At 40.7% G+C, this 72,089-nt stretch overlaps 1 long non-coding RNA gene across 1 annotated transcript; it reads right to left on the minus strand.

Annotated features, from left to right (window-relative positions):
* Positions 1-2,329: 2,329 nt before the first annotated feature.
* On the minus strand, positions 2,330-8,397 carry LOC116062556. The gene is made up of 3 exons (XR_004108038.1): positions 8,387-8,397; positions 5,193-5,199; positions 2,330-2,438 (listed from the first exon to the last, which is right to left on the minus strand). It is a non-coding gene; the product is annotated as an uncharacterized LOC116062556 (long non-coding RNA).
* Between the last annotated feature and the right edge of the window lie 63,692 nt (positions 8,398-72,089).

A 72,089-nucleotide genomic window follows, 5' to 3' on the forward strand; every position in this document is an offset into this window, starting at 1 on the left:
CCAATGGTGCGAGATTCATTATTACAGCAGTTCCCACAAGATGAGAGACGCGGGGGAACTTTCTGATGAATTTCAAGTTTAAATGGAAAGCTTCTGTGGAGTGCACTACAAAGCGCCATGTGTAAATATTGAATAATGAGGCGCTTTCAAGTCCTCCACTTTGTATCTGCCATGAAAAATCTGCATTAATGACATCTTTTGGTGTGGTTTACATCACACGGACCTATGAAACGCATTCCCCAGAGATACATTTGTTAATATTAGTCTCTAAAGGCATGAGATTTACAAGACCCCTGCATTTGCACTCAAGATGTGCTGACAATTTCTTTGAGACACATGTGACAAATATTGATGAGGCGCTCATTTGCGGCTAATGCACGACACTCATTATTTGGCACACAAACAAAATCTCCCTAGGGTGCCATGATTACTTTGTAGATACTGCAGATTGTGTACATGTTCATATAAATTCTATTTATGTTTACATCACAGGCAGTTACACTCAGCATGAGCACAAGAGATCAACTACAGTTGCTGTATTACAAGCTTTACAAGTATTCAACTGTAAGAGCGATGTTAAGAGTCAAATAAGTCCTTTCACAAAACATGTAACATTCCTGTAACTTTAAAATAATTAGGAATGGCAGAGAAATGTAGGAAACATTTAAAAAAAAAAAAAAATAGAAGCCACTAAAAAGGATTTCAGTCAAATGAAACAACTTACCATATTTCCTGCCACAGTAACACAAAAAAAATGTTTGTGTTTAATGTAACTTGGTCTTTCTCATGAGTAAAAGAACAGAGTCATGTAAACAATTGAATGCTTTCACACATGCTCATTTTGGGACTTGTGTATGTTGCCAAGGAAGTTGACTCAGTGTTGCTTGGCATCAGTGTTACTCACCAGAACTCTTGGAAATAAGTGTTGAAAGTTTGCGTTTCAATGTTTTTTTTTTTTTTTTTCAGAACCTTTGTGATTATTTTTGTCATCCCATGGTCAACTGAATTCAGATGAGTCATGAACTAACCACTGCAGAACACTTTGGATGTGTGAGTAACACAAACACTCTCGCTCCTTATGCGTAAATGGGACAGATCTCAGATATGAAAGAAAAGTTTGCTAAATAAAATACAACGTGAATATGGTAATTGTTGCTGCTTCACAAAGTCATAATGTCACAAGTTGCAGGGAATGGAGGACCCAAATGCAGAGTGCAGGAGGAAGTTTGTTGCTTGAGGATTTATTTCACCAACAAAAATGAAGTACATACCAAAAGAGTCCAGAAGGTAACAGGCAAAAACTAATTCCAGTACAACAGAATACGATCTCAAAACTGGAACTAAGAGACAAAAGGTAGACTTATGCACAAACACACCAACAGGAAACACAGCAACAGAATACAATGAACCGACAAAGACAGAACAGAGACTAAATAAACCAGGTAACGAGGACTAACAAGGGACAGGTGACACTAGGCTGGGCAAACAGGTGAAACACATAAGACAATCACAAGGGCGGGAAAACTAAAGACAGGAAGTAAATTAGACAAGAGAAGGGAGACAACAGATTTCAAAATAAAACAGGAAACAGAACATAACAGAAACACAATCATGACAAATAACTTGCTGTGCCAGTTTGAAGTGACCTGGTACACTGCAAAAAGCATCCACTTTGTTATCCCATATGACACTCAATTAAAAATAAATAAAATATATCAAAACTCTAAGGTGAAATCATTTCTAGGATTTCAGTGCAACTAAGCTGAGAAATGTCCAAATCAAGTTGCACTATCTTTAAGAGAGGGGGGCAATCAGTGATGTTTCAAGACCTCTTTCAAATACTTTTTCTTTTCTTTTTGTTTATATCACATGCTATCTTCAGATGTTGTTATAGTGCATAGCCACTGTATATAATTACCCCATGATCATTAAAATCTCTATTAAGCCAAAGTGATCTTTCAGGTATTGATTGAGGGTTTTGATCAAATTTTACAAATAAGACAGGTTGTTGGACCACAACTAGTCTCGCTTTGCGGAGGAGGGTCTGGCTACTCCACGTAGCATTCTGGGATGGGAGAAAATCGTGCTCTGGTTTATTGGCATTTCTTTAATTGTGTTGACTTTGGGTCACATTGACCAGTTTTAAATTTTTGTTTTATATCAGAAAATATGGGACGTAGAAATAAGCGCTGAAAATGTGTAGAAGAAAAATTAAAAAATTTAAAACGTTGGAAAAAGCAAAAACAAACTGTGAAAAAAAGGCGTCAAAAACGTAGAAAAAAAAAGTGTTTTTTTCAACGTTGAAGGGAAGACAACACAAGGGTTAAACCAATCACAATCGTCATGGGCGGCGCTAAGCTCCACACGGAGCCACTGTAAAATAGTCTTGTGCAAGACAAAACTCAGATTGGACAGATAGTCTAGCTAGCTGCAGAGATCTGCGGAGCAGTTAACCATAGTCCTAAAAAATCCACCGGAGTTTAAAATTCCAACACAAGGAAAGCGTAAGGTAACAGACATGCATCCGGTGGAATTTCCTGCGGCACCGGAGCAATCCTAGAAGTGGCAAGTCAAGGATATAGACTAGACCACAACAAACATGAAATCCGAATAACTCAATGCTAACCTGCGGTATGTTGTATTGAAGCATTTACCTCCTTCATGAGAGAAGCAGTGGACATAGAGAAAGGAAGGAGGAGAAAGGATGTTTTGTCTGTCATGTGGGACCAAAATAAACCCAAATACCATGTTGCCGCTTCTTTGATAATTGCATGTTTTATGTTTCAAACTATATTCCTTGCCTTGTTCTTACTAATTTAGATATTGTTAGTTTTTGCAGCATTGAATTCCACTCTGATGCAAACACGTGTGCACACACACTCGCACAGGCTACCTGTGAAACCTAAGAATGTGACAGATATTAATCACCCTTTGGCATATGAAACACTACGGAATACGTAACACGGGTGATTTCACCTCTTCTGAATGCTTCAGCACTTTACCTGCACAGCACTCTGAGGACCTGCCAGATACGACACACTAGCCCTTAATCTGCATTATACAGACAGAGAAAGGGATCAGGGCAACACACACACACACACACACACACACACACACACACACACACACACACACACAAATCACCAGAGCAGCAAGACGGGTGAACAGTTACTTGTGAATATGTTCCTTGTATGATTAACGCAGCTAAATGACCTGCGCAAAAGGAGTGATACTCTAAGCAGCAATGTAAGGTGAACTATACAATACACCTGTCTCCCCTGCTACAAAGGCCTCCTTCATAGGAAATATAAAAGATAGGTACATAAAAAAAAGTCATCGTAAGTAAAATGTTACTTCAGTAGTTCAGTTTGTTCAGTCTTTACCAAAGAATTCCCACAGGTTTTCTCCTTTTCCTCCTTCCAAATGTCGAATTAGTTTTAGCATCTAGCATGCTCAGCTTACAGTCGTGTCCAAACAAGTCATTCCGAGTTACTTCTGCCATAGCTTTCTCAGAGGTATACCTACTCCTTTGAATCAATATCTCATTTCACAAACACGCCGCTGTTTCCAATACTCTTTGACAAATGCCCCGCAGCTTGTGCCGATTCCAGGAAAAAAAGGGAAGTGGCTATTAACTTTGGCCATGCTACAGCGATAACTGGAGGGCAATGGTTACACAATCAGCTCCCTTGCTAGATATGGTCATTGTGTTGGCTGAGGTTCGGAAGTAAACCTGAAAGCCCTGTATGACAAGCAAACAACAGGAAGGAAGTAATCAATTTGGTGCTTTTAATGAACAACTCCCTATCTGGCCACTTTGTCAGGGCAAAATTGCCACACGCTGGTTAAACATTACTCCTGTGATAGTACAGTTTTAAGGTAGTCATAAGCAGCCGGGCGATACGAACACAGGAACTTAATGCGGGCGGCTCGTATTGTTTGTGCTCTAACCTCAGGTTGAAGAGCGCTAGTTCAGCCAGGATGAAGTAAAGGCAAACGTGACCCAGTGATGATGCTGAGTTCAATAGATTTAACTGCTGAAACGCTATTTCCGTGCTTTGCTTGAGGTACTTTAAAAAATGTTCATTGCACTTTGGTTTATTTGGGTCAGGGTTGTTTTTGTTCAGTGTAGTGTTTGCTTAATAGAAACACATTTTACACGCTCCAGTCAGTGTGATGAGGCCTGAATTAGACAACAACTGAATTAGAGTACATTTAAAAGATGCATTACGGAAAAGTTTGTGCAAGAGTGATCAATAGTCTGACAAACCTAGAGTTGGATATTGTACTTTATTGTTTGCTTATGCATTAAGAGTGCACTTAAGCTGTCCAACTTTTTAATTTAACCTCACTTTCTGAGACAGATTTTGAATTTACAAGTGCTTCACAGTACACAGTATTAGATTGGAGTGTTTCTTCTGTTTCATAGTGGTGGAGGCTGAACATAAGTTTTGCTTTTTTAGTTTTGCTTTTTGTACGGGCATTTTTGCTGGAACTGCTGTCTTCTATGTATTTATTAATAGTTAAGAGGGAGCGATAAATGTGGAAAATTGCAATTCCTTTCATGGATTGCACCAGCACTGTCAGTTGTGTTTTCATTGTGAAAACTGCTGCTGCTGATCTATTTAGTGAACTAAATCCCCCTTCTCCCAGGGGGTTTCACTTTGACTTATATGCAGTGATGGTCTAAAGCTTCCTAGAGGTAAAAAGGGGGAGAGTGTCCGGGTGTAAACCTGATTTAGCTGGGAATCCTGCATGTCATGGCAGGGAAAAAGTCGTCATGCTGATGTTGAGAGGGCACCGTGAGGGGTCACAAATTTACAAAGGTTCAAACTGACAGAGGAAAGAAGATGGGGGGGGGGGGCACTTAGAAGTGCTGTCCCCCAGTGATTTGTGTGCTTATTTTTCACATGATGTTTCCTTTTTTGGTAACACTTTACTTGAAGGTATCTACATAAGAGTGAACACATGACAGTGTCATGACACTGTCATGACACATGAACCCTAACCCTAACTTATGTTTATGACATGTTCATGACAGTGTCATGTCACTCTTATGTAGATACCTTCAAGTAAAGCGTAACCCCTTTTTCTTATTTTTGTGGGTAACTGACTGCACATATTAAGATGATGTTATCATGACCAGATGTTTTTCAGCAAAATTGACATAGAGTGGTTTGGGTTAAAATTACTACTCTGCTAACCAATAAGAACCAATAAGACCAATGCTAGACAACAGTCTGTTACACCTGTAAGGGACGAAAACGTGCCTTTATAAAGGGGCAGCCATGTTACACATTGAATATACTAACTCACGCATATTCAATCAAGTACTTCATTCTTACAACTTATCCTGAAAGGAAGCAGTTACAGTACAAACTAATTCCATCTCAGGCTGTAATGTAATGTAATGACATATGTTGCTCTTGGAGAAAGAGGAGAGGCTGTGATGTTCACAAACTTGCTACATACAATTTCAGTAGCTACATATACATGGCCATACACCTATAGCTTTGATTTAAAGCAACACATTCTTTCTCTTGGGGCTGTTGACAGGATGTCTAGGACATAAGTGATTGATGCAGATATAGGAGCGGCAGCATGTAGAAAAGTTGACACACCAAAAAAGTGAATTAACGCACTGCATCCCGCAATAAGTGAACGCCATACATTCACGTCTAATAGTTTAAGACAAGCTGAGGTGCATAGGTTGTTTATTGATGATTAGTCCATGTTCAACAACTGCTTTATAACCACATATTTCATATTGTAGGACCTTGTAGTACATCATTTTGCCCATATTGATACAGAAATGCTGAGGAAAATTAAGATGACATGCAAAAATGGTCTGCGGCCAGAATCAAACTGGGGATGCTGTTAATCCCGGTATATTTACATCCTAACCACAAAGCCACTGCACGCTCCCTGGCATTCTGGTGTTTTTATTGAAAAAACAGTACTGGAGTAATGATTTATTTTTATTTATTTTTAAATCAGGGCATCATTCATCAAGTTTAAAAATATAATATACAATATATATCCAATATTGTGTGGGATATGGTTACTGTAGTCTATATCCTTGACGTTCATCTTCCGGGATGCATGTATTTTCCGTTTCCTTCCGCTTTCTTTGTGTTGGAGTTTTAAATTCGGTGGATTAATGAAGACTATTGTTGACTGCCTCTCAGATCGCTGCATGGTAAATTGACACAGCTAGCTGGACTACTGTATCTGTCCAATCTGAGTTTTCTCTCGCACGACTATTTTGCAGCAGCTCTGTGCGGAGTTTAGCTCTGCTCTTGATGATTCTGATTGGTTTAAAGAAATGCCAATAAACCAGAGCACGTTTTCCTTCCATCCCCAAATGCTATTTGAAGTAGCCAGAACCTCCTTCAGCGGGACTATGGTTACTGTGATGTAGAGATACTAATTTGACGGACTATCAGGCAGTTAATTTGCACCGCAATACAATATACATAATTTACTTTCAAGTGGCATATTTACCGATACAGTCATCACAGAGCTTCACCATCAGTTAAATGAACCAGCCAGGAAGCGTGTTAAAACTTTTTTCCAAAAAAGCGCACTCTTGACACCCTGGATCATTTGAAGTCGAGGAGAAGGAGCCTCATTACTGCCAGGGCCCACACGGGGGGGATGGGGGGGGGGGGGGGGGACTCCCAGACACAGTTTAATGGCAGAAAAAGGAAAAGGCTTCAAGGTTATGAGACGCTCAATAGCTTTGGAGGAGACAGCCTGCTCTCCCTTTGCCCCGTATCCCACGTCACTGGAGCCAATGGAGTCATAAATTGCTGCTAACACTAACAGTAAACGGATATAAAAAGACTCCGAGTTTCCTTTATATGACCCATTCCCCATTGCTCAGGGGGGTTTGTTGATAGGAGCCGGGGGTGTCGTGAACAAAAGAGGATGGATGGAGAGTGTGGATGGAGGAAGAGCAGTGTACTTAATCAGTGCATTAGATGTGTTTGGGTTGAAATTTGGGAGACATTCAGGCAACTTTTGCAAAAAAAAGAAAGGACAGAAAACTTGATGTTTATGTTACTCACTCAATGTGTAATGTGTGCACTATTCTTTAATCTGACTTCTTTAAGAGTATTCATAGTGTGCAATATCATATATTAAATATGATTTAGATTACTGCTTGAACCCTACTACATACCGTAGTAGGAAGGACCCCTGTCTAATTGGCATGACTGCAGCAAATACTGTAAGTGATGATGTCAAGAGTCATTATTCTGAGATAAGTGGAAAAATCTGAGTCATTTAAACAAATGAAAGTAATTCATCCCAAATGCCGGTTTTTGAAAGACTTTAATAAGCAAGATTTTAAGAGTGAATAAAAGATCAAAGCAGTTGTTAAGATGTACAGAAGAGTAGCTTCCTGCCTCCCTGTCAGCTGCTGTGGAAGTTTGGGTCAGTCAGAGAACATCACATAGATTTGTAGGAATGGTGATAAAGCTTGCAGTTAAACAGTCAACCAACATGATGTGTATGAAGCACAATCAGTACCAATATCTCAAAAACCTGTACATTTGATTTATAAAAGTGGCTGTTAACATCTTCTGTACAAACGTGACACAGATTAAATGTTCCTTTTTAAAAAAAAAAAAAAAAAAAAAGAAAGAAGCAAAAACACTGATTAGTTTCTGTAATTTGAGTTTTTTGGGAATTAATTTCAGGCAGACGTAGCTGCCCACATACAATATATAGCCTACTGTATAACAGAAAGTCTAACAAAACTCCACATACTCATTCAGTCACTTCCATTGTCTGTAGTGGAAACTTTTGACCCCTGTTCATGTCCCATGATCATGAACAGAAAGTCTCTCTCTTATCTCAAAGCGAACACACCCAGAACCCTAAGCCCATATTCAGTCTCTCAGCGCCACAGATTACTGTAGCTTGCCTTTAGGTGGTACTTAGCGTAGCCCTGAAAATTGATATGCATCAGCTCTATAATTTAAAGGTAGTTTTCATGAAGGGGTACTGCTGCTCATTCTCCACCAATAATGACCATAATGGCTTGTTAACCCCTTCACCAGAGGTTACATACCCCTATGACGTTGGCCTTAAGTCATCCAAATGGCCGTGTACCAGGAAGGCAGTGGCTCCTTATCTAGTTTCTACTCTGTCAGTACTCCCTCTGCTGTATAATGTCTAAGAACACACTAAGATCTTTAAGAAGGTAGTCACCATTTGGATGTTAGAACTATAATAATTATAACTATAGTGACATTTCTCAAAGGATAAGTATGATGATGACATTTCGAGAATACCAAATGATTCATGGACATTTCTGGTACTTTTTCTAACAGTGAATGTGTAGCATTTGGAACTTTTTCTATGCTAATGTTGTAACAACCAGAGATTTGATGGGTTAATTAACGATCCAAATTAAACACAAAAAAAAGTTAGTAGTTTTGTAAGGAAAATGTATTCTCCGTGACCTTTCCATGCGCTTTATGTTGAGGTCGTCCCCTCACCTCTCTCCAGCCAGCTCATTTCGGGGGCCCCAGGCCTGTTGCATGAACTCTGACCCCTGAACTGGAAAGGGAGAGGCTTTTGCTAGCTAGCTCGGCTGATGGGAAACCCAATACCGGCATCCTTTCGATACAATTTTTAAGCTTTGCATTCATGTCCCTTCCATTACCTTCTCCCCCTCCCTTAGTGCTCACTAATCCACTGACCCACCAAAAACACATCTCGTTAAGACTTTCAGGGGCAGATGGGAGTCAGTGTAATCTCCATTTATCTTTCAGATGACAAGAAATATATTTTAGCTGTTAAATGGGCGGGAATGCAACATATAATTTTTTTAAGCTTTTTTTCTGACAAATTCAGGTGATTTGTGTGTCGTCAAAAAAAGGATCTTAGCCAGCAGGCAGAAATAATACCTTAAAGCATTTTCTATCCAGGCCTCTTGTGTTAAGTCTTGTTGATTTAAAGCCAATTGTTCCAGGTCACTTCCTTAAGAGGCAACATAAACAAAGAGAAAGTAAGGCCAAAACAATGTCAAGTATGTCTGCGTCCTCAAGAAATAACAGAAAAAGTATGCGGTTGCTGATGACGAGAATGCTACCTATGTGAACTTAGGCATATGAACTCAAAGATGTGCTGGTTATCTTACTGAATAAGTGGTGGTGGTTTTCGGATAGTGAAGTCACCAGTTGTGGCAATGAGAGAGTTTATTAACAGACCTAATGATTAGTGGACTAGTGGGACTTTACATATATGTAGCACAATTTATCACAATAAATTCAAAAAATCATTTTAGATTACATGGATGAGGACAATTTAGAATGGAGTCATAGTTACACCTGCTGGACAATGGTGTCTTAATGTGACACGATTGAGAGGTCATAGGGCACCATATCATGGTTGGCTTCACATTTATATACTTTGCAGTGACTAAGGGAAATAGAACACCTGCAATATTGCATGGGAATAGCCCTCATATGCTGAGGCATCAATGTTATTAACAGGCTACGGAGCATGTCTCTGTTACCAAGTGTATTCACAACATTACATTTTTCATGATGAAAGAAAGCAGGGCTCATTTGCTTGGTAGCAAATCAAATTAGCTTTGTCAGAAGTTTCAGTGGGCCATGGCTCATAAAACATCACAAAAAGATGAAGCAAAGGCTAAACTAATGTTAGAAGAAATGCTTTTAAGGTTTTCAACAACAGCAGCGAACTGTTTAATTGGCTATGAGCTGGTGGCGAATGGCTGCCACTGTAATTGTGATTAAAACCACCTAATATATGCATTATAAATGCACATACAGTGCAGACATCCCCACTCTCTGTCGCCTTCTCCCTGACACATGGCACACACAACCAGACATCAACCAAATGTTCTGTTCTTTTTTCGTTTGGGTTTCCTTTTATGGCACGTTTTCATGCTTTGCCACACATGCACAAGGTTTGACGGACTTTATGGGCCATATATTTCCTGTGCAATTTGTCTTTAGAGCAAATGTGACGTTGCCGTAACATTCAGAGGCTGAAAGCCTCATAAACCACTCTCCTCCTATTTCTAACCATAACCATGTCCTGACTTCCATTAACCTCCACCTCTGTGTCCAATCACCAAAGACCAATTCAGTTGGAATTGCAATCATGATCATTTACATTTCACTGATTTAGGTATCACTTCTATCCAAAAAGACTTGCAGTAAGTGCAACCATAGAAGGGGCCCTGATCACCATAATATTACAAATTAGGAGTAATAGTAGTATTATTTTGGTAATGGTATGGTAAATGTTGCATAGTTACAATACATGTAACAAACACTCTGGGTCCCTCGAATGTTCCTCTAGCCATAAGCTACATACAATTTATAGAGGAATAAAAGCCAAGAAAGCAAACATTACTGTACACAATGAGCTGTTTTTCCTTTGCAATAACAATTATTTCAGTAAGCCTACTGTATTTTTGTTGTTGTTGTGGAGGTACCTTAATGCCACAGTTTTAACACACCCTGACAGAGACCCAGGTAAGACTCCTAGCTAACACATAGTGACACCATTATAACCACAAAGATTATCTTCCCTACCACGTAGCAAAACACATTTTTTTAGCTGCATCTATGTTTGTATATTAAAAGAGTGCAGGAAGACTGGCATTCACATCACCAGAAGCTAATGGTGGAATATTATAAACAATTAACTACAAAACAAATAAGGAATGCTTTAGCCAAATATTAGCAACATTGTAGCAACCACCTAGAACAACAAATTAGCCCTAACAACACCATAGCAATGCCATAGTAACCATCTTAAAATCCCTACTACTAACCAACTTGTAACACCCTAGAAGCCACTAAGAAACACCCTAACAGCTAACCCGAATGCCCAAATCCTTAGTAACCACCTAGCAATGGTCCCAAACATCCAAGCCAACCTGCAAAATTGAAGCAATCACCCAAACACCATAGCAACCAGCCTTCAAGTTAGTGACTTGCTAGTATATGCAGTTTCTTTCTTCGTCTTACAAAACATGCCTCTAGTGTCGCGGTGTACATTGTTATCTATGGCAGTAATCCCAGTAACCCCTTGCGACGACTATAAATTCAGCTTGAAGAACACTTTCTGAGTGCTCAAAATATTCATAACATGTTATGTGAACTCATTCCCAACTTAGATTTGAGTTCTGTCGTTTTTATTTCACAGTACTGTTGGGACACACACTGGTGTCAGACTGTGCCACATGCTTTAATAATAGATTATATTTCAAAAGGTTGCGTTCATCAAAAGCCAAACCATTAAACTATTATCCTTTCAACTTTCAAACTTGAAGTAAAAGACTCAAGAGAAAAACTATGAGGATCCCACCACTGTGCTTCACCTTGGAACCCCATACCCAGCCTCGCCACTGAACATCAACCAGCAGGGTTCCTGCGAGGAGGAATCCTATTAGCATTTGAAATAAAGCTCTGTCAAAATACAGAAATGAAAGGAATGCTGGGAGGAGTGAGATGGGATATGAGTGGTGGTGGTGGTGATGATGGTGAGTGGAAGTCAGAGATGGAATGTCAAGAGAGGAACCTGGCTGTCATCATCAGGAAGTGGGAGTAAAGGGTTGTGGGAAGAGCAGCAGGAGTCAGGAGGGAGGAGGTGCGGGAGGGTTTTGAGAAGAGATGGCACTTATTTAGGAACACTTCCTGTAGCAGCTTTACCACCCAGCACTTAGGAATTTGGACTGACGGCACCAACTCTGTCTTAGTGTAGGGGAGCTCAAATCTTCTAAAAGTCTCAGGCCACATGCATGATGCAATGTGCATTTCTTCTTTCTTCAAAACAACTTGTAGAATTTTCATCATATAGGGGATACAAGTGTATTTACATGTCAAAAATAGCAGAGTAAAGTTTCATTCCTTGATGTCGGTTAATTGAAACTGCAATACATCAAGCACCTTTTAACCAGTTCGGTCAAAATGTCCAAATCTAGATGGACCCAATTTCAAATGAGTTCCCAGTCACTTACCACGGTGGCTAAGTCAGCACTTATAGCTGCAACACAATAAAAGCCTTCCCATTGTTTACACCTGGAAAACGTATTTATATGAAACAGATAAAGTGTTCATTAATGTTCACATTAACACAGGAACAGACTTTATTACAGAGCCGGCATTGTGGTTGTGGAGATTGCATCAGAAAACAATGATTAACGTAAAAACAGGAACTTAGTAGTGAAACAAGACTCCAGCTTGTAGCAGCTCCAAAACAACTGAACAATGAATATAGACAGTCTGCCACTTGTCTAGTTGCCTGTTTCCAATTTATCATAACATCCAAACACCTCTGTTACAAATCATCGCATCACAATTGTCACATATTATGGCTTTGTTTCAAAGAACAGCTTTATTATTAATGCTGTAAGAATACAATAGAAATAGGTGAGTACAGACAGTGTTGAGTTTACATGGATGTTGGTCTCAGGCTACATACTGTTTCTAAGGACAGGGCTAAGAATGCACTTTACTGCTTTAAGTGAAAAGCTGCAATCCTTAAAAGAAAAGTTGATATGAAAAGTTGAATAAGTGTTGATTGTACCTGTGTCAGATAGAGAAGCAAGTGAATTCCAGTTGAATACAGAGGGCGTATAAAGAAGAGAGAGCTCTATAGAAGTAAATACAGAAGAGTAATGAGACTGACTTCAGTGGAAGCTTTCAGAAGAGAGCCTTCCTGCTTTTTAATGCAAAACATCTGGTTCAGGTTGGAGGGAGCTCTGGTTTTTATGTCTGTTGGCGTGCATGTGCATACATAGTGTGTGATCTAGAAGAGAAAAAGGGAAGCAAAGAGGGGAAGACAGTGGTTGTAAAACTGAGGAAAAAAGTTTGTGTGTGTATGCGTGTGCGCGTGTTGAGGGCCCGGTCAGGGACTATGAATCAGGAACTGAGAGCACTCCTGGAAGGCTTCCCTCTCACTCTGTCAAGCGAAAACATTCCACATGGTGGCTAATTTCTCTAATTATCTAAATGCGAAATGGCTGCCAGATGACAACAACAGGAAATCAACACTCACATGACAGTATTATCACTTCACCGTATAGAGTTTCACAACCTTGGTAGTAACCAGCCGAGATCAGAACTTAAACATAACTGCATTAAGTGTGGCTACATATGATCTACTCGATGTTAGCTCCATCAGGTCTGTCAATTCTCATGTGTTTCTTGATTTTCTTTTATACTGTCTTTTATACTTTTATACTGTGCAGGTGCTCTGTGTTCCAGAAAAAGATTCTCAAGAGAATCTTTTTCTGGAACACAGAGCACCTGCACCTTTTTGAAGGTGTTTAAGGTGTGTATAATTCAGAAAAGATAAAATAAATAAATAAAACATTCATCAGAAGCTTCAGCATAGGTATGCTGGAAAAACAATGAATGCCTGTTTGCTGAAAATATATAACTTAGTCCAAAAACACACGCAGACAGGTGCTTTTCCCAACCAAATATGCCAAAATTCATTTACTGCAGGGTCGAGAACCTCTGAGGGTCAGAGCAATGTTTTCAAAATGTGCCTGCCTGGACTGGAGCAAGAGCTTGGATTGGGCATTCTCAGTTGCAGGCCCTGTCTGCTAAGCAGCTGTTTGGGATCAGATGCGAGCCCCGTGTGTCCATGCGAGCCTCAGCAAACCCCAGCGATTAGTCCCAGTAGAACCGAAACCGCTGGTGCATTCCAGCAACTTGATCTCATGCAATTTCATCACCAGCGGGGGTAGACGAACGTCATAGGGGTCTCATCTGGAAAAATATAATTGTTTATCTGCCTTAGTATTTGCCTTCACATATAAGCTTATATAATGTGCTATTGAAAGTGAATTTCCCAACTGCAGATGTAATGGCCAGACTTGAATAGGCCCTAAAAGGACTCATTGTACTGCATTAGGTAATGTAATAACTGACAGGAGACATATACAGTGCAAAGTAAAACAACTCTTTAAGCATTTCTTTACAATAAGTTAGATAACCTTTTTAGAAAAAAGGTATCTGAAGTCCTTGTTTAATAAAATTATCTTTTATGGACCATATTTTCCAGAGCTTTCAAATGCATCATACCATTTTAGTTGGCTCAGTATCTCTTTAATGAAAACCATGAGGTAGCCATGAGTTTACCTTGAGGTAAGATTATTATGTGAAAATACCACTTCTAAGGTCAACAATAAAATCTTTATGCTTTACTGAGGTTCCAACCACAAGCATTTGGGTAACAAGTTCATTTTGCACTTTTGACTTTGTGTTTAATCCATCATTGTAGCTGCATGCGTGGTGCAACTAGTGCACAGAAGATTTATACCTGCAAACATTCGAAACAGGTGGTGCCTCGACCTCACTTCACTTCCCCACTTCTCTCCTTTTCTGCGTGTCTCCCATTTTCACTTGTCCTAATAATCTAATATTCTTCTGTAACTTCCAACTTGTTTAACCATAATCAGACAATATATAGATATTGCAGATTATGTATAAACATAGAATATGTGATGGGAAAGAACATCCACAGCTTGATGTGGACGTTCTTTAATTTTTTAATCAGTGCTATCAGTCTCCAACAGAGATGATGCAATGATGTTTATTTATTTAATTTGTCCCAATGCCACTGTACCCGAGTTACTATAAACATTTCTACGATCAATATACAGATTTTTCTATACTTTAAAATGTTTTCTGTTATGATTAAAGCTGAATGTCTACTTTATGCAAGATGATTTGATCATCAGGAGAACAGAAAAAGGGATAATAGATACGAGGAATGGAGGAAAGTAGGAGAGGAGTAGAAAGAGGAAAGACGGGAAAGGAAAGAGAGGAGGAGAAATGGGATTCCGAAAGCACTTGAATGCCGAGCGCAGCTGCAGAATGGCATTTCATTGGGATCTGTCAGCTCAACTCTGATTGGCCTGACATTGCTAATCCTTCCAGATGTTCAGCATTAACTGATGAGTGCGTGACTGTGTCGTGCGGGAGAAAATGGGGAGGGGGTCTGAGGCTGCCGTGGCCGGCGGGCCCGGGGTAAACAGGGCCTCTTAGGGCCCACTGTCCGTGGGATTTGGGGAGATTTGGAAGACAGGATGATCCGGCATCCGGGAATTAGGTGGCACAGAGTGCAGATTGTGTCAACAATTTGGGATCGAGGCTGCACACGTGACTTCCCGTCCCCCCACCATCTACATTTAAGAGATGTTTGTTTGCTCACATAAAGAAATGTCAGGCTCTGGTTACTCTTACAACATGGGGAAGCATGTGCTGACAACAGCAAACTCAACACATTTCGCACACAGCAAGAAGTTCAACCTACGGTGAATACTTTTACAGAACTCCTACCTGCCTAATTTGCTGTCTTTGTTAAAGTTCTTGAGTTGATGTTGGTAGTGGGAGCAGTTGTGGAGGGCTTGTACACTAAACAACTTTGTCTACAGTTCTTTAAAAAGGGCTGTAGGCAGCTTTTACATTATTTACATTATTTTGGTGAGAAATACATCTAACCCCAGGGTAGTAACAGCATTTTAATGTTTTTTTTGGCATAGTCCCAGTTAGACCTGCAGGTCATGCGACACCCTGGGACCCAGAAAAGACCAATTTAATCGAGTCCAAGACAAGTCCAGGACCAGGTCCAGTCGAGTCCAAGTCAAAACTAAAGTCCAAAGGCAGTCAAGACCAAGTCAAGACTGAGTCCAGAGCAAAATCGAGTCCTAGCTAGAACGAGTTAGCTAGATTAAGGAGTTAGGGTGGATCAATAAACAAGAATGATCTATCTTCTAATATCAAGCTAATCAATGTATAGAATGTATAGATTCAGAATTCCAGACCTGACTTAAGAACTATAGCCCTGATAACTACTGTATGAAATAAAGCGTGTTTATTGTGTATAATGACAGTAATCTGATACCTCTATTAGAAGTTACCTTGCCAACAACAAACAACAAAAAATCCACACAGTATGTTCAACTGAGTTGTAAAAGTGATCGCTTCCAGGAATATAGAAATAAAGATTTATTGAGAAAATGCTTACACTATTACTACATACAGTAATACATTCACAGCAAAAATCTCCATTATCATAGCTCATATGTTACATATCATATATTTATATCAATTCTGCAATCTCCAAGGAAATATGGGTATCATTCTTTAGGGGGATGACTATTTGAATTTGGGATATTCTGAAACACGAACTGTAACTTGTCTACAGCTAGTTACATCTATATTTACATGCACAGCAATGGCATGCATGCCTTGAAAGTATGAAAACACGGTATGAGACAGCAGCATCTAACAGTGTATAGGCAGTTACTATATTGTACAAATGTGCATAAAGGCAGCATGACATACAATGGATAAACTGTGAGATTAAACTGTGTTGTCTTCATGTTAGATTCGGGTTGAAATGTGGAGGTTAACAGAACGTGGTCACGGTCATTGTTCTGGAGACATAACCTTTAGACTCTTGCTTGTTTTTAAGCAACAGACTTCATATGGCTGCCGTGACAGTCCTGCCTGCCTGCCTTTCTCTCTCCAAAATAGACGAGCAGAATGGACGCAGCTGCACTCGGGCCCCTCTGGGATCCATGCCGAAATGAAACTATCAAATGCCTCCGGACCGAGGACAGATTTCTTAATGTGTGAAAGCTGCGCTGTGTTCATAGACGTGTTTTGTCTGCACTTTTGGACTTGTTAATACAAAGGCTTTCCCCCCTCTTTTTCTTCATATTGGTATGGGGTTATTAAGCAAAGGGGAGCTGGAGGGGGTGTGTTGGTCATTCTGTTGGGAAATCAACCGGTTAAAATAACTCTGCAAGTCCTTGGCAAAGCTAATGGGGAAGGCTGTTTGGTGGAGGGGAAGGTTGGATGATGAGAGGGGGTGAAGAGGTGGGTATGCTGTGAGGTGGGGAGGGTGCAAAGACCTTTTTGAAAGAGTTGGCGGGCTTCCGGCCCCCTGTCTGAAATCCCGCCACAATTACTCTATTAGCATGCTCAGCTGTGCCTCTGTTTTTCTTTATTCATGCAACTTATCACAACCGACAAGGCACATGAGGCCATCAGAAAAGGAGCCTGTCAGAGCCCCATTGTGTCCTTAGCCCTCATCCTCCATGCCTTTGCCCAGCCATTGACTCTCAGCTGTTGACAGGAGCCAGAGAAAAGCCAGAGGCATCATGGGAGCTGCAAGTGCACTTGTGGCACTGGTTGCCATTGACAAAACTCTGGCAAGGAGAATAAATCCCCATTGAAGGATGAAAACTAAACTTCTGATAAAAGTCAGCTTTTTAGGGAAGGAAGAAAATAATATTTTATCTTGAAAATACTTAAGTAACCTTACAAAGGCCAGTGTTAAAAAACCCTCCCAATTAAGTAAAAAAAAAAAATCCCACTTTGGGTTTGAATGTCAGCAATATGTGGCCATGGATAAAATGGGAACAATGAGAATACTGAGTGTGTTTGAGCAGTGGACTTTACTGATGCATTACATTTTTTTCACTGGTTTATTTACATCTAAATTTACCAGATTAAAGTGAGCTGGAGATTCCATCAGGCTAGATGCGCCTCGTTCTGGCTGTGCCGTGGTTTTGTTCCGTCATTCCGCTATGTGCCATACCTCACCGGCAGCGTCTCAGGAGTGGAGCGTCCTGCCTGCCCGACTTGCAGATTCTGTTGTTTTGGTCATTTTCCCTGGATATTTGTGTTTTGTTGTTTATATAGTTGAATGGTTTCTTCCATTTAGTCCAGTTATGAATGGACACGGATCAAAGATTTGTGTCTGTTTTAGTTGTGTGTAGTGTAGTGATGTGATATACGATCGGGAGTCTGCACAGGGTGTTTATTTTGAAAAATGACTGCATGCTCTAGCCCTTCCACGTCCTGCCCAGACTGTGCAATGCCTTGCGTGTTCGTCAAAAATAGACCTAGCACGTATTTTTAGAGGAGCAGAGCGGAGAGACGCTGCTGGAATGCTTCTGGGATGTACTGTGTCACGGTTGGTGTCTTCAGACGTGCCTGGTGGAATTTAGGGGTAAGAGCCTGGAGTTTAAAAGAAATACGTAGAATTATCTACCGTGATTATCTTAAAGGATAGCTCCTAGCACACGTCTCTTTACAATCACTGTCTAGATGCCCTAGAACAAAAAAGTGCTCCCAAAAGTGCGCTGGTAAAGCCTCCGCTGTAGAAGGTCAATGGTTGTACCAGGCATCTTCTGGGAGCAATTATGTGCCAACAGTACTATTTACAATCATTTTTAAACCTACATTGTGTAATATTTTGAGTTGATTCTTAGCAAAACCCCCTTTGTTCTTTCACAAATATGTACTCATTCATGTGTAATTACTTCCACCAACTAATCAAAGTATTCTCGTAAGCGTAGAATCTGACGTTCACAATCATTCAGAATACATAGGAGCGACTCGCTCGAATGACGGCAGCCATGTAGAGCCTCCATCTTTAAAATACATCAGCCAAAGAGGGACATACCTCTGCATTTTGCCCTCTTACACCTATTGGCACCGTGACGAATGCAAGGTAATGCCAGATTACTCGCCAGGGAAGCGAAAAAGAGAATTAAAACGACAACGTGACAGACAAAGCAACAAGACCAAAGTTAATATTGAAGTGGCTAGAACAGCTGCGTGTAAACGATGGAGAGAGCTAATTTCGGGTTCGGCCACCGTAGGAGGAAGGGCTAGAAAGTAATATTCAGTTGGTTGTCATATACAATTTCACCGCTAGATGGGAGAAATTCTTACGCAGTGTAACTTTAAGATGTTTGAACATGACAATTAAGCTGCAGATTGGTGTATTTTTCGAAGATTATTGATCTTGGCATGCACAACATCATCCTGCACTGGTACAGTCGTCTCTGGTATGTTATAAAACATAGTCAAATTAGATGTCTGCTCCAAATTAGAGTCTCTCAACCATCAAGTCGCTGGACATCTTAATGCATCTGACAGTTGAAAGAAAATATATATATAATTTGCAAACATTTTCCTTTGGAAAAATAATGCAAAGTGCAGAGTGCATAAGATGTAAAATAAAATAAAAGTGCCACCAGTATTTCTTATATCTGCGCATAAACATTTATTCATTTCTGTGCTATTTGAAGCTTGACTGATGGTGGACTGAAAACAGCCTCATGTTTTGCAAACATGCTGAATGTGGTGTGGTTTACATAGCAAGCATTGTTAGCAGTGTACAAGAGTTTACATGGAAATATTTTTCCATGGGTGTAATTTCATTCAGGTGTTTCTCAGTGGCATCCAAACAATTCTCTGTGATGATGTGTCCCCTGCTGAATCAGAAAGAAGCTGTCATGTACTTCATTGTTTGAGCTTGTGGATATTCTACAGCTGGCTCAGATCCATTCGTCACTTTAACCCATTTTGCTTTCCAAAATCTTGTAATAAAGACACTCCCCTAATTTCGCTTTTCACTTTTTTGTTACCAGAACATTATCTTGTCATTAGGAACCTCATTTACTTTAAGGGTTCCACATTATCCTCATTTTCAGGTTCATACTTGTATTTTGGGTTTGTTTACGTGCTTCAATTGTAAAACACATAACTTTTCTCATACCGTCTGTCTGAATATACCTGTATTCCAACCCGGTCTCACGGCAGTTCGTGTAAATGTCACGTTATTTTTAATCTATTGATACGTGTTCACTGGGACGTTTTTCAAATTTTTTTCGTGGTGTCCAGCACGAAATACCCTACAGGGAAAGGACGCCTCACACGCCGGGAGACGGCCGAAAAGGACGCCTCATATGCCGGGAGGCGGCCGCTGGGGACACGACTACGGGGAAAGGACGCCTCACACGCCGGGAGACGGCCGAAAAGGACGCCTCATACACACCGGGAGACGGCCGAAAAGGACGCCTCATATGCCGGGAGGCGGCCGAGAAGGACGCCTCACACGCCGGGAGACAGCCGCGGGGGACGCGCGACAATAACGGGATGGCGGAGGTTTAGGAAAAACACTACGGGGAAAGGACACCTCACATGCCGGGAGATGGCCGCGTGGGACGGCCGCTGGGGACAGCCGCTGGGGACGTGCCACAGTAACGGGATGGCGGAGGTTGGGTTTAGGAAAAACACTAAAGGGAAAGGACGCCACACACGCCGGGAGACGGCCGCTGGGGACGCGCGACAATAACGGAACGGTTGTGATTAGGAAGACTACGGGAAACAAAACGCCACACGCGGGACGGGATCCCCGCTCACCCAGGTGAAAGTCCTGTGTTGTCTGACCCATCCACCACCCCGACCAGTCTCCCTATGCAGATTTTCAGCTTTTTATACTACTCCCTACCATTTTCGTGCTGTGACCACGAAATATGCTTCCCATTGAAATGCATTACTTCACATTTTTGTGCTGGCCACCACGTAAAAAACGAGAAAAACGTCCCCGTGAACACGTATCAATAGATTAAATAACGTGACCATTTCACGAACTGCCATGAGACTGGGCTGTGTATTCACCCTCTTTTTGAAACACTCTGTTTTAGCACCTGTCTCTTTAAAGGACAAGTCCGGCACAAAATGAACCTACGGGTTAATAACACATGTGTACCGAGTCGACCGTTCTCTGGGATATGTTTTCATGCTAATCGACTGTGACCAGTTTTATCACAAACTGCTAATTAGCTTATAACGCTAGTCGTCGGGGCAGGGGTAAAGCATAAAGAAATTGCTATTTCTATACTACTAACAAGGCTCAAAATAGCACCACACTTCCACGGTGACATAATGAGTGTCCCTACATGTACCATTCACGTATACAGGTAGGCGCCTTCTTGGTAAAACAGTCACAAAAACAAGTCGAACAACGAACGCCGTGCTTGAGCTATTGTAAGGTTTAGAAATGGAGTTAATTCATATTTGAATGGTGTAAGGCTCAGAATTTAATATAATTTATATTTGAGTTAATTTACTAGAAATGTATTTACAATGTTTAGTCAGTTAATCATTTACATATTTATGTTACACAATTATTAGTTCCATATTTACATGTTTACATATTTAACACAGTCAGGATATTCTGTTGAATCTGCCTCTCTGATTCCCTCATGTTTACCTCAGTCTCTACCTAAGTTCTCGCTTCTGATTGGTTAGTTCAGTCACGTGGAAGGTCCGAACAAGGAAGTGTTGTTGTTGTGAGTGGTGTTCAGTAAAGTACCGCTTGAGAAAGTCATCCATCTCCATCTTGCTGTTTATTCTCATAAAGAGTGATCCACCACCACATACCGAACCCTCACGTTACACTATGTTACTGGTAACACGGCGTTCGTCGTTCGACTGGTCATGACTGTTTTCCCAAGATGGCGCCTGCCTGTATACGTGAATGGTACTGTCTTTATAAACTATCTTTTTAATAAACTGTTTGTACACTTACAAAGTTCTAGTTAGTGGTATTGAAATAGTGATTTCTTTTTCCTTTACCAGTGCCCCGACGACCAGTGTTATAAGCTAATTAGCGGTTTTCGCTAAAACTGGTCACATTCGATTAGCATGAAAACAAATCCCAGAGAACTGTCGACTCGGTACACATGCTATTAACCCCTAGGTTCATTTTACGCCGGATTTGTCCTTTAAGCCCCCCTCCCGAAAAAAGCCCTGTCTTCTCTGATTGGTCAGTGTATCCGGGTCTTCCGCATCTGCACTCTCTGTGTCTCTGCACCATCATTGAAGCCGGGGAATGACTGTGACAGCACTGTAGCTGCACTTTCTATGTATACTATAGTTGTGACATCACAACATTACAGAAGTCCTGACTGCTCGTTTTAAAGCAAAAGACTACACACGTCCAGAGTATTTATATAGCACCTCGTCCTTCTTGGCATTAAAATTTCGCTTTTTACAATACGTTACCTTTAACAATCAGAGTCTCCCTACAACAGGAAAAACTACTTTTTTTTATGAGTGGACAAATAGAATTCAATGTACATTGTTATTACACATGGTAGCAACCAAATCAAAGACTGTTGTTCTGTATGATAATTGAACCTTTGGCATTGTGTAGATCATTTTAACTTATTGTAGATGTTGTAGGTACAAAAGGTATCACCTGGATTTTTTTGTTGTGTGCCTTCTGTGTCATGACAGTGTTAATATATGTATGGGTGGGGTTTGTTTTGCTTATGTGTGAGTGCTTTGTGTCTAAGCTATCTGGCAATCGGTCACAATACTCTACACATTTGTATGTCTGTCTTTTAATTCTTTTAGTGTTTTGTGTGTGCTTAAGGGTGGATTCAACTTTGCATTTCCATGGCAATGAGAGCGGATACATCTGATGAGACATGTTGGAGAGAATATTTTTTATGTTGTTGTTATGGAGAGCAGTGTACTCTGCTTGTTTTTCCTTCTGTAAAATGAGTTTGTCTCTGCACAGTAGGAAATGCTTCTGACAACTGCAGAGCCCGAAGGAAGAAACAAAACACCAAGCAGCTCCACAGAGGCAATCCATGATAGGTTTCTTTATTTAGGAGTAATAAAGGGATGAGTGGCATGACGTGACTTGTAGATGTTGAGAGCAGAGAGAGGAGGGGGGGCAGGCAGATAACTACAGGCTTTAGTTTGGATCACAGGTCAGAGAAGAAAGAAGCAGATTGTGCACTGTTACACTTTGTAATTCTGTTGTAAAAAGTGCTGCACAAAGTAAAATCGTTATTATTATAGTAATCACTCGTACAGCAGTTGTTGTGTTGCCTATGCAAGTAAATGCACTTGCATTTATAAATGTTATATGTCTTTGTTGAGTTTTGTACATTTAAAATGATAATCATTCAGTAAGAAGCAATGACTGTAGGCGCTATTGGCCCTTCTAGGAACCCAGGAAATGTTTTTGGAACTCAGGATCTTTACATGTATTTTGAACCAGACTGATCTGGTTCCATTTTTTTTCTCGTTCCTGAGCCAACCAGGGTGGAGTCTGCTGTACTGTATTTCACTCAATTCTCAAAAACAACCCTCGAACCTGATGACTCTTGTGTACAACATTCATCAGACTGTAAGCAGACACCTTTTGTCCCTAGTATCAATATAAGGACTTGATTTTTTTGTAATGTTATTGATGTTTAAATAAAGTTGTGGATAATGGATAATGTGGATAAACAAAGTGGGCTAAAATGGCATAAATGGCTAAATGTTTCAATACTTGAGCATATAAAACAACATAATAGCAGATTGCCACTACCCTCCAGATGGGCATCCTTCTGGTGTTTTCCTTTTCCATTTCCATTATTTTTCGAACCATTCAAACATCACATCCAAAATTTGCAACTCTAACCACCTACGCATTGCAGTTCTTTAAGTGTTGCAAAAGTAAACAGAAACATGCAAAGATACTTTGATTTCATGATTTGGTCATAAGACTAGTTCATATAGCTCCTTTGAACTACAGTATTTACAGTATAACAAAAAATAAATATGCAACTACAATTATTTAACTTAACCTTAACCCACTGATAACGTAACATTAACCCCAAAGATGAACCCTAGAAAATGAACTACTGGTCACTTAATTGTGAATGTCACATAATAATAAATATAAGGTTTCAGTGACACATTATTGTCAAATCAGAAAGTTTTGTATTAATGTGACGAATACTTAAATTTAAGTTTTTTCTTAAACCTCTCCTTTAATCAGTCATAAAGTGTGACTTCACAGTTTCCAAAGCATGGCAGTAAATTAGTATCCACACAGAAAGTACAGTACTTCTGTCACAATGGATCACAAGATTTTATGAGACAAATGTTGTGTTAATCCCTGCCTTGCAAGCAATAGCTGTTCTTAACCTTATATGTGCATGCATACAAGAAACTTCAAAACAGTATTGGAGTGTGTTGGTGGTTTTTGTTGCAGCCTCTCAATGACTTTAATGCTCGATTTAACTCTTACATCATTAGCTGGAGCCAGACAAAGTTTAAAAGTTGAAATGGAAATTGAGCAATCTCTACATGCACCGTATTCCATTAATGTGACAAGCTGATAAAATGCCAGCGGGCATGCGCTTGGCTGACAAGCAACACTCTTTACATTCCGACTGCATTAATTAACCCTGCCCGCAACAGAGGCTGATTGCAGTGCACAACAGTGGAGCCAGTTGCTGCAGAGAAGCCACAATATGGCATGTGAAGCACTATCAACACCTCCCTAAGTACATCCTATAGCTTAGAAATAAATAACATGGCTGTCTTTCCTCATGGCAGGGCCAAACATGCTGGTTTTGGACACGGTTCAATAAGGCTTTGGGGAAACTTGGGGAAGTGAAACAAAATCACCATTTACAGCCTCTGACAGCCGGCAGCTCTTTTTTTTTCTTTTTCATGTTTTCGCTCCCCATGCCAGTAAAAAGCTCTCGTTGGGAAACTGTCATGTTGATCCTCAAAGCACTGCAAGTGTCAGGGCCCGTCAAACTGGCTTCCATCGGTGACACGTGTTACCTCAGAGCGATGTAAGAAGTTTAGCAAAAGGAAGTGCAGGCCTGAGGAGAGATACCTGTGGAGATACCTGTGCCCTCGGCACACACTCATACTTAATGTGCATCACATACACGTATGCAAGCATACAAGTGTGTGCATTTTGTTAGACTTGTAACAACATGTAAATGTAACAACCTATATTGTACTAATTTAATTTAAGTGATCAAATGAAAACATTGGGTCCGAACTGTGTAGATGATAATACTATCTCCACAAAGAAAATTTCTACAAAACATCATCATGTTCCAAGTTTTCAGGCAAGTATGCTTTGTAAGCCTTTCTTGTCTTATTATTGTTAACAAAAACAAACACACAAAAATCAATTTTTGCCATATATGAAATTTTCACAGTCATTTGATTGATGATATTTTTCAGCATAGCCTGTTATATTTCACCTTTATAATGTACTATCTTACACAGAGGCTACCATAACTTCTCAGAAACTGGGACCTTGCCAAACCCAAATTAGTCAGCACAGTAGTCTCAAATTAGAATGTCATTATAACGTGGTTATGCGCACTGCATGTGCCGTTTTGCTGTTTTGCTGGATGGATAGATGGATGTTTTTGTGGGAGGTCCTCAGTTCCTCAGTTTATTCTACCAAAACATACTGTATCCTAATGGGACGCCATTAGGATACATTAGGATTTAATTTATTTTTTATTACATTTTTATTCTACATGCCCTAATATCACACCAGAGGTGCACAGCAGCAGCCCAAGTACAGATCGGCCCTGGGGCCCTTGTGATGTGCCCGTTTGTCATACTTGCCCTTACAAAGTCTGCACAGTACTGCTGGTTTCAAGCTGTCTCTCCTCAGAATTTTTGGTGGGAAAGCATATGCATATTGAGTTAAGTGTGCAAAGCACAATACTTGCTTTTTAAAACATTCTGTTCATAGTCAATGTTTTATATTGGAAATTCAGAGATATAACAACCCATCAACATGTTGCACACAGTTTGTACAAGCACTAAGAGATTGCTACGATTTAAAGCAATTTACTCATATCAATCTGCAAAATTGCATCCAGCTTAAGTCTTTGTGCATTAAATGAGCAAACGGTGATGTGGAGAAAAAGTGTGTTTAAACCGCAACATCCGTACATTTGGTTTATGATGAAAAGTGAAAAGAGCAGGTCATCAGCTCGGGTAACTAACTGCTGTTGACAGTTCAGTGAGACAGGGAGGAACAGCTTTCACCAGCCTGTCGTCAGTGTCCCAATACTGTCACACTGCTTATGACCTCAGTGACACCAAATAATACATACACACACCATGTTAACACACATGGACCTGCATACTGTATACACTTGCACACATACAGACACAAACTCAGTGGCAAAAGTATTAGTTATGTACCAGTTACCAGTGGTGATATTGTAATTGTTTGTAAATTGCCAAAATGCTAATAGCTGGAAGGCTACGGTCACATTTTACTTAAACTGTTTATTACCTTTTTAGATATATTGACTTTTGGATCCTGTTCTCATTTGGCAAAAATAACTGCATTCGCTAAGAACTCGCTAATGAATCTCTTATTGAACTTTTTATCTCTTCCCTCTCTATTTATTAGCAAAGAGCAATCAACACAACTTTCAGGCAATGTTAGCAGGCTTCTAAATCTGTAGCTGTTGATGATAGTTGTGTTCGCTGGAGCCTGTAGCTTATAGGCCAAAATAACACTTTTGGTTGCTGTTGTCTGGCTAATGTGTTCCCCACATGGCTTGTCTGTGCCTGGCCAAAGATTGTTTGTGAGGGAAATGTAAAGCAAAAATGTTAAAAGGGAGAAACCGGACGGCCGACCGTTGGCAGAAAAGGCAGTTGGACTGATTAGTCTCCCCGAGTTGGTCAAAAAAGTGCCTCAGAACACACCAAAGCGACGAGATGTAATACGTCTCCATAACAATAGGCAGCACTAATCTGTAAACCGGCAGCTGATTGGACGAACGCGTCACGTGGGTCTGGCTGCTGCTTCCGGATTTCGAATTTTTCAACCGGCCATTACTGGCGACTCATTCAGAATACGATCTCATATTGTACTAAAATAGTTCACCAATTTTTGTTCAACTTTTTGTTTGTTTCTGAAAACATTTTAAGTGAGAAATAGGCCATGCAGTTGCTGAGTCTTCATTTCAGATCGACAAAGGTCAGTTTAAAAGATTTTCGTCAGATTTTGAGAGGCTTAGTCACTGTCATCCCGCTTGCCATTTCCGGGTGAGTTCCGACTGCCCCGTCTCCGACTGAACATGTCAAGTCGGCCACCAGTTATCGGCCCGGTGTGTAGCTGCCTTAATGCACAATTTTGTTTTTACAAAATGATCTGTGGCTGTCTGAGTGTGGACACATCCCTTTTCATTTCTGCATCAAATGAAATTGAACAATATTTCAGTTGAGATCTAATTCCAAGGCAAACACTATTTGTCAAACACTTCCACTTGGAGAAATCCTTACTGCTTCCCTCTGAGCGTAATATTTCCTATATTCACTTGCAGTCTCCGTCTGGGACTTTCTCATCTATCTTCATTGGTGGTGACACAATGAAAACGACTACATGCGGTGCAGTCTGCCACACACAGCAAGAGCGCCCAGCCAGTTTACTGGGAAAGGTGCTCCAGTGAATTAACCAGCCGCTTTTGTTCCTAAACCAATATTGCAAGACTATAAAGGGGTCAAGGGACGGCAGGCACACACAAAAGCCTGCTGTGGAGGTAGAAGGGCCTGCAGGCAGCTCTCCATGGAAGTACAGAGTTTGGTTTAGGTCAAAAGAAAACTCCTGATCTGGAAATAACAGAACATTCCAGAAGAACACAGCTGTCCCACCCAGCCTCCCAGCTGCTTTCACTCTGTCTGTCTCTTGACTGTCCGTCTTTCTCTCTCTCTCTGACTTGAAATGTTTATTTTGCATCACACTGCTTCTGTCTGTCTTTCTGTCCATATACCAACTAAAGCTGTCAATCTTCCTCTATAATACCATTCAAATGTCATTTATTTTTTCAAATAATGTTTGAATATTTAATGCTCAAATGCAGCCTGTTATAAATATGTACTATACACTACTCAGGCTTATGCATTGTCAATGCCACTATAAGCATGTGGTTGTTGTTACATGTTCTGTCCACTAGAGGGACTTCCAACATTAGCCTGGCCTTGAAGGGGACCTACCTCACGACGCATTGCACTTCCGACACGCTGCTCTCTGTTTACTATCATTTTCCACCACAGCTCACAGTGACAAACACAAATCAACAGAGAACATTAGAATTGGATGAATTATTTATTTATTTATTTTTTCCATTAAAGGTACGAATACAACTTAATGAAACAATAAAATAAAATACTCGAAATATGAAACATGAAAGAAAATATTCTGGAGCACCCAGATAAGAGCAATGAAATTTATCGTTTACATAATGAAACTCTTTAGTCCCATATGTATTTTATTTTGTTGTTTATTTTGTAGTGACTATTAAATATCATTCCAGCTAAAAGAATCAGAAACAGACTGGCTACTAGCCTCAGGGAGCTACACTGCACACAATGTAATCGTTTATTTTCCAAAACATCATCACATATCAATTCTGGGAATGCCTGAAGTTCACCATTCATGGAAGAGGATGATCATTTATGTTGTTTATGTGATTTGATACCTGCGATTATTCCTTTTGCTTCTTTTCTGGGAGGGGAGGGGAGCTTGGGGGTGTTAAGTCCTGCAGTTAATGGATATCCTTTTTTTGACTGCAACACATTTTCTTTGATGTTTTCTCATCCTTTAATTATAGGAAAGGATTACTTCATCTTGGGGGCCTTATAGTGAGCACCTCTTAGAGTGTTTTTCTGTAGGTGGCATTTTTTTGTGCACATGAACTTGATAACACTCAGAGTAACACCCCACAGGCCTGGACATGCTTTGGCATGTCTATGTGTCCCATGAACTTTCTATGTGCATTATACAAGAGCCAAGTGATGAGATCCAAATAAAGTGAAGCATATTCACTTCCCTTACAGCGTTTGATAAAACCCAAATGTGTGTCATGATATCACATGCTTGGTATTTGTGTGTCTGTGCTTTCCCAGTGCATAATTCCTACATTCTTATCAACATTATGAAGGCGTCCTACTCCACCGAACCACAGTGTGTAAATTCTCCAGCCGTGCTCTGTGAATAAAAGGATGTTAATTAATGATTTGATCTCAGTGATGGACCCACATCACACGGCTGAAGATAAGTTTGGAGACGGAAGGCTCGGAGGCACACTATGTGGGTTTCCCCTCTTGTTTAGTGCTGTCAGAAAGGGAAAAGCATCAAAGCATCAGAGCCAGGCTGTTATCTCGACCTCACCAACGAGCTTTGGTAGATAAAGGAGGAAGTGGTTAAAGTGGTCAAAGGCGACGGCGTTCCGCACAGGTGCACACGTACGTTGGTATGCACGTGTAATAACAGCATTCTGCTCTTTCTGATGGTCTATCTTTAGAACATGGGGGTCAACACAGCGACACAGCGATAGAGAACAATATGTGGTTTTGCTGCTCAATTTCATGTGCATGCAAAGATCTGCAGCCTGATTTCCTTTTGCTCTCAACGGCCAGCTGCTTCCGCCCCCATGATCTGCTGGAGGTGGATATGGTGGATGTGTATCGTCTTGCAGGGTATCACAGACAATAACAATACCTGCAAGATTTTGAAAGCCATGAACACTTAAAGGGACATTTTTATGAGAGGAAAAAGTAATAAATATAATAACTTTAATAATAAAGCACATTTCAAGAACAAGTACTTTGCCAATAAAACACAAATCCAAATAAATGTAAAGATCAGAGCAAACTTAATTTAAGTAAAAAGTAGTTGTATGAACACAACAAACACCAAATATAAATTTACTCCGTCAAACCAAAGTCTAAAATAATGTTTCTTTTAGAGTTTAGAATGCAGAAATGAAGCTTTCCTGATTAAGGAAGTCCTGGTTGGAAAAGAGTTGAAGGCCATTTCTGCCAGAAAAAAAAAGCAGAAAAGTTATACATGATAAAAAATGTGTAACATAGATACTGAGTCAAAAATCATGAATATTATCACATTTGCGTCCTGTATCATTTCATTTAGGACATTTTTAAAGGTAAAATCATCCCATGTTTAACAAGGAAATGCAAATTAGAGTCAGAAAAAATAAATGTTTTTGGAAAGAAAAAAAACATTTTCTTCTTTTTTATCCCCTTAACCAGATTTATGCGGTTGTTTCCTTCCAGTTTATCTCCTTTTGTTTCTCTCATCTCTGTACTTTTATGAAGAACATTTATAAAGCCCCGGGATACGTAAAAATGTCCAACCCACGTGATCTAGGTGTGTCTTTGCATCATTTCACACCACCCCGGGCTAATTGCATATTTTTGTTTACTCTGTATGCAATTGCGCCACCTCTGAAGATTTGTGTTATACACTCTCCTGTTAGATCTGGTCAGGAGTCTTGTGAACTTTGAAGACTAGTTAATACTGATGTAAGAAGGAATCCAAGCATGATTTAGGCCTAAATGGCAGTTTTCATGTATTTTGCAGACAAAAACAGATGTACTATATTTCAGTAAATTTACAAAGAAAGAGCTGAAAGTATGGATCAGTGACAGTTCTGGGAGCCTTATGTTGTCAATAAGGATACCTTTTTATGTCCGTTTGCAAGTTTTTCTCATTCAACAATGTCTATCCTCTGTGCTTGGTGTTAAGGGTGTTATGACATAATGGTAAAAAATCTACTTAGCAATGATGTATAAACCCCCCCAACCCCCCCATAGAAATGTATCATTTCGAAAAATATCTTTTTTACGTCTCAAAATCTCCTCAAGTTCGAGTAATTAGATTAAGCACCCTGACAAATGATCGGTGATTGATAAAAGGGGGAAAGCTGTGTGCATGCACCATCAAAAGTAACTTGGATTTATTGTGAGAGAGCTTAATGGTAAGCTGACTGCCCGAGAAGCAGCATCCCTGAAGACGGAGAATGAAATAAGGGGATTTATCCACAGACACTAATCATTCCCAACTTAGAGCATTGGCACAAAAAGGAAAGAATGTGTAAAGAGCCCAGGGACACAAAGGCTTCTGGGTGATCAAAAGGAGAATTAAGGGTGACTTCTTCCACTGAGCCATTGTCTGTGTGTTTCATGAAGTATCACTTGGCAGAGGGAGGGGGTGGGGGGGGTGGGGGGGGGGGATCAAGGATTTCTAGAATTAAAGAGCCTCTGCGCTTTTTTCTCTCACCTTTAAATCCACCACCTCGCTCTCGCCATCTCTCGCCACTTTTTTCATTTCTCCCTCCACAAATGCTGTAGATCCCCCTGTGCTACAAAGTTGGCATGATACACACGTTGTGTGTGTATTGGGGAGATTTTCCAAATTCAGCTTTAAGAGGCTGAGTGCATGGGGAGGACTGGGTGGGCTAGCTGCAGATGTGTGTGTATGTCTTTGAAGGGTTGGTTCATGTGTGTGTTTTGGGGAGGGGGTTAGAGCCACCAGGATAATGACCATGACAGCCGCCCAACAGACCCACCCCCCGCTATCCTTTTAAGTCCTTGTTTAAGGTTTGGCTTCGGCACCCGCTTTGAACCGCAACAATGATTCCCGATCGCAGCGGAACTCCCAGGATTCTTCATCCTTTGGGCCGCGGTACGCCGGGCCAAGAGGCTTTTGGCTGCACAAAGTCTTGTCCTTCTGACTAGCAGACAATAAAGATCTACTTGATTAGCCAGCCGCTACATTCAAAGACACACACAGACCTCACACCTGCTTTTTATGTTAAGCCCACAGCAAAGTTCTTATTAGTTCCTATTTATGAGGTTGAAGCAAAATAGCTGACTCAGGTGCAAATGCAGATAAGCGTTTACATGTCATTTCATTATACCATCACATACCAAAATGCATGCCTTGTGTTAACATAATTTGGTTGCATATTTGGGTGGTAGCTCTTGTCCATGTGTTAGCATTAAGGCCCCGTTTCAACCGGCTATCAAAATCGGATCTGAGTGATCGTATCACAAGTGGACAGCTTTAGGTACGTGTGTTCCCACCTGGCAGTAGAATGTGTCCTCAAAATACATCCTGAGTGACTACTTGTGATCAGATCTCACAATTTAGTTTCTATATTATATCTGCTTTTTTTTTTTTTTTTACTTTTTATATTTGCTGGAGTCGTTTTACGTTACTGCTGATGAAGACCCAACATTTCCTGATTTGGCTGCCGAGATTGAATCTCAATGCTTCCTCAATGCGTCCTAAGAGTGTTTTCACCTGTACTTAGAGCTGTCCACTTGTGATCCGATCACTCCGATCTGATTTTAATGCCAGGTGAAAATGGGGTCTAAGTTAGTTGCATGCTTGAACATCAGTTTGCATGTTTGGTTGGTAGGGCTTCTAGCATGGATGCATTAAGAGAGCTGGATGTGGCACAGCGAGTCAGCCTTTGACTCAGCGGCAAGGAAAAGTATGCCTCCAAATGGCAAACACGCTCTACAAATGTATCAATCCTGAAGATTTCATAATTATGAAATATTAGAATACCTATTTTTGCATGACATCAGTGTTCAGTCTGTGAGACGGGCCGGTGGGTTGAGACCGCTCAGCAGGCTGGGGCGTTCAGTTTAACTGCTAGTCAAGTCACAGGGGTCGGGTGTAAAGGACATCATCAGTCAAAGAAATGTGTTTCATATCATGACTTTTCACACGAGAGCGTGGACAATGTATTTTCAAGAAATATGTGTTTTTTCACAGTGAATATGGAAATAATTCACTGTCATATACTGTAGTTAATAACCATCTCACCTGTTACATTTACAACCAAAGGTGCATCCACAACCACCCTCCAGTAAAATACACCTCAGAATGTATTATTTTGCGGTGAACTACTATTACTTTTTGCAAACAATCTTTAAACATAGGCTTAAATCACTTATTTGAGTCGGGAGCCAATTTCAAAATTGTCACTAAAATCAAAAAATCCACTTTTAGCCTTTGGTTCAAAACCATTTTGGCATGCGACCCCTTTAAATGTCTACTTCTTACCACTCATCACACTATGGTAACTTTGTTGAGCGCAGTTGAATGAAAGAGTGATTTTTGTCCAATATTGTTTCATTTGAGACATTTTTAAAGGTTAAAGTATCCCATGTTTCACAAGGATAATGCAAACATTAGAGACATGTTAACAAAAAAATATATATATATTCTTATCCCTTTAACCAGACTGTTTTTTTCCTTCCAGTTTCTCTCCCTTTTTTCTTCTCGCTGAAATCAATTAATCTAAGTGCGTAAATGTATCTACAGTACACAGTACAACTACAGTTACTATATAGTGCCCATACAAACTCCACAATAGAATGAAAAAGTGCCCTTGGCATGTACAGTTCTTTCTGCTAACAATCCCACAATGCAATGCTCAACCTTTTATAGATGCAGAAATGACCTATGTGCATCTCTAAGCTGTCAGTGATGATGACACTTAATTATGCTAATTAGCAAGTGTCCAAAATCTAAATTTACTGCTCGCTATTTTTGAGTTAACTACGATACGAGTTACGATACGATTGAGTGTCTTGATAGTAAATGAACAAACAAAGAGGTGATTGTGACCACACACTATATTGTCCTGGTTGTCTCTATTCTGTCACCACATTAAAAACATTCTGTCCTTGGAGTGTTATCTTTAGGTACTCTTTTATTATAGCTGTTTTGTATTTATTGATTTGTGATTCATTATTATTTTCTGTGATCAGTTTACTGCTAACCAAGCTAGCCATTACACTAGCTGTCATGGCTATTGCGTTGTTAACCTTTGTGTTTTCCTCGGGTCAAATTTGACTCGTTTTCAATGTTTTTTATATCACAAATATGGGTTAATTTCAACCAAATTGCCCAAAAATAACATGGCTGCATGGGTGAACGTTGTATGGAACATTCTTCACAGATAAAATTAATGATTACTTTCATTGCATTTTGGGTGTTTTATTCAATTTAATAGCATTTGAAAAAAAAATGTTTAAATGGTATCAAAACAGTGTCCTGACTAAACTTTGACATAAAAAAGCATTAAAATAAATGACAAAAACGTTTTTAAAAAGTGTCAAAAGCACAGAAAAAAGCGTCAAAAACGGCGAAAAAAAAACTACAAAAACTCAATTTTGACCTGGAAGGACAACAAGTTCATGGTTGGCCAGGTGAGGAGACTGGCCAGGTGAGGAGACATGGCCAGGTGAGGAGACAGCTGGAGAGGCTTCACCAGCGCAAGGCTGCTGGCCCGGATGGCATCAGCCCCAGGGTCCTGAAGACCTGCGCCAGTCAGCTGTCTGGTGTTCTCCAGTATGTCTTCAACCTGAGCCTGAGCCTGCAGAGGGTGCCGCTGCTGTGGAAGACGTCCTGCCTGGTCCCGGTCCCCAAGAAGTCGACTCCATCTTGCCTCAAGGACTACCGCCCAGTGGCTCTCACATCCCATGTGATGAAGGTGCTGGAGAGGCTGGTCTTGGCCCGCCTGAGGCCGCAGGTGAGATCTGCTCTGGACCCTCTACAGTTTGCCTACCAGCCTCGTCTGGGAGTGGACGATGCTGTCATCTATCTTCTGCAGCAAGCTCATTTGCACCTGGATGGCGGTGGCAGCACTGTGAGAATCACATTTTTTGATTTCTCCAGTGCATTCAACACCATCCAGCCACTGCTACTAGGTGAGAAGCTGCAGATGATGGGTGTTGGTGCGTCCACAGTCTCCTGGATCACTGACTACCTGACAGACAGACCACAGTTTGTCCGCCTGGACCGTGTTCTGTCTGATGTGGTGGTGAGTGGTACGGGGGCTCCACAGGGGACTGTGCTGTCTCCTTTTCTGTTCACCTTATACACCACAGACTTCCAGTACAGCTCAGAGTCATGTCACCTACAGAAGTTCTCTGATGACTCTGCAGTTGTTGGGTGTATAAGGGATGGACAGGAGGGAGAGTACAGAGCGCTGGTGGACAACTTTGTGGAGTGGACTGGTAAGAATCACCTGCTGCTGAATGTGGATAAGACCAGAGAGATGGTGATTGACTTCAGGAGGAAGGGAACGGCTCCGCAGCCCCTTTGCATTCTGGGTGGAAATGTGGACATGGTTGAGGAGTACAGATACCTGGGTGTCAACATCGACAACAGGCTGAACTGGAAATTCAACAGCACTGCTGTTTACAAGAAGGGGATGAGCAGACTCTATTTCCTGAGGAAGCTGAGATCATTCAACGTGTGCAGAAAGATGCTGGAGATGTTCTACCAGTCTGCTGTGGCCAGCGCTCTGTTCTCCTCCGCCATCTGCTGGGGCAGCAGCATCGGAGCCAGCGACACAAACAGACTGAACAAACTGATCAGGAAGGCTGGCTCCGTAATTGGCTGCAAACAGGAGACATTTGAAGCTGTGGTGGAGAGGAGGTCACTGAACAAACTGTTATCTATCATGGATAACCCCGACCACCCTCTCCACCCCACACTGGTCCAACAGAGGAGCACCTTCTCCAAGAGGCTCCGACAGCTTCGATGTCGCACTGACCGCTACAGGAAATCATTCCTACCACAGGCAATAAAACATTTTAACACTTCATCTCTGAGTGTTAGATAAGACTCAAATACATCACAACTGCACTGAATGCACCTTGACCAACCTTGCACAATCATTACCAGTGAAACAGTTGTACATTTTTACTCCCCAACTTGCACATTAAGTTTATCTATATATTGAAACAGTTGTACATTTTACATTTCATTTCCAAATTGTATATATTTTAAATATTGCTAGTGTATTATTCTATTATTATTTCATGTATATTTTTTTCCTATTATTTAATGTTTACTCTGTACGTGTGCTGTGTGTCTGAAATTTTTGCTGCTGCAACAATGTTATTTCCCATTTTTTTGGGATCAATAAAAAATCTATCTATCTATCTATCTATCTATCTATCTATCTATCTATCTATCAAAACACAAGGGTTAATACAACATTCCTAGTAACTGTAATTAACTGTTGGGCTAAAAGTATTTTACTCTTTTTCGGTTTATTAATGGTTGAACACTGGAGCAACAATCTGACAGAGCTGTATGTGGGGTGGGAATGTCAGAATTAAGGTGTATTTCTTTCCGACTTCCAAGACTTTTACCATCAGTCTTCAAAATAATAAATACTGTAGCTTCATCTTTGAAGCAAGCTGTGCCGTTTACCAAGGAACTTTATCCTCAGCTATTATAATGTTGAACTGTGGCCATAAGTCAAAACAGTGGCTCGTTTAAATAGCTCCCATAAACAGTAGTATGTGATGTTCTGTATGAGAGCATCCCTCCCATTCTCTGTGACCGCTCCAAGTCTGAAAGAAAATGTTACTGGTCAACATTCCTGGTCAAATAAAGGTTAAATAAAACAAACTCAGTAAGTGTGTATTCCTACACATGGGAATGTCTGCACAATTCAATTTTATTTTGGCAAAGTGCTCTTTAAATGTGCTTACAAAAGCCATATGTTGAGTGCTGGATGTCTGACAAAGATATGTAGTGAGAGCTGAGTGATCTCATATGGGTTTGTAATTTCCCAAATGCTCCTCTCTGATGGCCAAATACGTTTAGCAGAAATCTGCCAAAACAATTTTTCAAAAGCTTTTACATATTTGTCTTTGACCACTGAGAACATTTCTGATGAGATACAAAGAGGTGCGAAGCCCAGAGGCCAGAGTCTCAAGGCCGGGGTGGATGTTTTGCGTTGTCTTTAACTGCTGGTGTGCATTTTATCACCACCTACAGGCATTAACTGTAGAAATTACAGTATGAGTGTATACTGACATTGTTTTGTTTTTTTACTATAATTACTAAAGATTAGGGGTTGGGAAAAAATCGATACCGCATAGTGTTGTGATATTTTCCATGGCAATACTGTATCGAAACACGGATGCCAAGTGTCGATCTTTTACTGTATAAATTGCACATGTATGATAATATAACTTTTTGGTACTAATATAATACATTAAATTGCTTTTTCAGTCCGCTAGATGATGTAATTGAGTTTTAGTTTTGAAGTTAGAAAAAAGGTAATAAATTGCAATTTATCGCAGAATATCGCAATATACATGTTTAAAAATCGAAATGCTAATATTGTATTGTGACATAAGTATCATGATAATATTTTATTGTGGGGCCTCTGGTGATTCACACCCTTACTGAAGATTATTTTACATAAGAAATAAGGCCAGTGTAAAACAATATGTTAATAATAATCATAATAATAAACAATTGTATTCATGACAAACTTCACAGGGTTGCAAAGAGTAGTACAGCATTAGCTAAACATAAGAATCTTAAAGGGGTAGTAGTTGTTTTGGCCACTTGGGGGCAGCCGAACAAGCTATAAACCAGAGCCGTATATATAGAGAGTTTGGCCAACTCAAATCATGGGCGCCATATTGGATATCATCGTCAGATGACTCTACAGTGTAACCCTTTGGGGCGAATATGCTATCTTGAAATAAATTGCTTATTTTCACCATAAACAGGCTTATACATGTTATTATCAACATTTGTCAATATGTAAAAGGCCCTTACGTAAATATTCCAATGTATATTTACCTTCTATATCGTAAATGGGCCTCTAAAAAATGCCCTTTGTAGTGCATTGTAGTGTATTGTATAGCCATTTGTGTGTAACCTTTGTGTGTAACATAACAAAAACCCACCCATCTCGTAGGAGCGAAGCTTAATATTTCATTCAATAAAATGATGGTACAAAAGGAGCACTAACGCCACAGGTCTTATATTGACAACGTTGACGCAGATGTAGGAAACTCCGAAGGCAGTCGTAATATTTACCTAGCAGGCTAGGCTAACGCTGTTGCGCTAACGTTAGCAAACGTCGGCGTAGCATTAGCTACATCCCCGTCCAAGCTGTGTTTCACTTTCCCTCCAATATTATTATAAACATAATAAAGACACCTGGACTCGGTCGAGACCAAAAGCCATATGACTATGGCAAGATCACAAGCATTTAGGTACATGGAGTGCTAGCATAAGGCATGGTTAACTTCAAACTTCATTCATTTCTAAAGCAGTGTTAGAACTTTTTTAACAGCATGGTACACATTAACGATGGTATTACTATATTTATCCTATGTAATTTGTTATCATAAGTCGAAGAGAGAAATTGACATTTACCTCACACAATAATGAGTAGTCATTTGCTCTCCAGTTAGCTCTTTTCACCTTCAGCTCCCATACTTTTCGCCTTTTTGATTCACAGGGGGGAAATCTTTTGCCACTTCCCTGTCTTTCATTGCAGCCAAACGTGCAACAGTTGGGCATTTTTTCAGTGATTTATGTCATTTTTTAAATAATTTATTAAAATGTTCCACTATTCCCTGCATTATGTCAATGAGAATCAGATGAATGTTGGTATCCAACATGGAGTCCACAAAACACGTGACCACCTCGAAACCAATCGCATAACGGGATAGCTCAGAACATTCAATTCCCTAGTTGGCCAAACTCTCTCTAATATACGGCTCTGCTATAAACACAACATGGACATATTATCACCTTACAAAGTTGATGTGGCTCATTTGGGGCCTAATTGGAGTTGTGTGCTTTTTAGCCACCTGGTGCTTGTAAGTCCAATATTCACTTCCTTTTTAGGAAGTTTAGTTTCATGTTTAGTCTTCGTCAACTCTGAAAGCTCCACCATGTTTGCAACCACATTGTTGCAAACTTTGTCTGTAATTTGGTGCTTAACAGGGTTTATCAAAAGTTCAGTTGTATATTCAATGGGAAGCCAATGAAAGAGACCGGAATATAAAAACTATTCAACAACAAAGCACACTGGTATTCAACTGCACATCAGCAGTTTTAAATACTCAACTCAGTATGCTCTGTGTTGTTTAAATATACTGTATTGTAGTGACTCATAGTGTAATTATTTGCGAGCAGAGAGGGAGGAAATCCCCTGCGTCGCTGCTTCTAGTCATGTAACAAATTGGCGTAATTGCCATTGTGGTTGAATAGAAATTGTGGTTAGGCAAACAACTTTTTGCCAGTGCCATGGCCTTATACTGCTTTTCAAACAAACACTTGTCTCTGTGGTGAGTTGCCTTTTGCAAAAAATGAAATACAAATTGTCACACACTGCAAATCTCCAGGGCAGAGGTGAAGAATGTTAACCGGCCTCAAGACATTTTTTTTATTTTGTTTTTGGGGCATTTTTTCAGGCCTTTATTTGTATAGGACAGTTTTAGACTTGAAAGGGGAGCGAGAAGGGAAATGACATGCAGCAAAGGGCCGCAGGTCAGAGTCGAACCCACGGCCGCTGAGTCGAGGCGTAAACCTCTATATATGGACGCCCGCTCTACCAGGTGAGCTAACCCATTGACATTTTTGAGTATAAACTGAGGATGCAATATGTGGGATGTAGTATTTCACCACTTGTACGTATATGATGTCTGTTAATTCATAGATCCTAGAATGCTCTAAATGGAAATGGCAACATGTACAAACATGCATAAGCAACACCTACTAAAATTACAGAGACACTGTTGTGATTTCCTTTCATTTAATATGAACTGATTTCAATGTTTGAAAAGCAACATACTGGAGCAGCAGAAGAATTTGCTTCTGCAGCCCTCTGGATGTGGACAGGGCCCTCAACAAATCACTTCCAGCTTCAGACGGAGACATTTCCTGCCTGTTTTGAATACAAACATACACAGCTAAATTGGGTTGGAGGGTGATCCAAAATGAGAGACGAGAGACGCAGAGAAAAGGAATAAAAGAAGTGGTTCATAGGAAAAATTGAGAGATTGAGAACTGAAAATAAAGGGGAGCACTTGTATAATCAGAGCAGGATACTCATGTAGTGGTAATGTTGTTGAGGGGTTGATGGTGGGGTTAGCAGTGGACTGGTGGGGATTGACACTGGATTAGAGCTGTCACTATCAATCAAAGGCAGCCAAAAGTGGCTTTTTCAGGTGGCACAAACACACCACTGTGTAGTAGAAGCAGCCAGCAGTGCACTGAGGGTTATGGTGCAGGTGAAAAATTCCACTACAGCTTTTACGGCTGTGGTTGTTTTAAGACTGGAACTGTCTTCAAGGAGTAGTTTGACATTTTGGAAAATAAATTTGTCTTTCTTGCCGGGAGTTGCATGAGAAGATTGATAAATATCCTTTTGTCGATTTGCAGGGGATTATGTGCTGGACTATTTCTTGGCTCTGAGCAGTAGCCAGGCAACCAACGGAGACTCCCGGAAGTTATTCGTCCTCGTCAAAAAGTAGTCGGTCTCAGTCTCGCTTTGCCAGAAAACTTTGGACATTTCTAGGCTAGGTTTTTCCCCCTTTTGAGTAATGCTAAGCTAAGCTAATTGGCTGCTGGTTCCAGCCACATATTTGTTGTACAGACATGAGAGTGGTATTGATCAGCAAGACAACGAATAAGCAAGCTATGTGTAACCTGTACTCGGTGAATATCTTTATATTTTGTGGATCGGCTTCCTGTTTTAACTTTGACCTGCCATTACCATTTAATAAGTTGTGCAACCACAGTTTTTTATCCTATCTAATGGAACATTATACCTGACATTACAGGTGTGACCACTAGTTGTTTCACTGTGAAATAAGTGGTATAAATAAAATGAATAAATCAGAGGTTTTGTTTACAACCTGTGTGATCGTCTGACTGCTTGTGTCCATTGCGCTGTTGGACTCTGTAGCCATAGCAATGTTGCCATTTCCCAGATTTCAGCAGCTGACCGCTCACTAAACCTCTACACTGAACAATTACCCATTCATAGCTTAGCAATCGTTACCATGCACAGAAGGCCTCTCATGCTTTAGAGTTCTTAACATGCTGAAGCAGTTTAAGGCACTTCTAGCCAGAGTGATATTCACATATATATAATCTGTTTATTGTTTTTTTGGATTATTTGTTTCATCAATACAGCAGAAAGCAGTACAAAAATCTCCTCACAACCATCCTTTAAGATGGTTGCCGAAGATGATGTCATCACATGACTTATTTTGTCTGACCAACAGTCCAAAAAAACAAAAATGTTCTATTTACAAAATGTCTAAGAAAGTAACAAATTATCATTTTTGTTCAAGGAATGAAACAAACGATTAATCAACTATCAAAATAGTATCACATTTTTTGTCAATTATCTGATTAATTATTTTTGTGCAGTTCTAGAGCCCACTATATCATACATGGCTCTGGATCCAAAGGGGAAAAAGATCTAGCCTGAGAAAACCCTGACAGACTTCCGGCAAACTTGAGATTTGCTTGAGAAGTCCGTCTGGCCAAGAGCCCATTCAAGCCCATTTCCAATTTTTCCAAATTGAGGCACCAATGACAACCGTTGAGGCAGGCTTTACACGATGACGATAGCGCAGCGACGGCAAGCAGCATTTTGTTTACATTCAACATGACGGCCACTGAAGCGCAGCAACCTGTTGATGTCGCTGTTGCTGCTACGTCACCCGGATCGTTGGTCTGATTGGTTGAAGGACTATCCAATTGCGCCCAGAGGCATTTGAGCGGCGTCCGTTGGTGGGCTGTGAATGAACCTTGCTCAGACCCACTCTCAGTTACAACTGAGAAGGGTCTGGTGTCAACCAGGCTAGAAAAGATCAAGTATTAGCCTATAACAAAGAAAAAGCAAACATGAACATCCCCAAAAGCAACGTGACATCATGACTTTGCGTAAACATACACGCCACTTTCTGTTATCCGTACGCATTTTGAGCTATCCGCGTGTATGTCTACGCGGTATTGATAATGAGGACATACGTCATGGTAGCTTGCTGTCACGTGACGATTTGGGAGGTGTCTGAGCCCGCCCACCATTCGGTTGCCAGGGGCAACAGTGTAAGAGCGACACAGAGACAGAGCAGGAAAGACGGCTCGGCGAATGGATGGGTTTAGGAAACGTGACACGCGGGTTGGGTTTAGGAAAAGAAGAACAGGGTCGGGTTTAGGAAAAGAACAAAGTGACGGTTGAGTTTAGGAAACGTGACACGCGGGACACGAAGCAAACGTGACACGCATCCCACAAAGGAAACATGACACGGGGGACATGAAGGAAACGTGACACGTGGGACACGATCCCTGGTCTCCTGTGTTTTACCCATCCAGCACCCCGACCAACCTCCCTACGCGGATTTTCGCCCTTTCATACTACTCACTACGGCGTCCATTCACACGCAATCGCAAGGTAATGTTAGTCAGTGGAGGCCAAACAGTGTTGATAAACACGCTAAAAAGCGAGTATTGATAACACACGCCCAAAATGGCATACAAATTGGCGTGTCATACATACGCCACTTCATGAGATCAGTCTGCCAAAAGTATAATCTAGATACTGTCTTCTTCTATTCATAGTAAGAGGATGCTGATCATCAGCTGATTGTCATCTACACGCACCACAACATGTAGCTACACAATCACAGAGCAACCTTCAACAGCCTTCTCAAAGATGCAAGAGTAAATGAGAGAAACTATTTTTAAATTTCCTGGAAGATGCAGGTTTTGACCTGTTGCTAATTTTGTCTGTGTTCCCGACACATCCCGGGGTTAACCTGCACTTCCTTCTGATCCCAACTCTTCTGAAGAATTCACAAACCTCCTGCACTTTTTTGGATATCTATCAGATTACATTAGCAGTAGCTTTTTCTCACAGCCACTCACTTCCTGCCCCACAGGAGAACTAGAGATAAGAGCCGACTCTCTCAAACACACTTTTGTAGATACAAACTGAACAAATTTCCCTCCTGAGCGCTGTCTGAAAAACAAAATCCACAACCAACAAAAGATAGAGCTTCAAAAAACAAACAGTCCTGGCGGTAGGGGACAGCGGTTGCTCCAGGCAGGAGGAGCCTTGTGACCAAACAGTGCTGGGAAGTGGAGATAAACAAAACAGACAATTTTCGGCTATCTGAAAGAACTCCATGAAACAAAACAATCCTCTCCGCGGCCATGTCCTTGAAAAGAGCCGTAGAGATGTCCTGAGGAAATGCCATTTCCTTTTAGCTGGGAACAGCCCCGGGAGCGTTCCATCACCAGGCCGCTCGAGTAGGAGTTTACAATACGAGGAAAGAACACAAGATGCTGAAAATACAGAGGAGGACATGCTGTGTGGCCTTGCATCCCATAACAGACAGAGAGGATGAGAGACTTCACTTTCAAGTCTATAGTACATCTATTTGGAGTGAAAGCCGTCATCTTAAAAATAACTTGGTTCAGATGTATTAAAAGCAGTGGTGGAAAGTAACTAAGAACATTTACTCAAGTACTGCACTTAATAACAATGTTGAGGTACTTGCAATTCAACCAAGTATTTCCATGCTATACTTCTACTTCACTATATTTTAGAGGGAAATAATATACTTTTTACTTCGGTACATTTATTTGACAGCTGTAGTTACTAGTTACCAATGGAAGGTTTAAATCAAGTGCAACTGGACTTAAAGGTGCCGAAGACATTTAGTCTCTCATCCAAGATTTTGAAGTACAGTATTTGTGTCTCATCCAACATATTGAAGTATCTCGGATGAGAGACTGAACATTTTCGGCAATTTTAATCGAGGCCAGTTGCCCTTGATTTAAACCTTCCTTGGCTATATGTGACCTGGATGACTGAAAACGTTTGCAGACATGTTACTATTTACGTTATATCTCATGAAATATGATGGCCCAACAATAGTTTAACAGATGCATATTTACTCAAAATCCACTTTCTAGCTTTTTCTGGAGCTTTAGACACTACATCGCATGGCCTTCCTCAGCGGATAGAGTCTCCTGTAACTGTGCAAACTCCATCCACTAAGGAAGATCACAGGATGCGGTTGAAAGCCCTGGAAAGGCTATAAGTGGATCTTTAGTGAAGTGCTTTTTTTTTTTTTTTTTTTCTGTTACATTAGTTTCCAAGGTCAATAATTCATTTTCATGCTCAACAATAAATAAAGTAGTTCAAATTAGCCCCCAGTTACAACATTAGTGCTGCAAAATATAAAGATAATTTATTTGAAGTAGTAAGTAGTAAACCCATACAGTCTATGGTCTAAACATGCCACATAACAGCTCATGTTATAACAGGACAAAAGCCTTGAAGAGAGTGATTAGGCCCAACAAAAATTACTAAAATGAATGCTGTAGTGTAAAAATTCAGATAACTCAGACAAAAGCATTTGTCCATGAAAGTTCAAAGTGTTGTGTTGTGTGTACGTGGTGATACTGAAGTCTTCCTGACCTGTCCCACTCTCAGCTTCTTCCCTTCTGCTTGTAGTTTGGTAAAAACACCGTTAGGGGGCACTTCAGATGTTCCTCCTGTGCAAGCTGACTTACAGTAATGATGTTAATCGCTGTGAGGCATAGAGTGTCAGCCTGTTTGTTTGCCTCAAATGTGTTTTTTTTTTTTCGAGTTTATGTGTGTGAATATGAGTGAATAGCTGCACATTTTCGTGCAGGAACGAGCTCATTTATGTTTGTGTGAAACTTTCTAGGGGGGAAATGTGCTGCCTGTCGGTGCATGTGGACACAAGTGACTCCATCTGTGTGTGTGTGTGTGTGTGTGTGTGTGTGTGTGTGTGTGTGTGTGTGTGTCTGGCATTAAGTCCTATCTATTTACAGAACGGGTATGTTTGGCCAATGCTTCATGACTTCCTTGGTCTTGGCAAACAGACAGACAGCCACAGTTTGTGTATTGTTTTAGAACGGTGGAGATTGTTGGTACTTGAAAGAGATTTAGGCCTGCTTGTGTTTGATTTATGCGGTGTGTCTGTTTGATATCGATCATAAACGATAACACAGCTGAAGGAAGGAAAACGCATCTCCTGTCGAAGCTCTGCGCTTTGATGTCAAGGTTGAAAAGAACAATGCTCAAAGGTACGGGGGCCTTTTCTTCATTACTCTCCCAGGTTTCTCTCATGTGTCAGACAGAACGGTAAAACTATGCCAAGAAGAGGTCGCTGAAGATTTTACTCAGAAGCTGAAGATACGTCTTTATTTCATTATGGTGAATGAGACATTGTGTAAATCTTTGTTTCCAATTTCTCTAAAAGCAAAAGTTTTTCAAGCATGTTTACATTTTTACAGTTTACAAAACTGACTCTTAAACTGAAAGAAATACATTTTGTATTTGTTTCCTGTGTATTGATCCTTACATCCCCAAACAAATTAGAATTTATGTAACAACTTAGTTATCAGAGTTAGTTAGACTATAGTTTCCCAGTAAAAGAAATCCCCTTACTGATGTGATTCAATTTAGCTGCTTAGAAATCCATTTTTCAACAAAAGTGCCACTGACTTCTACAAAGATCACTAGGTGAATTGTTGACTGTTCTAATGTTGATCACGTGTATCAAAGAGCACATGCAAAGTTTCCCTGCGTTTGCATTAACTGTCACCATACTGGCCTCTGCTGGAGCTCGCTGAGTTTGCAGCAGAGAAACGTTCATTGAAATTCTCTTCTTTAGATTAGATTAGATTCAACTTTATTGTCATTGTGCAGAGTACAAGTACAAAGACAACGAAATGCAGTTTGCGTCCAACCAGAAGTGCAAAAAGAGCAGAAGTGCAATGTGATATTCAAGTATAGACAGGACAAGAAATAAGGTGCAGTGTAGACAGTAGTGTACAGTTGGTTAACAGAAGGTGGTTTAGAGTAATATAAATTAAATATAAATGTGTGCAGTGTATTAGCAGTCACCTTATAAGAGTAGAATAAATATGGCTATGTAATATGAACAATGTATAAACAACATGTACAGATATGTGCAATGTAGCAGTAGTAACAATAATAGTAGTAAAAAAATAGGATTAAGGGGATTAAAATGAGATCTTTAGGACTCATATTAAAAGGGTTATGTTGAAGATGATCATAACTGATATTCATGTCAAATGTCTTTAAGGATGGCCATAGTGATGACACAAATATAAGATTCATTGTTTCTCCTAGAATTGTATTTTTCTTCAGTTTGGGAAATCCTTTAAAACAGCTCATTTAGATCACAGGACAGTAAAACTGTACTTAACCCCAGACTAATGAAATACTTCCTCATAAAGACTTTTGTAATAAATGTTAGCATACTCTATGGAGGTCAGTGTACTCTTAAATGAAGACTTTGATGGATAGAGCTATAATCCACCAGGATAACATGAGCAACTGATCCAGAGCTTAGCCCTTCAGGTTCCCCAAATGTCCAGACACACAACCTGTCTGTTTTGGTAATTTATGTGCGATAGGGAATTTGTGTCATTACAGTGAAATATCAATTCAGGAAGATGATGAATTTTGTATCGTTTTATAAAGGGGATGGGTGTCTAGTTTCACAACCTTTAATCTTTCAGTTTATATATGTTGTGCCCACATGGTGTTTATTCCTTAATAAAGTTGTGTTAAAATAAAATTATCGTACATACTAGCGCTTTTGTAGGTCAGGATGCCCTGCATCCCCCCTGACCATCTCCTTATCACTCCTGTGCGATACATAAATGTCGTTCACTTACAAAAATGTTTTTTTGTGAACATAATCCAGGCAGCGATTACATTTGTCTTCACAATGTAGCGAAAACAAATTGGTACATGATTTCTGAAAGACTGAGAGTAATGTTACATCCATATCCACAGCTCTTGATAATGTGCTACATGCATGTTTTGTCTAAGCAGTTTTGTTCCCATTTCTTGTCTAATTTGTGGATAGTGGGATGTTAGCAAACATTGCTGACATACAGTAGACAACATGCAAGATGCTGCTTATTAGTGCAAGTCAAGCAGATAAATTAACTTCTGAAAAAAATGATATTTTCTGGCGGCAGAGGAAAACGTTTGGCCAATCAGGATAGGAGGCTACAATAACTATACATTACTGCTTTTTAATTTATTTTTCGTATCAATGTTTATCAGGAAAAAAGGGTTCTCACCTAATGTTTTTTTTTTATCATTGTTAACACTGGCCAGGTCGTAATATTTCAGCATAAGACTACTGGTTAGTCTCTGGGCAAATAATGAATGTGTAGTGTGCAAAAAAATACAGTCCAGTGACTGATTTTCAATAATAATAATAATAATAATTAATCAATAATCGGCCTAATCAATTACCATCAATTAACAAAATTTAATTCAAACGAGTGCTATAGTGAACGGTACAAGGTTTGAAATAACGTATCCCTCCTGCTAACCTCAAGTAAAAGATAACCCTTTAGTTTGTTCAGGCAGATTAGAAAAGATTTGGAGTGTGTTTGCCTCGAGTCCAGAGATGGACAGGAAAGGAAATGTTTTACAGACTGCAGATCAAATTTATGATGTGGAATGTGTGCGATGAGTGTGATGTTAAGAGCTCGTTCCGGACTCTTGCATTATTTTGCTGGCGAGATGGAGTAAATTTCCGTTGAGGGATTTTATTTTTAAACTGACTTACATACTCTTAGAAGATGATATCTGCTGTCCAGGTCAAGCTCACTGCAGAGGAGTATTAACATGCATATAAAATAGCTGCTAGTCATGTTTGACAGTTGAATTTCATACAGAACATTTTTCCCAAAAAAGGCCATGGAGTGTCTCGGAATGAAGCCTTCCAGGTCCTGTCCGACTCTGAATGTGTAGTTTTTCATCAGCAGCATAGCAGACATAGCTGAGACACTTATGTTTTATACGTGCCATTAAGACCCTGCCAAAAGAAGTCTCACATCTCAGGTGCTGTAATTCTGTTAGCACTTGAGCTGCAGAGTTTAGCATTCTTCAACACACCACACTGTTCAGCAATGCTCTCTAGTAGTAGTTATCACTTTCAAAAATCCCAACAAAAATCTGAGGAATTTCTCCAGGGGCTCTGTGAATTTGTGTGTGTGTGTGTGTGTGTGTGTGTGTGTGTGTGTGTGTGTGTGTGTGTGTGTGTGTGTGTGTGTGTGTGTGTGTGTGTGTGCGTGCTCTGTCACCCCTTAACCCCACCCCACGGTGCCCCAACCTCATCTTTCCTGTGTAGCTAAGGCTTTTACCCAGAGTTGTTGTACTCAATCTCTACTTTAATATATGATGTGATCTTTTTCTGGAAAGAGCTGAAAACACCCCTGACTTTTGGGTGAGATAAATTGTTATTTCTTATCATTGTTTGAAACCGTTTCCCCAAATAACAGACACAATCTTAACTGAAGGTTGATCACTCTACGAGTGTCGAAAACTGCTCTTCTTTTTAAGCTTGTTTGAGGTCATGCAAGATTTAATGTCTAAACACAAAACAAAATCTTTTGTAAAAACAGGTCTAATATTTAAGCGTTTGCAATTTCACATCTTATTTTCCGTAAAACAATTGAAAAAAAAACTGTCAATAGGAAGAAATGAGCTTGACTTTTCTTTGAAAATCCAATTGTTTCAAGAATACTTCCGACACAAGCGACATTATCATGATTCAAATCCAGTCATCTGGCTTTTTTTCTCCAAGACATCTAGTTGGAACTGTTGAAATAGGTAAAACTGCAGTTTATACTCACTTTTAGTTTCTTTGCCTTAGTCCTCGGTAGCCAAAATAGCTTGGGTCAATGGTGGCTTGGCTGCTGGTCACATTCCATACAAGTGATGAACAACGTACCAGGCTCAGTCTTGTACCATGAACACGGTCAGTGTTGCAGTACCAATCACTTTGTGTGCAACTAACAATAACTAACCTTTTCAAATCTGGCAGCCACGCATGTGGACCAGAGCAGACTCTGATTTGGTCCTCAGGTGCCAGATTACAGCTGAGTGTACCGACATTCAACCAAAATTGGTCTGATTTGTTCAGCAATAGGAGGTTTGTCTTCTTAATAAAGTGCCACTAGCTTTGAATATAGTGTTTGCCAGACTGTTGGACAGTGTCTGAAACATCTGACAAGCATGCCCAGATCACACAGCAAATGGTCAGGTGTGCAGAAAATGTTCACACAAAATGTCTTTCAGATGATTGACAGCTACAAATTTGTACATACAAGTGCTTGACACATTATTATGAGCTCTTGCACGAGCCAGTTGAATACAGTCATCCCGTAATCCTTCTCACAATGTACAGTTTGATGTGTTGTTGTGTTTTGACGCTGTGTGTCGTTTTTGAGGCTTTAGTGCAAGATTTAATTACACTGGATTTTGTATTATGTAATTCTAAAGCTTTGTCGTTAACAAAATGACACTAGATTAATAACAGGCACAAAGATTAGCCAGAAGTTAGGTTTATTTTTTTACAATTTAAATCAAACAGATGTGCGCATCATGCCCAGTTCATGGTTCCTGACTTTCACTAATACAGCACCAAGATTTTAATCCAAGTTCATTTGAAAAGAACCCACCTACTGTCTGCTGGGTGAAGAATGTGAAGTCAAAGAGAGGTCCTGATGATGTTTTGGCTGCAGACTATCCAACTTACTGTACATCAATCCTGTGGGCGGCTCTGCTGAGTTTTGACTGGACAGCAGACCCCAGACTCACCCCGGTGGGAATGCCGTGGGTCTGGCCGGCCCTAACATCCAGGTTACCCCATGCCGCTCTGAGGCCTGGAAGCTGTAATTATGGAGAGGCAAAAAGAGAGAGAGAGAGAGAGCCTCTTTACACACATACACACACACACACACACACACACACACACACACACACACACACACACACACACAGACAAGCAGAGACACAGAAACTGACTTAAATGGACAGAGACAAATGTGTTAACAGAGACACACACCCATATATAATTCAGGCATTTGGAAGCAGAAATACACACAATCAGATTTCTGCAAGCAAACGCATGCATGGACAAACACACATGCAAATGCACACGTACACAAACACCCAGATACAAACATGCAACTCTCCAAAATATGACATGAAGACACATACCTGCACAGCAATGACACAAACACACAAACACACACACACACACACACACACACACACACACACACACACACACACACACACACACACAAACCAATGCACAGACAAACAAATGCAGGAACACACACGTACACTTAGAAGAAGAGAAGTAGACACACTCCTAGGTACACACACACACACAGGCCGAGGAGCTGCCAACCCCGTCATAAATATGCCAGCTCAATTAATCAAGCGGTTCCCCTGGGGGGCTGCTGGAGCCAGCCTCAAACCCCGCTGACGGGTGCAGAGCACTCCCACAGGGCTTTGCTCGCTGCTCCCCAGAGAATGACAGGAGGAAATAACTGTCTCAACTGCAGAATGTGACTAGACTCCCATGTGTGACCTTTCTGTTGTATGTGGAGAGAGAGAGAGAGAGAGAGAGAGAGAGAGAGAGAGAGAGAGAGAGAGAGAGAGAGAGAGAGAGAGAGAGAGAGAGAGAGAGAGAGAGAGAGAGAGAGAGAGAGAGAGAGAGAGAGAGAGAGAGAGAGAGAGAGAGAGAGAGAGAGAGAGAGAGAGAGAGAGAGAGAGAGACAGACAGACAGACAGACAGACAGACAGACAGACAGACAGACAGACAGACAGACAGACAGACAGACAGACAGACAGACAGACATGTGCTCTTCTAGTCAATGGTGCTACTCAATATGTATACAAGGCAATAGCCTACCGTACAATATGTTTTGTCTGTATCTGAGTACTTGAAGTTTTATTTCTCATAACACGGCAAGTATCTACCAGGAGGAAAACATTCTTGTATCTTTCTTCAAATAAAGTTCTACTTGTTTTAAGTAATTGCTTAAAATCAAGTTTCAGATTCTCATGTATGGGAAACTAAAAGACATTTGATTTCAACTGAGAACAGTAGAGCTGGAAATCTCGACTTCCTTTGCTGATTCGAATAATTTCATTCAGTTTAGTTCAAAGATTCATAGTCACTGACTGTAGTTCATTCACCTTTTTTCCCTGAGCTAAGCGGTCACATCACCCTTCAAATTCACTTCAGTAGTTAAATGCATCACTGCTCATATAGCTGCCACATTCGGTCTTGAGTCTTAAATTCAGTAATAAACTCAGTCTGTTGCTAGTCCAACCTGTTGTGTTCTGTACAAAGTTAGCCTATACAAGCACTGTACAGAAAACCAATAGCTCACCATGTTTGCGACTGAGTTATCAGATTATGATTGTTTCTGTGGCTTCGCGGTCTCTTAGTAAGCTTTTAAGAAGCAAGTAATATGTGAATCACAACTGAGGTGAGAAGCTCCACTGCTAAAAGATTAAGTCAGTTCAATGGTGATTCAGTACAGATTGGTAAAGATTTGTTCGTACACTCTACACCAAATATTCTCACTGCAATGATAGTGTTAAACAAACACTTTGAGGAACATATGAGCTAACCATAGCAATAAGCTGTATGCATGTGAGTACCGGTATACAGTTGAGACACTTTACAGGTCCTATAGCCTCACAATAATTTCCTAGACAGGAACTGAGATGTAACTTTTTGGGAAAATAATTCATACTGCAAATCCCAAAATTATTATATATATTATGGCATGCCATATATATATATATATATATATATATATATATATGTGTATGTGTATATATATATATATATATATATATATATGTGTGTATATATGTGTATATATGTGTGTATATATATATATATATATATATATGTGTATATACCTACTTAATGTGTGTGTAATTACCTACTTGTAATTGTGATTGGACCGTGTGGCAGTTTTAATCATGTGACTGTAACATGTGACCATTCCATAATATTGCGAAACGGAACTAATAAAGCATTGACAACAGAACTACGTAGTAAGGTTTGGGCAAAAGAAAAAAAACAATTTTCCGTCAAAGTCGGTAATACGCCCCCTGAACTCGGATTTCCGAGTTGGAAAATCCAACATGGCTGCTACATGCATCAACTGTAGGGAAAACTTACATGTTAACATACAGATTATTAGCACTTCTGTCTTGCATGCAGTCCTGTCCATCTTCTATCTGTGGACGTTACGCTGTTTGTATGCACAAAAAAACAGCCAAATGTGTTGTCATCAACTGGTAATACTAACAATGGCTAACCTGGATAGAGCTAACCCCACAGTGTGAATTCCGACTTGTAAATGGAACGCAGTCAACTCGGGTGTGACATCATCCCATAGACTGGGTAAACCCAGCCCGATCTGCCGGCGATTTGATTTCACCCTGCAGCTCAGGCTGGAAACCTGTACGTTTATCTATTCTGCTTCCGTTACAATTTTGCGGGGACCAATCACAAACTGGCTTATACACCTGGGGCGCTATTGCCGGGTTTAACACGATGATGATAGAGAAGCGACCAAGCAGCTTCTTGTTTACATTCAAAATAGCAGCAACCCGTTGATGCCGCTGTCGCTGCTACGTCACCCGGATCGTTGGTCTGATTGGTTAAGGACTATCCAATTGCGTACAGAGTCTTTTAAACTATGCCTGTTGATCACGTCTCTTGTGCAGTACAAAATACAGAGCAGACTCCCCAGACTAATGTTGAATCTTAAAAGATTGAGCTTGGTCTGGTGATAGCCAGACTAGTCATCCCCAGCTCCGGCTTCCGAGTTCCGAGGTAAATGGAACGCCCTATTACTTCCTCGTTTGCTCCCACGATAATTAATACAGCCACTAGAGGTCCTAAAAGGAGAAACGTAAATATGGGTCGTTATAAGCTGCTTGCACAATCGACTTATATGGCCGTTTTGTGGTTGAGGGTGGTCTGGGAGGTTTATAGGAACAACAACATGTTAATTTTGATAGCAGATCAGTTATTTTAACCACTTGATTAAAAAAGGAAAATAAAAACATTGAGGAGAATAAAAGCAGATGCTTGCTGACTTTACTTCATCTGTTAAAGTAGCATCAAGAGACCAGAGGCCCAGACAATGCTCCTGCTGACAGATTTGCTGCTGCCTCTGCTTTTAACAATATCTGCTTCACACTCTTTGAGAGAGATTCCTTGTTCATCTCAGGTTTGATCTGGACACTTTGGACTCACTGACAGATCTCAGTATTTGCAGCTCAGTGTTTTTCTTTCATCCTCTGGCTCCCTCCAGGGTTGTAATCTTTCTTCATTATTTCACATTTTATTCTAATGACTTTTGCAGCAGAATGTTGTCAAGCTTATTGATGATTCTGCCTACCTACCTTGTTGCAGGGAAGCATATGGACGTGTTATTGATGTCTTTATATTGTGGTACAAAGACTTTCTTGAACTGAATGTTCTAAAAGGTTTTATAGTTTTTAAAAGTGGTGAAAGAGACATCTTTTCATAACCTTTACTCAAGGAAAGTAGCAATACCACAGTGAAACAACACGTTACAAGTGACTGTCCTGTCCCGCATTTAAAACTTTACTCAAGTAAAAGCAAGCTATTATTAACAGTGAAACGTTATTTAAAAAGGTGCATGCATGAATGTGTAAGAAACATTTAAATGCTGCTTGTAGCATTCAATTATCAATTATTGTTTTTTGTAATTAACTACAGTTACACATAAAATGAATAATGAGTAAGAAACAACATCCTTAAAAAATTTAAAATATGTAAGTACTACCTCGAACTGTACCTAAAAGCACAGTGTAAACATTTTGTGGGGGACCCTGAATGATTCAGGAGACCCAGGAGTATGCCAGGAATTATATGTTTTGTCTGAGCTGTTAACTTGTTGTTAAGGAGCCCACAAATTTTAGTGAGGCCCTTTACTCCATAAATAAGATTGAAAACACAATACTGGAGTCTTTACTCCCAAACTGACTGACCGACTTAACAATTAAATGTAAGTCAATGATATATTCTGTCAACACTTGTTGACACAAGTAATACTTGTCATCAAAGGAGTTAAACAGGCCTGCGTTTTAAATTTGAATAAGTGTCTGTTCTTCCTTATTCCTCTGCAATTAATCAAAAAACAATTGGCAAAAAACAGCCATGCAAAGAGGAAACCAGAGGGCGCTGTTAGGCAGTTTTTTTTTTAATGCAGCTCTCAGTGAAAGCTATGTCCTTTTTTTACTGAGAATGTTTAAAGCCCTGATCCCAACAGATCACACTCAATACTTCAACAGAAAACAGATTTTTAGAGACATTTAGGACATTCTCTAATTGATGGAAGTGAACAGACCAATATATATTTAATTGTCAGGATCAGGTGGAGTGATGAACTGATAATCCATTCAGGGTATTTTTCCCTTCATTCACACAATACTCTGGGAAAGGAAAGGCTCGAGCCTCAGCTACATGGTTGAATAAAATGAACCGCAGAGAGTCAATGGAGAGCTCAGCATGACAGCCATTTGGAAAATCAGCCTTCATGAACAAAGTCAGAGTTTTAAAATGTTGTATTTCTATTTCAATTTCAGATTTGAACCCAGATTTTTGTTCTACAGGGACTGGGTGTCCCAGAGGTTAAGGCGCCGACCATGAACCTCGAGGAAACGGTGGCAGAGGTTTGAAATGTGAATGTGTTTAATGATAGCCTACTAATATTGCTAATTGTTGCTTTGTAAGAATAGTTTCTGAGGGATATAACCACGGTGTCTTAAATAATACATGAGGTCAGTTGGCACATAGTGTTTAATAGCATTAGCATTTCTTAGTGGGATGTCCTTAAAATGATATATTGGCATCAAAACAATACACACAACATTGAAAGCTACATTAAAATTGTGCATCACCTTTGTTTGTCAAATCTGCAGTGCAGTCTTGAAACCCAGAACCCTTATTGAAATTCTTGATGAGTTATGTAATGATGTGTTTGCATAACTATCATTTGTTAGTATGTGGACACTGAATAAATCGCTCCGAAAAGGGAAACATGCATAGTGATGGAACTGGTCTCCAAAGGCTTGCCAGCAATTCTCATTTTCAATTCATTTTTGTTAAATGGCCATTAAGTACTTATTTAGAAATTAGTTAGAATAATGAAAAGAAGAAAAAAATATGGACTCATGATCAAGTTAATCAGTAAAAGTTAAAAACTAAAATGTCTTTACTGTACATAATACCAAACATATTTCCTGCTGTAATAGGAGGCTTTAAGAGGTGGTCACAGTAAACAAGAAATACTGCCAATGTCCCCTTGATTAAGGCACTTAACCTTTGGCAGAACAGGGTTGTGGTTGAACACAGCAGGTAGATGTGTGTTTGTGAGAAAATGCCTTGGAGAGAAACTACAGCAAATCTGACTGCTGAGCCAAGAAGATGCCTTGACCTTTTCTAATATTTGCCAAGTGGTCAGGAGCTGTCAGTCTGCCATGTGTCTGTTCACTGAGCAGCACGTTCACATCAGACCAGCAGATGGCAGGAGTGTACTTCTCTGAGCACAGCCGACTTCCTGTACTGATGTGGGCGCAGTGCCTGACTGCCAGCTCAGGCATTATCTCACCCCAGTTTGATTCCATTACACAGGCAGAGGAGGAAAATAAGGCTGACTCACAGTGCTGCTGCTCTTCCAGTCAAAGAATTAAGTGTTCTCTAAGACTAAATAAGATAGGGCTCCACAAAATCTTTACTTAGTGCCTCATTACAATCAGCATTGCCTTTTGAATATAGCCTCTTAAAGTTGATAATCACAGGTTGGCTGAAATTCATTAATACAAGATGGCTCCTTTGTACAGAAACCTATTGGCAGTAATCATACTGGTTCTGAAAGAAAACAATCTTCTGCTACTTAATATTGTTCATTAATCAGCTAGTTCAACCTGAGTTCACTTTGTCTCCAGTGAATGGAGGGACTTGGCTCACACAAATGTTTCAAGGCTCTGCTACAGTAACGACGATGAGTTGTATATATGCAATATACATGTTGTTCTGCACTTTGTTTCCAAGAAATCATTCAGCCAATCCTTTTTCCTATAATCACCATTTCTTCCCTCGCTTGCAATTCAAGTCCTAAATTGCCCACTGCAATCATTCCATTATTATGCATCATTATCAACCAACACACATGAACAGCATTTCACTTAAGCAGACCACATACTGCTTTAAAAAGTGAGTAGCCAAAAAGTGGTCTTTAGTGGAGGAAACATGGTTCTTAGCGCAAATGACTATAATAATGTTTCTTGTTAGGTGGCGTGTCATGTAGTAAATATTGCGAGAGCAAACGAGGAAGTGAGGTGACAATGTATAACAGCACCAAATTCCATGTGAGAAGGTAGGTTGGAGTGGTGGATGGCTTAAAGTGCCCATATTATGAAAAAATCACTTTTTCTGGGATTTGGGGTGTTATGTTGTGTCTCTGGTGCTTTCACACACATACAAACTTTGAAAAAAATCCACCCATGCTGTTTAGAGTGAGATACAGTTTCTGAATGTGTCCTGCCTTCAGTCTCTGGGTGAGCTGTTCAAAATCGGCACAGCTTGTGACGTCACAAGCCGAAACGAGCAGGCTAACCGCAACCATTAGCTCGCTAGCTGACATGATCTACATCTGAGCTACTGGGCATGTGCAGTGCAATCAAAGATAGTACAGAAGAAGAAGAAGAAAATAGGTCTCACTCTGTAGCTAAAACAGAGACCAGCTGAAAAGAGGATCTGCAGCAGTGAGAGAGAGCACTGCAGTACAACACAAATATGGTGTTTTTTGAAAATTAAACCATGTAAACCTATTCTGGTACAACCTTAAAATACAATTATGAACCTGAAAATGAGCATAATATGGCTGCTTTAAACAAACATATGACTTTCACTTAGAAGACTGGGGTTCTGGTCCCATTTGAAACCATTTTCAACCAGTTTTACGGACCTTTTTCCGTGTTGCATGAATACTGTCCATGACATCACATTAAGTCCTCATTTTGGTAGTTTTACAACACTCATTTTAAGCCAATCCCTGTTGTTTTCCTAACCCTAAGTATTTTTGTTGCCTGAACCTTTCTCACTCCTAATGCGTCAAAAACCGGCGCTTGGTCAGGAGCCTTTGGCGTTTGTTACTGACGCAAAAAGTCTCCTTTAATGTCTAGGCCTTTGGCATCATTTCTCGACAACGCATTCTCACTCCCAACGCCTCAAAAAGCGGAGCTTGATCAGGTGCTTTTAGTGTTTGTTACTGACACAAAAAGTCTCCTTTAAAGGTCCAATATGTAATATATTTACTGTAATAAATCCAAAAATGACCCCAATGCGTCATCAGATATTAAGGAAACATGCTAAGTTGAAAAACTATCTTCTCTGACAGCAATGCTAATGCCAGTATTTTCTCCTTTTGAAATTATGAATAACGCCGCAATGCTAACCCTGCTAACGGCTAACGTTACCGGGGGACCAGGCAACCACAGCTGTTTACAACGTGTAGCCTGTTCAGCGGCTGTAGCCGACAACGGTGAGTTATTTGAAGCCAAGAGAGGGGGGCTGTAAATCGGAAAGAGAGGACGTTGAGTTTACAGTGTGTTTAGCAATTGTTGCCATAATTCTAAGCCAATAAAGTGTGTTCAGTCGGGTGGAAAAGGACGGCAAGGTTGTGGGATTTTTAGCAGTTCCAACGGTAATTCTAAGCCGAAAAAGTCTGTCTGTTAGTTGGGTACAGAGCTCCACGTGAGCATGGGCTATTATGACATTGTATGTACTGTTTGTCAATATAGCCAGCATTTAACGTTAGCTACTCCGCTGTGCTGTGAAGTAATGTCTGGCTATGTGAGACAAGCGTCTAGCAACATTGTTATGGATGCTGCGGTCTCAGCCTGGCAACCAACGTGAACTTCGAGTCTGGGGAGGAGGGGGTGGGGGAGGCGACTCTCTCCAGTATTTTGAATTTGTACTGCAGTAACTATTTTAAACACTAGCTGTCAGTATTACATATTGGACCTTTAACGTCCAACCCTTTGGCATCATTTTTCAACACGCTTGTTCGGGACTCATGGCGCCAGTTTTTGACGCTCTGGGTTGGGACGTACGTTTAACTGACCTGCGGCACAAGAACGGGACAGTTAGGTTTAGGAAAAGATTGTGGGTGGGATTACAAAATGTATGTTTCAGTGACAAGAAAGGGACACGAACCCCGTTTCCTGGGGTGAAAGTGTTGTTTGACCCATCCACAACCCCAACCTGCCAAACATCATCTTACAGCGCCGCAGTTGAGCTGATGCTATGCCCGGTGTGTTCCATACAGACGCTAAAGGGTGATTTTTGTGTCAGTATCTGACCCTGAAAACCACTGAACAAGCGTCAGTATTTTACGAGTTGGGTATGAGAACGAGTTGGATATATCAATCACACGATGAATAAACCCTGCAGTAGGCTACACTATGTTAAAATGACATAACATTTTATACAGAAAACACAGTCCAAAGTGCTTTAAAAAATAGAATAAAACTTAATTAAAACTAAAGTCAGTCATATCATTAAAAATCAAACAGGTGAAAACTATAAATGATCAAAACAGACCAGGAAAAATAAAAACATAGCTCAATAGTACATTCTTTCCCTGGCTTTCAGGGTGAGGTCACCAAATACTTTCCATCCTTAAAACAGTTATGGCAAGAATACACTGTATGATTAGAAACAGATACCCAGATCCACGGCTGCCTTTGATTAATTTTAAGTGTGTCAGAACATACATTAATCTTCAGTCTGCGTGGCTCTTTGCAGGCCAGCATCTGTACAGTTGCACATGGAGAGAAGCCCATGTCAGATTCAAGATTGCTGCAGTGACTTTTCCCACTCCTCTGCAGAATTCTCTAAATGACTAGTCCTCTATAATGACAGACCACTGTACTATGCTGTCAATATAGACACCCTGTCACGTTACGTCAGCGGTCCATCCATCCATCTTCGTCCGCTTATCCGTGTCGGGTCGCGGGGGGAGCAGCTCCAGCAGGGGACCCAAAACTTCCCTTTCCCGAGCCACATTAACCAGCTCCGACTGGGGGATCCTGAGGCGTTCCCAGGCCAGGTTGGAGATATAATCCCTCCACCTAGTCCTGGGTCTTCCCCGAGGCCTCCTCCCAGCTGGACGTGCCTGGAACACCTCCCTAGGGAGGCGCCCAGGGGGCATCCTTACCAGATGCCCGAACCACCTCAACTGGCTCCTTTCGACGCAAAGGAGCAGCGGCTCTACTCCGAGCTCCTCACGGATGACTGAGCTTCTCACCCTATCTCTAAGGGAGACGCCAGCCACCCTCCTGAGGAAACCCATTTCGGCCGCTTGTACCCTGGATCTCGTTCTTTCAGTCATGACCCAGCCTTCATGACCATAGGTGAGGGTAGGAACGAAAACTGACCGGTAGATCGAGAGCTTTGCCTTTTGACTCAGCTCTCTTTTCGTCACAACGGTGCAATAAATTGAATATAATACCGCACCCTCTGCACCGATTCTCCGACCAATCTCCCGTTCCATTGTCCCCTCACTCGCGAACGTATTTAAACTCCTTCACTTGGGGTAAGAGCTCATTCCCTACCTGGAGAAGGCACTCCATCGGTTTCCTGCTGAGAACCATGGCCTCAGATTTAGAGGTGCTGATCCTCATCCCAGCCACTTCACACTCGGCTGCGAACCGATCCAGTGAGTGCTGAAGGTCACAGGCCGATGATGCCATCAGGACCACATCATCTGCAAAGAGCAGCGATGAGATCCCCAGCCCACCGAACTGCAACCCCTCCCCACCCCAACAGGATCGGTGACAAAGCGCAGCCCTGGCGGAGGCCAACCCTCACCTGAAACGAGTCCGACTTACTGCCAAGAACCCGGACACAGCTCTCGCTTTGGTCGTACAGAGATTGGATGGCCCTGAGAAGGGACCCCTTCACCCCATACTCCCGCAGCACCTCCCACAGTATCTCCCGGTGGACCTGGTCATACGCCTTCTCCAGATCCACAAAACACATGTAGACCGGGTGGGCATACTCCCAGGCTCCCTCCAGGATCCTTGTGAGAGTTCCACTACCAGGACGGAATCCACATTGTTCCTCTTCAACCCGAGGTTCGACTATCGGCCGAACCCTCCTTTCCAGCACCTTGGAGTAGACTTTACCAGGTAGGCTGAGAAGTGTGACGTCAGCGGTACAGTTTAAAATTATAGGCTGATATGGCTGTGTATGTGAGGGGATGTCAAGCCTCGATTAACACGTTCATCAAGTATGAAATATCATCCATGACTCATTATTTCCTCTGCCATTTTCTCTCTGACTAATATCTAAGTGACATTAGGAAGTTGGTAGCAAGATTGCTTCCTGGAATCAAATTGGTGCCTTCAGAGTGCAGTGAAATAATTTCCCACTCTTTGACCTGTTTACTGAGGAACCATATTACATTGGATCATTTAAATAACATCTCATATTACTGTGTAAATACAGTGCTGGAGGTCCAGGTTTGCATACTGAGAATAATGTCTCTGGGGGTCCCTGAACAGCTGTCTCGCATACCAGTAAAATCTGCATGTGAATCAATCAGAGACTGAACATTTGAAGTAGTGTTGATGATATTGGCCCAACACAATAATAGACTTCAGTGTCTAAAATCATCTGGCCAAAGAACTACAGTTGAAAATTAGCTGCCTGGCTAACACTGGCACATTTACAGAAATGTTAATTAATGTGTATTGTCCTTTATAAAATAAAGAATAAGAAGAAAAAAAAATCAATATATCAAGTAAGAAGTGCAGCTGCCAGAGCTGCAGTTGGTGTAACAGAATATAATCATGCACACTGCAAGTACTTGATTAAGAAAATAAAGCCCACCGAGTACATTTGCTTTACATTTTTAGATGCTTTGTTATATGTCAATCAGAGAAACAGTATTCATCCGTTGGTAAATCCAGCAGCGTGATGTCCTGTGGGTTTTCATTTTGTTTGAATTCTGGATTTTGTTTTAGTTGTGCTCTTTATTAATCTCAAACTACTGATGTTGGTGAAAGAAAAGTAAAAGGTGTCAGTTTGTCTGAGCTGGCACTAGTTGTTGAGAACAGCAAATGTAAAAACTCTTATTAACTGGTCATGGGTTGAATTATCTGAATTTTGTTGTTGTATCAACCTGACAAAGAGTGACTGAATGGAAATGTATGTATGTGATAATGCCACAGGTATTTACTTTAAAGCCCTCTGTGTAATTCCTCACAACAGCAACACTGTGGATGGGTCAGAATGTGCAACTTCTGATGACATTAGACAATATACAGCATGGGCTGCCTGGTGTTTGCAAATCACGATGGATCGTAAAACACATGCAGAATGATAACATTGTTTTTGGGTTTTTTCATTAGCAAAAAGAATCACATCACATCCAGTACTGAATGCTTTGTTATAGTCTGTAAGAGGTACGTAACTACAGTAATGGTTCAACTTTTAACTTCCCTGAAAATTGTGTTTTTGCTGACCTCCAGTGCTTTCACCTTGCTGTAGTGATGTAGAAGTGCACTCAGGGTGTGTCGGTACACTGTGACATCAGTGTTTAGTGTGGTTACAAGTGCAAAAGAGCACACTTTAAAAAAATAAATAAATAAATAAAAAAGAGCACACTTAACCTATCCAGCCAGGTAAAACAGACTTGAAACTTTCAACCAGAGAGGGCAGTAAAGCACTGCTTTTCAGTCTGGTGTTAAAGGGGAATTCCGGTCTATTCCAACACGTAGCTCTGTTGTTTTTAAATTTGGAGTGCTGTCAGTAGCGAGAAAAATGAAAACAATCGATGCTGCCCACACTGCGTTATTCTCCTGCTAGCATTAGCACCCAACAGGCTTAAACAGGGCAAGTTTTAAACTTGTCTTTAGCCTTAACATGTTCAAAATGTCATTAAAAGTGCCTACCCATGTGAAGTGATTCCTTCCGAGTGAACACAGTGAATCGGACTGCAGTAGATGTGAAAGAAATGCATAAAATTTCTGCTAATTCAGCTCTGTTTAGTTCCGGTGTTGATACTGCAAGGAGTGCTTCGGGACCGTCTACAAACTACAACACCGAAAAGAGATGCAAACATATTTTCAAAAATAGGCATATGCTTATTTTTTAAAAGTAAGTGCTGTAGTGCAACTAACAGGAGACAAGTTATAATTGAGGTACGTTTGGAGACACTACCTTATTTAATCATTAAATTAATAGCCTACATATTTTTGTTGTATCTCTTTTCTGTGTTGTAGTTTGTAGACGGTCCCTATGCACACACTTAACTGCCATCTCAACACCGGAACTAAACAGGGCTGAATTAGCAGAACTTTTATGCATTTCTTTCACATCTACTGCAGTCAGATTCACTGTCTTCACTCGGAAGGAATCACTTCACATGGGTAGGCATTTTAATGATATTTTGAACATGTTAAAAGGCTAAAAACAAGTTTAAAACGCTAACGCTAACGCTAGCAGGAGGATAACACGGTGTAGGCAGCACCGATTGTTTTCGTTTTTCTTGCTACTGACAGCACTCCAAATTTACAAACAACAGAGCTACGTGTTGAAATCGACCGGAATTCTCCTTTAAGTTAATATTTTACTCCTAACTAGCCATGAATGTGGGAACCTGTGCAACTGTGCTAGCCTTTTGTGCACCAGGAGAAAGCCATTTAGACAAGAGCAACAGGTTGCATTATTTATTATAGATATCCTAGCTTTCCCAGGATACCAAAATGATTAAAAGAACAAGGTAAATAGGCGCCTTGTTACATTTTAAACGTATAAAGATAAATCTGTGTAATGCTTCCACCGTGTTTCTAATGTTCCTTTTGGGTGAAAGCCTGAGTAAATGGAACTTCTTGGGCTGTTAAAATGCATTGTGGGTACGCTGCATGAAGGTCACGATATGCTTAGTAATTACTTTTAAGTGGTTTTGCCAAATAAAAACAGCATAGATCAGACTGTGACCCTGTAAATTTAACAGCAGCTATTTTAGCCACGGAGGAGTTTTAAATCCACAGCCCCTTTAATGAAGCCACACCCTAAAGGAACCAGTGGTACCAGAGCCAATATGTGTAATTACAGGCTATATTTCTATACTTAATGGGTAGTGTCGAAGCGTTAATATAACAAGCCATCTCACTTTCTTAAGAAATTACTTTTAGCGTTAAGCCAGTATCTTTCAGGTGGCCCTGACGCCGCCATCGTTTGTCAAGCTGCATTGATTGTGTGTCTGTCCGCAACCAGCATCTGAGGACGCCTGAAGAGACAAGAAGTGTCACCACCTTCCTTGTGACCTCTCTATGGGGAGGCGAGGTGTCGACCTGTCACTTTGCGCCATGCGCCTGTCATTATGTCTGAGTGTGAAGCTGCCACGCGTCTGCCGGTCCGACCAGCTCTGCAGTGGTTCAAAGGCTTCAGGGAATAAGTCATTTCAGTCGACCAAATGGATTTCTATAATAGAATTTTCAAGGGCAGTGGAATATTGAATAAAGCTCGCTGCTGTATGAGTGTTTGATGTGAGCTGATCACAACTCAGCAATATGAGGAGTCCTAGCTTGCCCAGTCTAATGAAAGGTACTGAAATGAGCACAATGTCTTAAAATACAAATCATACAATATATGCTGTGTGCATGCCAAGTATGAGAAGGGCTTTTTCCTGCCTACAAAGATAATACAGTAGCAAAGTTAGAAGGGGTTATTTGAGGCATACTGGGGTCCAGAAGCAGCACTTTCTAGGCTTCAGTGAATATGACACTCCAAGTTAAATTATCAGAAAAAAATGAACTGTTTAAAAGTTTGTTTCATGGCTGAACTGAAAAAGATTCTATCATATTCTAAATGATTGTCTATTAATAAAATATCCTTATCACTATTCACTTTCTTATAACTCTACTGTATAGTGACAAGGTATTGTAACTGTAGTTTTGACTAACTGCATGCTCCTAATATTTCTACACACAAGTGAAACTAATTTGCGTCTTGTTCTTTCTTAATGCCACTGTTGAAAGCAAAATGGGCAGTAATTTAATTGCAGATATTTCGATTCTTTTTCTAACTGCTGAATTTCAGATATTGCCAACGAAACACGCTCTTATTTAAGGTAATTAATTAGACAAGAAATAGATTTCTTTTTATATCCTGGAGAATCCCATTGTTAAGATTGAAGGCTGCTCCCTGACTCAGGAAATAATCTGGTTGGTGAGCTCAGTCCTTGAGTTCTTTTTTTTAATTACATTAATGCACATCCAGGCGGAAGACAAAGCCTTGACTGTGCAGTCTTCGCGGGTGTATTTCTGAGTAGGAGGAGGAACGGATGGTTATAAATATAAACAGCGGTAATGGTTTGACTGGTGCTCGGTAGTATAGCATACCAGTGTACTTACAGCTGTACAGTGTATGTTTAGTTAAATACATCCAGCTTGCCATCAGGCCAGTTAGTTATTTAAAAGTTTAGAACACAAATTGGGAAACTCACTTGTTGTGACAGACACGTCCATTCATTTCAACTGCATATTGCCGGCTTAGTCTGTGACCAAAGAAAGTGACATGAGCAACTTTGACACCAGTCTTTATATCACTTGCACAGAAAGAGACACTTTGCCAGGCACATCATCGCATGTCGGCCTGAATCACTTTCCTCTCACTCCATTTGCTACTGTACTCGGATCAGCTCCCCATCTTGACACTTCTAATGTCGCCGCTATCCTCACTGAGACTGCTCTCCCTTGGTGGGGGATTTTCCCCCTAAGGCATAATGGCTGCTCTCCAGCTTGTGTCAGCCGCTGAAGTGAGGGCCCTCTGGCTGCTGTAGTGTCGGTGTCGGCCCATGTTAGCTGGGTCTTCAGAAAGGAGCAGAGGGCTTGTCCTCTGCCTCTCTGGGGCTACACAAGGTGCTGAAGTCTGTGTTTAACAGAGTGCTGTTACATTCTGCTCTGTGAGCTTTATCACACTCTACTCAGGCTTGTTCTGCTGCAATGTACGCACTGCCATGTTTACTGGTGCAATATCTGACACCTTTCAGCCTCAGGAATTCAGCTTCTACTACACATTATACATTATTGTTGTCATCTCATACACCTTTCACACCGAGGGCTCAACCAGGGATGAAGCAGGACTGGCTTGTGTTTAAAAGGGTTAACCCGCATTTAGTCTCGCTTTCTCCACAGCGCTGCGGAGGAGGGGCTGGCTAGTCCACACAGCATGGGACGTTTTGATGGGAGACAAACGTGTTCTGGTTTATTGGCATTTCTTTAAACCAATCACAATCGTCTTGGGTGGCGCTAAGCGCCAGACGGAGCCAAGGTGCCGCTGCTAAATAGCCTCGGGAAGGAACTTGTTTTGGTGGAACGTGTACGTTTAAAAGTTGTTTGGGTGGTGCAACAGATAACGCAGATTGGACAGATAGTCTAGCTAGCTGTCTGGATTTACCCTGCAGAGATCTGAGGAGCAGTTAACCATAGTCCTCATGAATACACCGGAGTTTAAAATTCCAACACAAAGAAAGCGGAAGGAAAAAGATATCCGGCCGAAAGAATGTGATCCGGCGGAATTCCCGGCGACAACAGAGCAGAAGTGGAACGTCGTGGATATAGACTAACCAGCATTGATCGACTCGGCTTCATGACCCAGGTCGAGAGGTGGGTCGGACGCGGGTCGATTTTAATGTGAATTGCACACGACCGGGGGCGGGACAAATAATTGGTTGGCAATGGGGACACACAGTTGTGAGGCAATTGTCACAGGTCGCAGCGACACAAAAACAACTCTGAAACAATCAAAAAATATGTTTTATTTCTTTCATTCACAGCCACTCTCTCTCTCTCTCTCTCTCTCTCTCTCTCACTTTCCCGAGACACACATCTGCAACCGAAGTTCAGTGTGCTCAGTATAATTTCGTACTCCTGAGTGATGCACTAGTGAAATACAAAAACAGTGAAACACTTCAGTCAAAATATATGTATCTACTGGTCCAAAAAGCTAAATACCTTTTCTTATTTTATGCTTAATCACTTCTCTGTTGGTGACTACACTTTTCCCTTCAGCTGTACTTTCTGATGTGCTGCTAAATCTCGCACAGCTCCAGAGTGCTGAGTGTACTGTATGCTTCTTCTTTTTTTTTTTGCACGGTCTCATTACACAATCTTGTCTCTATACCATCTCAGTATATACTAAGCTGGTCCAAATTCTTATATATGTGACAATCAAGAATCATAAATCTCATACTAAGTCTGGACAATAATTCAATATTATCATAACTGAAATATTGTCTTAATGTGATAATAAGATCTTATTGTGTTATCATTCTGCAAAACTCCAAATGAATGATTCTGAGCAAAAGACCAAAAATGAGTGTTTTACGAGTTTTTGTTTTACACAATGCTTAAAGATCAGCAGCACTACTCGGCCTGTGAAAACAGTTGTGTGTTGTCTACGGTGGGTCTGGAGAGAGTTTTGAAAAAGTCTGTAAAAATAACTGTGATGATGTCATCAAGGTTACCTCAGATTGTGAAGTTAATGTTACAATTCCAACGATCTCGGTTTCGTTCCCTGTGGCAGCACCTATGGTGATAAGCGATAATTGCAGTTGTGTTTTTGGATCTCACTTTCACTTCTTTTTGAAGTTTCATCGCCTTTACTCATCCATCTTTTCTTTGTTTGTTCGGCCATAGTAACTGTTATTCGCAACGCTAGCAGAGCCTGGAAAAAGTGAGTTAGAGAACACGTGTGCTGCTCCGCCTACCCTCTCAGGTGGACGAACCACTGCTGGGTGATGAAAAATGTGTCACTAACTGTGCACTGCTTGTGATTTTTATTCCCAGGAATGTCACCACAGACTTATCTTGCACGACAGCTGGATTCTCGCGATATCACGAGATTACACAAGTATCGTGGGATTACATATCACACGAAAATCCATTTTTTGTCAGGCTTCAAGTAATGCATTTGTGGCTGAACTACCTGCTTACCGAACCAATCAGTGTCCGGTGAGGAGTGGGCCAGAGGCTCAATCACCATTGTGTTACCTCATGCTGCTTCGGTTCCTTTTTAAATCTGTCTCTTGCGATTTGCCACTTTTATAATATTACAATGGAACACAAGTCAATCAATCAATTTGGCTGTTGTATTTGTGGTTTTGCATACATTTGCTGTACTGTTATATATTGATATAGATAAAATATTCTTTATTGCAATATTTCAACCTCATGGCACAATCTTACCTTACACATTAAATGAATACCCCAGACACCAGGATATTGTCTTTTTCTAACCTACTTATAAACCATCTTTCCTTTATTGTGTCCACTTTAAATTCATTCCACTTATGCAGAGTCAAGTCACAGTTTTGCACATCTACTTAAGAGTTTAGACACTGCAAAAGTGGCCAGGGGGTTGTTTTGATAAGTGATATTATGTGGAGTTAATGATCTCATAGTGATCGGTTGCTCTGATTTAACCTGCGGTCACGAGGTAGGAAAACTGATGGCCCTCCATTTTTAACTGGAAGTTAATACCTGCTCTTATATTGTCTTAAAAGCACTTTGAAACACTAAATCTTCTAGACTTTAAGAGCACTAACGGCTAACTCTGTCTCGCTGTGTTTTATGTGCTCCCTATAACCGAATATGTTAATGAGGTAGTATATTAGTATGCTCAGTCAGATTTGCTTGAAGAGTTCAAAGACAAAGAACCCCAATCCATCAGTATGCATTATGAACTACTGCTCAGCAGCCTTCCCTGGCAAAGACACTGAGTTCAGTGGGGGATTGTTTATGAATGTTTTATATCACTTTTTAATACAATGAATATTTCCTGAACCGGACCCCTGTGCTCAGAAAAAAGGGTGTCTCGCACAGTCAATTAAAAGAGAGAAAACGTAGCGAGGCAGACTGCCTGGGGTTTCAATCAAAAAATTGAAAAGTGGTAATTTTTCCAAGAGAAGTATTTTACATTTTCAACACATTAAGTGTTTGAGCCAAGAAAAGTTCAGTATCTTTAAAACTTTCGAGATGAAGTGCAATTTCTCAAACCAGGCCACTCTATCAATGGGATTATTTTACTATTTTGTCTTCTATCAATATTTATAAAATATCGGGTCACACCTATACTGTGAAGTCATGGTGACACGACAACAACTTAGAAATGTACCACATCTTACGCAGCGGATTATCCATAGTCCAGTGTAGTGTCCAGCCTTTTGTCCCCCTTCTTTCTTTGTTGTGTTAAAGGTCCTTGTGCGCCAAATGGAGCTACATGATACACTCCTACACTTTTCTGCATTTTGACAAAGCATGAAGATGTAATCACACACAAGCTATTGCCCATAATTGCTTCCCACAACTACTGCACACATCCTCTTGCGCTGCATATGCCCGCATTGTAAACAGAGCCCTGCCTTTGTGGATGGCCCTGTGCTGCGTTGTGGGATTGGACCAGTGCCATGCGGTAATGGAACAGAAGAGTCAAAGACCACTCGTGCCGTCTGCAAGGTCTTTGTTCCTGCTTATTGTCAGCAAAGGCCTGCCAGTGATGATTTCTGTCTCTCAAGGGCATGACATTGTGGCAACTCACATCAAATGAAGATGAGTTTTGTCTTCTTTTGTGTATCAATCTTTGTCACATGGACTTTCAGCAGGGTAGCACAGGCCTACCTCGTGGAGAGATATCGTTCCCAGGAGGAGGACTTTTCTTGTGATCCTTTCAACAAGTCCTCCAAACCATATGACCACATGCAGGTTTTTTTTCAACACTCCTATACAACCCATAGGAGCGTTTCATAAATTAACGCCCCTAGTTGTGGCAGAAAATACGACCCACGGTTAGTGGGTCCCATAGAGCAGGCGCATTAAGAGACTTCTGCTGGCCAAGCCGTCAACTTCTGCTTTAGCGCTCCACTTACTTGATTAAATTATTAAATAGTGCAGCTCTTGTAGACTTTCAAAAAGTTATCGGAAGGAATAGATCAAATTCTGATAGTGAAACAAGTCTTTTTGCGGGCGTGAGACGCTCAAAAAAAGGTATCCACTGATTTACAGACATCTCTTTAACATGTAAGTCTATGGGAAAAGCATTTTTCGCCTAACAATACATTGTAAATATGGGTCGCAGTTACGGGGGAGGTCAGTCAACCCTTTGGAGGGTCGTGGCCCGAAGATTGGAACCACTGCTGTAAGTGAATAAAAGCAATAAGTGACTGTGTTGCAAAGATATATTTGAAATCAAACTTGCACCTGGATCTGATTAGCTAACTTTTCAATGTTCACAATAAATAAATAACACCAATAACTTTGACTGTTTCTCTTTGTGGTGACAAATGTTATTAACATGTCAATCGGTGATGGCAGCCATGTGACAGCCCGCCTGCCCCCAATGGAGTTAAATTATTCATTTATTCAGTCTTACATCCAGTTTCTGCCAATTACATGGCAGCCGTCTTTATGTTGCTTTGTTTTAAGGTAAAGCAGCTGTAGGACCATTCTTTGGCCTGAGGGGAACAATCTCACACACACACACACACACCTAATAGACAAATAAATACATCAGGATCGCCATCATTGACAGCACTGCAATCTCATCCCTTATCCTCCTCTGCCCAGTATTTTTCAGTCTGGGTTCTTTTCCAGAGCCTCACACTGTTAGCGATGGAATGCTTTTCATCGAGACTGGTGCATTGCATGCCATGCCATTGCATGCCAAACTTCCTTTGGACTGGACTTGTTTGGGTGGCGGGTGTCTTTGTGCTCGCTAATTAGAAGCAGCTTGGTCCAGCATGCCTGTGTGCACAGCGGATCCTCACAGAGTAACCTCTTCCCTACCTCTCCTTATAGCACACAACACTGTAAAAAGTTTAAGGTCTGGCAAAGGAACTGGTATTAGCTAAGAGCCAAATTTGTCAAGCTTTTTCAGGATATTCATAGTGTAATTGTATTACCGGACATGCAGGTAATGTTGGCTTTGTTTACAATGACAAGGCTGCACTTTATTTTTGTATTCTACAACAAAGCTGTCTCAGCTGTTTTGTGATAAATTTAAATACGTTGTATTAATAAGAATAGAGTTAAATGTGTAACTATAGTAACAATACATAACCAGTGACCTTAGTTGACCCTTGTAGCCTCAGTCTGGACCAGAAGACCCCCTCAAATTGTACCAGGTGGAGCTACAATGCTGCATTCAGGCCATGTCAGTCAAATGAGAAAACCCTTTGTTATTCAGACTTGTAGGTATTAATTCTGAGATGGTTAGCCCCACAGCTAGCTTGTAGATACACCAAACAGTTTATAACCTGCTTTTAATTAGCTAAATTAACTGTAGTAGTGTTAGTGTTGTATTTTATTTAGATTCACTGGTTTGTTGATATTTGTTTAATTCTTTTCCCCATCTGGGAGCTTTAAGAAATTTCTGACATACTGTATCTGACTTGGATTTTACAACTACGGGGCTAATTTGATGTTCTTTTGCCACTTGGCTGCTTGTAATCAAGTTCTGTGTAATACGATGCAAATGTGGTATAAGCAACGAGAAGTATGTGAACTAATCTCCTGCCAAACTCATAATTTTTTGCAGTAAATAAAACCGTAACCTTTAGGGCCCTATTTTAATGATCTGAAACGCAAGTATCAAACGCCAAACGCAAGTAGCTTTGTGGGCGGATCTCGGGCGCTGTTGCTTTTATACCGGCGGGATAAATGACTCTTGCGCCCGACGCAAATCTAAAATGGGTTGATCTGAAGTAGCTACATTACTCATAGGTGTGGTTTGGGCGTAATGTGCAATAAACCAATCGGAGCGTTATCTCACATTCCCTTTAAAAGCAGGCATGCTTGTTCCATGGCAGATTGCTATTATAATGGTGGATTTGCTAGGCGCACACTCTTAATACATCCATGGGCGCACGCCAGGAGTGGTTCACAGCCGAGGAGACCGATGTTTGCTATTGATTTTTCTTTTTGACAAAATGTAAATAAAGAAATGTCACAAAAACATACTTTCCGATGTTTTGGGCTCACTCTCACTGAATCACGAGGTTATGAATGCATGGTGATATTTTTGCAATGTAGTCTAACATTAGACCGAGATTACCTCACTATTGACGATGCAGCTCTTCTGTCTTTCCTCTCCAGTGCTGCTGCTGGGGCATTTGGGTTAAGTGGCATCGGCACATGCAGTTCAACATCACATCTCCTTAAGTCCTCTAATATTTCCTCATTTATGTCATCAACACATCCGTGATTCATGGAAATGTTGTGTAAAACAAGGTCATATTTTTCCTTGTATTTATATGCAGTTATATATGGTTAGCAAAAATGGGAACTGCTGGGTCTGTGAGATGAGAGAAGCAAAGTGTATGCGCGGTGTGCACACTCTACATTACAGCCAAGCATGCGCCCTTAAAATAGCATCTGAATAACGCGCCACTGACTTTAGACTAGGTTTTTCCTGGTCTGTGGCGGAATTGTTTTCTGAAACTGCAAAATAGCACTAGGGAACGTTTGCGCCGGAACACGCCTCCTCTTTTTGCTGAACCGCCCCCGGGAGCGCAAGTTCATTCCCTAATTTACCGACGTGAGTCTGTGGAGGGAAAAGTCCGCTGTGCGTCGGGTGCAAAATATAGGGCCCTTAGACTGTATGTATAGCTGTCACTGACCTCTGAAGCACATCAGATTACAGGGGATGTTGCTGATGAATGGTTGCGTTGTCATGGTGCTTGCTATATGCAGAAAGTATGTGGCAGACTTAATTATTAATATTAGTGCAACCTTTTTCTTTTTCAAAGGAAGATGGGCCTTCTCTGAACATCTAGTACTAGAGTGTGTAATCTGTGAATAGTGATGGAGGCTGTTCATATGGTTTAATTAAAATGAATACTTTCACAGGAGGTTTTTGTTATGCATTTGAATATTAAATCTTAATCAGCTCATTAAAACTTAATGAAGTGTGCACTGAGTCAGATCCCAAAGCCTGAAGGAACATATTGTTATCACCGAGCCATATAGACAGAATAACATTTAATTGCGCATCCTTATACATTTAAAATTCCAAGTCATCTGATTTGGGTTTGTGCAAGGGGCTATACTATATTACACTAATAATGAGAAAGAAAATAACAAAAGGCACCTTTGCACCTTTTTGTAGGTCAAGATTTGCAGGTTTTATGGTCCCAGTATCTGGAGAGAAAGACAACAGTGCCTTGAAAAACATCTTGAGTGCAGAAAGGGCTTTTGGATGCATGAGGCTGTGAGCTGTGACGGAATTTGTTTGGATCCCTCTTGTCCACACATTACTGACCAACCTGAGCCAAAATGGGGAGATGGAGGAATGGGGGCAGGGAGGCTAGAAAAAGAGAAGGACAGAGAGAGAATGTACTGCAAAATAGCATCGCCCTGGGTTTAATTGGGAGAGCTTTGGCATTTTTCCGAAATTAAACAACAGGGAAACAGGAAATGCAATTACACCCACAGAGCAATGTGTCAAACAGGTTGTGAGATCTCTCGCCACGCAGTCTCGCTCCTCTGTAATGAACAGTTCCTGTAGCCAAAGGCACTGAGGGTGGCTTGCTCTACAAAAGGTGTGAAGTGAAGCCTCTGTGCTGTGAGGTTTTGAGAGAGATGGTAGCCTAGTGCTCCCCGGGCTTAGTGAGGGCGAGATAAATAGCGAAAAAGCAGTGCTATCTTTAACAGACCTCACTATCTGGGCCTGTTGCGTGTAGTAGACAAGATTAGGATGACGCTGAAGTTGACAACCGATCTACCTCACGTGATACGGTTCATTACTGGTGTTCGTAGCTCCTTTAATTAATGTAAAAATATCATTTGGCAGGTGATGAGATATTAA

The sequence above is a fragment of the Sander lucioperca genome, chromosome 1 (assembly GCF_008315115.2).
Source record: "Sander lucioperca isolate FBNREF2018 chromosome 1, SLUC_FBN_1.2, whole genome shotgun sequence".
NCBI classification, from domain to species: Eukaryota; Metazoa; Chordata; class Actinopteri; order Perciformes; family Percidae; genus Sander; species Sander lucioperca.